This window comes from Benincasa hispida, chromosome 9, assembly GCF_027475165.1.
Source record: "Benincasa hispida cultivar pf3 chromosome 9, pf3_genome.v1.1, whole genome shotgun sequence".
NCBI lineage: Eukaryota > Viridiplantae > Streptophyta > Magnoliopsida > Cucurbitales > Cucurbitaceae > Benincasa > Benincasa hispida.
The window spans coordinates 11,672,199-11,744,287 of NC_143486.1; the positions used below are offsets into that span (position 1 = coordinate 11,672,199).

The 72,089-nt window shown below is 35.6% G+C and overlaps 4 protein-coding genes across 4 annotated transcripts; 1 reads left to right on the forward strand and 3 right to left on the reverse strand.

Moving 5' to 3' along the window:
- Positions 1-20,408: 20,408 nt before the first annotated feature.
- LOC120085789 (Snf1 kinase interactor-like protein) lies at positions 20,409-25,369 on the reverse strand. Its single transcript, XM_039041980.2, has 3 exons — positions 25,258-25,369; positions 21,076-21,413; positions 20,409-20,981 (listed from the first exon to the last, which is right to left on the reverse strand). The coding sequence occupies exons 1-3, from the start codon at positions 25,352-25,354 to the stop codon at positions 20,787-20,789; spliced, it is 630 nt and encodes a 209-aa protein (XP_038897908.2). The 5' UTR covers positions 25,355-25,369; the 3' UTR covers positions 20,409-20,786.
- Positions 25,370-26,317: 948 nt separating this feature from the next.
- LOC120085790 (uncharacterized) lies at positions 26,318-30,420 on the reverse strand. Its single transcript, XM_039041981.2, has 5 exons — positions 29,399-30,420; positions 29,194-29,265; positions 28,962-29,095; positions 28,766-28,868; positions 26,318-26,748 (listed from the first exon to the last, which is right to left on the reverse strand). Exons 1-5 carry the CDS (start codon positions 30,351-30,353, stop codon positions 26,528-26,530), a joined length of 1,485 nt encoding a protein of 494 aa, XP_038897909.2. The 5' UTR covers positions 30,354-30,420; the 3' UTR covers positions 26,318-26,527.
- Positions 30,421-32,413: 1,993 nt separating this feature from the next.
- On the reverse strand, positions 32,414-40,254 carry LOC120084538 (mitogen-activated protein kinase kinase kinase 20-like). Its single transcript, XM_039040332.2, has 4 exons — positions 40,117-40,254; positions 39,386-39,609; positions 33,549-34,117; positions 32,414-33,039 (listed from the first exon to the last, which is right to left on the reverse strand). The coding sequence occupies exons 1-4, from the start codon at positions 40,252-40,254 to the stop codon at positions 32,414-32,416; spliced, it is 1,557 nt and encodes a 518-aa protein (XP_038896260.2).
- A 15,945-nt stretch (positions 40,255-56,199) lies between these two features.
- Positions 56,200-56,832, forward strand: LOC150033628 (zinc finger BED domain-containing protein RICESLEEPER 3-like). The gene has a single exon (XM_090316994.1). It carries the CDS (start codon positions 56,200-56,202, stop codon positions 56,830-56,832), a length of 633 nt encoding a protein of 210 aa, XP_090173120.1.
- Positions 56,833-72,089: the final 15,257 nt, after the last annotated feature.

Sequence of the window (72,089 nt, forward strand, 5' to 3'; positions counted from 1 at the left end):
TTGAGGATGTTTTTGACAGCAGTCTAATGACTGTGTCCTGGATTGGATTGGAACCTGCTAACAATTCCAATTGCAAAACATATGTCAGGATGTGTACATAACATTGCGTACATCAAACTTCTAACTGCAGATGCATATGGAATTCTTGTCATTTCCTCAACATCTTGAGGTGTCTTAGGACATTGTTCCTTTGAAAAATGAATTCCATGTCTAAAAGGTAACATACCTTTTTTGGAATTTTGCATATTATATCTTGACAACATTTTGTCAATATAAGATGCTTGAGATAGTGCTAGAGTTCTATTCTTTCGATTTTGAAAGATCTGTATTCCTAGAACGTATTGAGCATCACCCAAATCTTTCATTTGGAACTGTGTTGCTAATCATCTCTTTACGTCAGCAAGGAAGCTTGCCTCATTCCTAATGAGTAAGATATCATTAACATAAAGAACTAAGAATGCTACAGTCTTGTTGACTATCTTCTTGTATACACAAGGTTCGTCAACATTCCATTCAAAGCCATAAGATTTGATCGCAGTATTAAATCTTATATTCCAGGATCTTGAAGCTTGTTTTAACCCAGATATGGATCGTCTAAGCTTACAGAATTTTTTTTCCTACCATTGTTCAATGAACCCTTCTGGTTGAAACAAAAAAATACTTTCATCAACATGACCATTTAGAAAAGTTGTCTTGACATCCATTTGTCATATATCATAGTCATAATATGTGGCAATGGATAGTAGTATTCTAATCGATTTTATCATGGCAACAGGAGAAAATATTTTTTCATAATCAACCTTTTCTCTTTGGGTAAAACCTTTTGTCACGAGTCTGGCTTTATAGGTTTGCACCTTGCTAGTTTGGTCTCGTTTTCTCTTGTAGATCCATTTGCAACCTATAGGTTGAACCCCATATGGTTGATCTACAAGTTCATAGATAGAGTTGAAGTACATAGACTCCATTTCAACGTCCATGGCTTTTATTTACTATTCCCTGTCAACATCTTCCATTGTCTTTTTAAAGAATAATGGATCCTTTAATCCATCATCATGTATGATGTTTTGAGTTTCTGTTACACATATAGCGTTCAGGTTGTTGAATAATCCTCCCACTATGTCGAGGCATACTCAACTCTTGAGCTGGATGTGACGGGGCAACAACAGTTGTTGATGGACCAGCTTGATCAATAACTCTTGTTGATGTTTCTATAGCATCTTTGGTCATTTCTTGCAATATTAGTATTGCGAGGTAGATGATTTTTTTATATGATCTTCTTCCAAGAATGTAGCATTTGTCGATACAAATACTTTATTTTCTTGGGGATCATAGAACAGTCTTCCTTTTGTTTCTTTAGGGTATCCTACAAAGAAGCATAACTTTGAATGTGTTTCCAGTTTCTTAGGATTTTGTACCAACACATGTGCTGGACAACCCTAGATACGGAAATGACGTAAACTAGTTTTGCGTCATTTCCATAATTCATATGGTGTTTCTAAAACACATTTTGAAGGAACAACGTTTAGAATATATACTGTAGTCTGTACTGCATACCCCCAAAAGGATTGAAGTAACTGAGCATAACTCATCATTGATCGGTCCATGTCTAACAAGGTTCGATTTCTTCTTTCTGTAACACCGTTTTGTTGTGGTGTTTCAGGTGTTATGAACTAGGATTGAGTTCCATGATCTACTAGATAATTCTAGAATTGTAAATCCATATACTCACTACCTCGATCAGATCGAAGTGTTTTAATTATTTTACTTAACATATTTTCTGTCTCAGTCTTAAAATCTTTGAATATTTCAAGAGTTTCAGATTTGTGACTAATTAAGTAAATGTAGCCATATCTCGAGTAATCATCAATAAAACTAACAAAATACTGATAGCCTTCTTGTGATTTTACACTCATTGGGCCACATAGGTTTGAGTGTATAAGTTTGAGAGGTCTTTGGCACGAAGACTTTGTCAGAAAAAGATCTTTTTATCATTTTTCCCTCAAGAAATGATTCACATGGAGGTAAAGAACTATCTCCTAATTGACTTAGATGACCATTTTTTTTACCAATCTCTTAATCCTGTTGAGATTAATGTGACCAAGTCTGAGGGCCAAAGATAAGCATTAGGAGAAATTTTTCGTCTTTTATTTTAAGTCTGAGCCGTTTTAAACATCTCTATATTTAGAATGGCCTTTGTTTCAATTGGTTTTAATATGTACAAGTTATTTTCGAGTCTTGTAGAATAAATATGAACCCCTTTCGAAAAACAAACACTTCATAGATTCAAAAGATATTCTGAACCTATTTTCTAGCAGACAGGAAATGGAGATTAAGTTTCTTTTCATCTTAGGTACATAATACACATTCCTAAGTAAGATGAAAGACTCTCCAAAAAATAGCTTGACATTTCCCACTGCATGAACTGAAATGACTTCACCTATTCCCACCTTGAAAGTCATTTCCTATTCAGAAAGTTCTCTCCAATAACTAATTTTCTGTAGAAAAGTGCAAACATGATTATCGGTGCCTGAATCTAATATCTAGGTTAGGCGAGTATTCCCCATTAGACATGTTTCAAATACTAGCAAATCTGATTTACCTTGTTTTGCCTTTTCTGTTTTCTTTTCTGCCAAATATTTTAGGCAGTTACGCTTCCAGTGCCCATTCTCTCCGCAATGGAAACACTTTCCTTTGGGAGTCTTGTTTTTGTTTTTGTTTTTCTTATCAGTGATTTTATTATTCCCTTTACCCTTCTTCTTCATTTGTACAGATTTATCTTTCGAAGAAGAGGGAATAAATGTAACGACCCGAGTTCAGGAGGGGTACATGAATGAACGGTATCACATCTGAACGAGAGGGATCCTGAGGATATGAAATATAGTTAAGAAAGGCTTAAAAGAATTGAAAGTTACTACCTATACCAATAAGGTGCAACTTCCTTTTCGATGGCTCAATCATAAGAACTCCAAAGGTAAGCGTGCTTAGCTTGGAGCAATCCTATGTTGGGTGACCTCTTGGGAATTTTCCTAGGATGCATGTGAGTGAGGACAAAGCATGCTGAAAGGATTCGTGTTGGTTTATGGGGCAACTTTCACTTTTAAAGCATTCAAGGACAGGGAGGAAGAAGGGAGGGCAGAGGCCGAATTTGGATTCCGGATCCTGGGCTTGGGGTGGTACAATAAACTTCTTATTATCAGTGGGTCTTGTTCTAGACTTTGACCCCTTAAAAAATTTATTAGATAGAGAAATAACATTTACTTATTTTTCTTTAAGTTTCATCATTAACTGATATGTGGTCAAATTATAAGTAATTTTGTTCATAACAACATTGGTTCTGAAAGGCAGATCACTTTCTGGAAAAGATTCCAATATCATACTCACTTGACTTATCTCATCTATCATCGCGCCGTGATCCTCAACAATATTAAAATGGACCATCATATCGAGAACATGTTCTCTAATGTTGGACCCATCTTTCATGCGAATACTGTAAACATACTTAATGGCTTCATGTCAAACAGAGGATGATGGTTGTCCGAACATCTCCTGAAGCGACGACATTATCTCACGGGCGATGGACATTACCTCATGTTTCTTATTAAATACATCAAATATACTTGCTAAGATGTAAGCCCGGGCCTTTTCGTTAGCCCTAACCCATCGATCATAGATGTCCCGAACATTTTGATTCGTTGTTGTACTGGGAACCGGAGGACATTCCTCCATCAACACAAACCTCAAATCATCCACAACTAATATCGTATTAATGTTGGATTTCCAATTTGAATATCCATCACCATTAAACTTATCGGAAGCTAGTAGTTGTATAATTGAATTTGACATTTCTGAAAAATTTAAACGAATTCTATTGAACTTTATGCATCTAAATCCAATTTTAGCAAAAAATAACAAAGTACCTAATAAATATTTATTTATTTTAGTGATTTAAAACAGTTACTATCGTGGGGTAGTCAACAATTCCTTCACTGAAGCAAGACAATTCTTGACCAAATACTATATCAGAGTAATTCTTTACTCCTATAATTCTTTTGGTTATCATTTTCGGTCAAGATCCTTACTAATGATTAGTAATTCTTGTAATTGTGACCCGCCATTTTCAGATTTTATAGAACGGTATGAATATACCCCCGAGATGGAAGACAATACCCAAGACGGAACTATAAGACCCTATTCATTATTGAAGCTTGGGTTGTTCTGAATCCTATGTTACAACCCTCCGTGGGGATCATCGTGGTTAACGACTAGCTAGTGCCGCCTAAAAACGACAGCAGGCGTAACATAAGAATCTCACGATTCAAACTAATGGAAGAGACCGTAGGATAATGTTGACACATTTCCTTCACCCACTTACTATGAACTTTTTCCCCTATTCACCTTGTTATTGACCCATGCAAACACTTTACGAATGGAGTAGTCACAGTAAAAGCGATACGAAGCCGAGCATGGATCTTACGGTGTGAACTCTTGAGGACATGAGAGCTAATAACTATATATCGAATATTGTTAATCTCCTACTGAAGTGTTCTAAATGTTTACGTATCTATTTACTTAGGTAAAAACGGCTAACTTGTAAACCACCTAAATCTATATCATTTTTTATCCATATATAACATTTATATTTGCATATAACCCTACGATGTCTAAGTGTTTATACCAATCTTAAACCTCACACCGTCACACAAGCTTATAAAATCAGTTAATAACACTCAATATTTCGGTCATAATCCACAAGTAGAAGGTGTTATGTAAACCGTCAACTTAAGTACCCTTAGCCTTAGACAGGTTTATGAACCGATTGGAGTTTGTAACCAAATTTTATAAGGTAACAATCTATTTTAACAGTTAAAATTAGTTTATTAACCTAAGTGAGCATGTTGTGTATCTTTGTTATGGATTTTAAAGTCTAATTTCTTTTTATAACTGTTGGGGTTGATGCCCTAAAGTCTCATGTCCTATAGTTTGTAAATAGTATTTACGAACGCTTGTGTTGTTAATATATGATATTTACTTCACATCTTGTATTTTGCTCAGTTACTTATTTTATTTGCTTTACCAAAAACCAATAAACATAAAATCCCTAGTTATCTATATGTGACTCAAGCATGTATGTGGTGACATACAAGTGGATCATGTCTTGAGTGATAACCAAAATGGTCTGTAGTATATGGATATAGGAGGGAAATCTTATCTTGGTAACGCTACGGATGCGACCTGCTTTGTGGAATGGTCACAAGTGTTGTGACTTGTCACAGATGGTCTGATCCTGATCATTCGTGGTTGGGACATGCAAGCGGGGACGTCCTATACAAAGAGTTTGTATAAGACCTGACCACGAAGTGTTAACGTCTCGTTATATAACACCGTTCATGACAGAGACTTTACTTCACTATGATGACTATAGGTAACATGACCTTAATCCTGAGTGAGTTGGGAACTCCTGCCATTAAGGGCGGTCCTTTGATTTGTATGGGTGCGAGTGGCCAGGTCGCTGATTTAAACCTACCATTTTGGAGATTCATCTGATTTGGGAGCTGAGAACTCAGCTACAAAAGATGGAATACACTCCTTCCTCGAGGCAGGGTAAGTAGATAGATAGCTCCCTTAAGGGTTGATTTCGGGGCTTGAACGATGTGGTGCCACACATCTTCTCTTGGCACGAAAGGTGTTCACACATAGTAGGACTATGTTGTATTGTTCATTAGAGGAATCAGTGGTACTTAAGGAGTGAGATGTAACTATAGGAGCAAAACGGTAATTTGGTCCAGCTGTACTTACGAGCATCTGTGAAGGGTCATCGTACTCATGATTTGTTATATCTGATGGACACAGAAATATATCTGTGGTAAGAAGAGTTCAGCTGTCAGTCTTTAGTGGAATGCCTGACAGTGAACGGATGGTGGATCTTGTGGCTAAAGAGTTTAGTCAGCTATTCACAGACCGTTGGAGCTTCGAGCCACAGGTTCATTAGGTCCCCTGGATAACATGGATAAAGTCGAGAACCAGTATTTGGGTTAATTTGAAATGTTCAATTTGATAAGAGGAAGTTTGATTATATATGATATAATTGGACTAATTATATATATATGATATAATTGGCTAAATGTATGAGATACATTATTTTAGAGGAAATTAGATATAAATATGATTTATATCAAGTAGAGGAGAAAATATTATAGTAGATATGTGATATCAAACTATAGGATAAAAATATAATATGATTATATTTATTAATTAATTAGTTGGTTAATTATACGATAATTAATCCAAATTTCACATTCGGACGTGGGTTAGTGGGCAACGTCGGTTATTAAAACCGATGAGTTAAAATGAAAATTATTTTCATTTTTGAGTCGTTCAATCGATCGCCCGGAGTGAAATCGTCAAAAAGATTTCGAGAGCCCGCATTGGTAGAAAGCAAAATGATTGCTTACGTAAAACGAGAGACTATACAATAAATCTTCTCCACCTAAACGATCGTCCACCTCGTGCTAAACGATCACACACTATCGCCTGCACAATCACATAGCTTCTTTAACGATCGTGTAGTGTGCCGATTTACTAAACGATTGTGTACCTTTTCCTAAACGATCGTTCAGTAAATACTACACGATCGTGTAGCTTCTCCTAAACGATAAGCGCTTCTGCTATGCGATAGCGTTGTTTTCCCTCCTACTTGCTTATCGCCTATACGATTTGTGTTTCCTTCTTCCTCTACCAAATTCACCAAAGCCCACCCTTTGGGTTTTCACTCTGAGAATACCCGAGGCTCTTTAGTGGTGGTGTCGTCCTCGCGGCGTTCATGTTTGCCTTTGTTCGTGCTGTTGCAGTCGACGCTTCCGCTAGGTGTTGGTAGATCGCGTGGAGGGTTTCCACTGCGTTGGAGTTCCGAAGTGTGAAGAACGTCTTCAACTGGTATGGAAATCTTTCCCTTGTTATTTTCTTGTTCAAAGTATGCCATTAATTAAGTTTTGTTTGCATAACTGTTTGTGTTGAATGTATATTTGTATTTCGGTCAGTGTGAGATCGGAGCGATCCGAACACGCTCATGGAACTCTACGGTATGAGATCCTTCAATTGGTATCAAAGCCAGGTTCTGATACTCCGATCTCATCTGTTGCTACGAAAATGAGATTTACATTCATGGTGGGTGCATTTCTACACTGTTTAGTTGTTAAATCTGTTGTGGATGTGCGAATAAATGGATGTTTTCGGGATGTTTAGCCTCGGTTTGATTTAGATTCTTTTACATTTACGATTGTTTGTAAAGGCCCTTGTGCTTTTGGGTAGTAATAATCGTTATTGAGTCTGTATTCAAAGTTTATTTGAAGTGTTGAGTCGTTCGTCGAAGAAGCACATCTGTGCAAGCGTTGCATAAGAGTGGTACGCGATCTGGACAAGTGTTGTGGTTCTTCAAGAAAAGAGGCGATCTAGGGTTAATTGCATCGTGCAGAAGATGTACGCAATTGCTGTTGATCGCATCGTAAAGATGAAGGAGTACGCGATCGCTGATGAACGCATCGGTTAAACAATGGGGAATGCGATCAAGAGTTCGTCGCATCGAGTTGACGATCGGGTACGCGATCATTGCGTTTCGTGTTGTGTAGACGATGAGATGCTCACGTATCGTTTAAAGCGCTCGCTAGACGATCGTTTAGGCCTGCAAGCTTCATCGCTTAGTAACTCAAGGTAAATTGTTTACCTGTCGTTGCGCTACACGATCGCATGGACAATCAGGCTTCGCAGCCTCGTCGTCGTCTATGCGATCGTTTACTTAATGTTCCTATCGTCTAGTGTGCGCTGAACGATCGTCTACCTACTGGTGTTTGCTACATGATGAAGATCTCCTGGCGGTTCAAGACTTTATTCGCCTATGAACCGGTTTGCTTAATGAAAAATGTAATAGATAGGGTTTTTTCATTCCGATTTTTTTAAAGGCTCATCTGGCCCATTAATCCTTTATTTGCTACATTCGATGTATGTTTTTTATATGTCATATGGTATGCACATATAGTAAAACCCACATTAGGTTATGCAATGGTCATGCATCATCTCTTTATTGTAATTATTATAATTTAAAGAAGCATGATTTAATTATGTAAGAGTATGCTCATGCATCATATAATATAAGAGTTATATTTATGCATGCATAAAAAGCATTGACATGCATCATCTTTATATTATAAATGTTATAGTATAAAGCTGAATGATAGCATGTTTGCTTGGTTATTACGCGTTATATAAAAGTTATATATAGTAATGACTGGACATTGTATGAAGCATGACACATAGGTTACTTTATAAATGTTATAAACACCTTGTTGTGCGCAATATTTTTTAGTTGTTTCCTTTTAAAAGTTAAAGAGAAATTAGAACTAAAAGAAATAAGAAAGATATGCATGCTCATTTAGGTTTAATTCATGGTTTTAAAGTGTTTAAAACTTGGATCACATAGACCTAAGATCATGGTTCTAATACGATTAGCAACCTTAAGGCTTTAATCTTTTAATCAATTTAATAAATTGGCTAATAAAAGGTTAAAGTGTAGCAAATCTATCTATAAGGGATCTTTTGTCTAAGACGGGTTCTGTCTAGGCTGGGGTATTTAAGTTGACGGAAACGTAACACCCCTACCTGAGAACTTACCTAGAAAGGTGAATTAGATAGATTTGATACATGCATGCAAGTTAAGGACATTTCATTAAAGTGTTTAAATGTGACTACTTGAACTTGTTCATATTTCATAGACAAATATTGTATATGAGCAGAGTTTAAAAAGACGACTTAGACTAAAATCAGTAGCCGGATTGTCTAGGTTAATGAATCCCTAGGCAGAACATTTAGTGGGAGGTACTTGGGGCATAAGATGCTTAACTTAAACCTTACACGTTTCTCCTAAATAGTCCACATCGTAAGATCTACCCTCGGCCTTGTGGCACCTTTGGCGTGTCCCCCCAATGGATGGTGTTTGGGCAGGTCAATATCAAGATGGATGGAGGGAGTGTTCATAGTAGATGGGAGCGGGAAGTGCGACAACATATCCCTTGGTCTCCCTAGTTGAATAAAGTTACTGCGCATCGCCTTGGCGCAGTTTTGTGCATTTTTTTATTTGATCTCCTATAAGAGGATAAGGTAACTTAGTCTCTAGTCCTAATCTGCTTCTTCCCTATGGTGGGCTCATTAGGGTGGGACTCTGGCACCGAAAGCGAAGGGTTACACTTACGCGGAATAGTTAAAGGTTAACGATTCTAGACCCAAAAATGGTGGCTGTTAGGTTTAATTCCAAGAGTTGGTTCTGCCTAATGGTTGAGAATGTCTCATCCCAGCGAAGGGGCAACTGATCATCCCACCGATGGCGTTTGTCCTGCCTTACTGGGGCATCATTACAAAATAGAAGTCTATAACTTAGGGTACTTGAAATTGTTTTGCAAAACTGATTGGTTTAAAAGTAGTTTAGCAAAATCTGATAAAGTTTTGTTCGTATTTTCAGCAACATTTTCAAATGGCAATAGTCACGTTAGCTTTATTAAGTGCCGAAAAACATCCTGGCGATAGTTTTGCAACATGGAAATACATGATCACGATGATCCTAATCATTGAGGATCTCATGTTCACTCTCACGGAGGCTTACCCTCCTATTCCAGCTCCAAATGTCGGTCGAAATGTTCGAGAGGCATACGAGCGATGGACAAGGGAGAATGAGAAGGCCTGAGACTACATCTTGGTAAGTCTTTCTGAAGTCTTGGCCAAGAAACATGAGCCAATGGTCTCAACGCGTGAGATTATGGAGTCCCTATGGGGGATGTTTGGACAACCGTTTGAACAGCTTGTGCATGAGACTCTTAAATACATATTCAACTCCAAAATGGAAGAAGGCACCTCTGTTCGTGAACATATGCTTAACATGATGGTCTACTTTATAGTGGCAGAGTTGAATGGGTCTACATCGATGAGGCATCCGGGTTAGCATAATCTTGCATTCTTTGCCGGAGAGCTTCTTGCACTTTGTTAGTAATGTGATTCTTAACAAAGTGAAATATAACCTTACAACTCTCCTCAACGAGTTGCAAATATACCAATCTTTACTAAAAAGTAAGGAGAGGCAGAAGGGTGAGGCATATGTTGTTTCATCCTCCAGGACGTTCCATAGAGGTTCGACCTTAAGAACAAAGTCTGCACCTTCTACTTCTAACTCTGCAAAGGGGACGAAGAAGAAGGGTGGTAAGGGAAAAGGGAAGGCACATGCTAACCCACCGCCTGTTGCCCCAAGTAGGCATCCACAAGTTGCTAAAAGAAAGTGTTTCCACTGCAACCAAGATGGACACTGAAAGAGGAAATGTCCTCGGTATCTGAAAGAGAAGAAAACAGCCAAGGCTAAGGCCAAGGCAGATAAAGGTAAATGTGATTTACTTGTGCTTGAAACTTGTTTAGTGGAGAATGATGATTCTGCTTGGATAATTGATTTGGGCACCATTAATCATGTTTGTTCTTCTTTTCAAGGGATTAGAAGTTAGCAACAGCTGGAGGCTGGTGAGATGACGATACGAGTAGACACCAGGCACGTCGTCTCAGCTATGGCAGTGGGAGGACTCCAATTAGCTTTATAGAATAGGTTTCTTGTTTTAAATAATGTATATATTGTTCCTAAACTAAAGAGGATCCTCATTTCTGTAAAGTGTTTATTGCAATGTAAATATACTGTCTCTTTTAATGTGAATAAAGCGTTTATTCATAATGATGGTATTTTTATTTGCTCAGCAAATCTGGTATCGAATTTATATGTGCTAAGGCAATTAGCCATTAATTCCCTCCATAATACTAAAATGTTCAAAACTTTCGTAACTCAATCAAAACGTCGACGAATTTCTTAAAAAGAAAATGCCCAACTTTGGCATCTATGTTTAAGGCATATCAATCTCAATAGGATTGAAGATTGGTCAAGAATGTACTTCTAAGTGAGTTAGAAGAAAATTCTTTACTTGTGTGCGAATCTTGCCTTGAGGGTAAGATGGCTAAACGACCTTTTACTGGAAAAGGTTATAGAGCCAAGGAGCCTCTTGAGTTAGTACATTCTGACCTTTGTGGTCCTATGAATGTGCGAGCCCGAGGTGGCTATGAGTATTTTATCAGTTTTACTGATGATTATTCCAGGTACGGGTATGTTTATCTTATGCAACGAAAGTCTGAATCCTTTGAAAAGTTCAAAGAGTTCAAGGCTGAAGTTGAAAATGCATTAGATAGATGGATTAAAACACTTCGATCGGATCGAGGTGGAGAGTTTTTGGACTCGACATTCCAGGACTATTTGATAGAACATGGAATTGTTTCCCAACTCTCAGCGTCGGGTACACCTTAGTAGAATGGTGTAGCGGAGAGGAGAAATAAGACCTTATTAGACATGGTTCGCTCGATGATGAGTTACGCTTCTTTATCGGACTCGTTTTGGGGTTTCGCAGTGGAGACTACGGTATACATACTCAACTGTGTTCCCTCTAAGAGTGTTGCAAGAACACCTCTGGAGTTGTGAAACGGGCATAAAGCTAGTTTACGTTACTTCCGCATTTAGGGTTGCCCTGCACATGTGCTTGAGGCTAATCCAAAGAAGTTGGAACCATGGTCGAGGTTATACCTCTTTGTAAGCTACCACAAAGGAACACTAGGGTGTTATTTTTATGATCCGAGGGAAAATAGGGTATTTGTTTCAACAAACGCTACTTTCCTAGAGGAGGATCATATAAGGGAGCACAGTCCACGAAGCAAAGTCGTGTTACGTGAGCTTTTCAATGAAACTACTGAAACTTCAACCAGAGTTATTGAAGAGACTGCTAAATTAAAAAGAGTTTTTTTATGGGAGTTCATCCAGTAGGTCGGTTCCACCTCAAGAGTTGAGGGAACCTTAACGTAGTGGGAGGGTTGTAAACCCATCCGTTCGCTATCTGGGTTTCACGAAAATCCTTGTTATGGTAGCAGATGGCGACATTGAGGATCCGTTGTCTTATAAGAAGGCAATGAAGGATGTTGACCGGGATGAATGGATCAAGGCCATGGATCTAGAGATGGAGTCGATGTACTTCAACTCAGTATGGTATCTTATAGATCAGCTTTATGGGGTTCGCCCTATAGGTTGTAAATGGGTCTACAAGTGCAAACGGAGTGCTGATGAGAAGGTACAGACTTTCAAGGCTCGACTTATGGCAAAGGATTATACCCAGGTAGAGAGAGTCTACTACCTGTCCATGTTAAAGTCGATCCGCATCCTCCTGTCCATTGCAGCTTATTATAAATATGAGATCTAGCAAATGGACGTCAAGACGGCCTTTCGGAATGATAGTCTTAAAGAGACCATTTATATGGTGCAGCCCGAGGGATTCATAGCCCAAGGTCAAGAGCAAAAGGTTTGCAAACTGAATCAGTCCATTTATGGACTGAAACAGGCGTCTCGATCTTGGAACATACGGTTTGATACTGCGATCAAGTCGTATGGCTTTGACCAAAACGTTGATGAACCTTGTGTCTACAAGAAAATCATCAACACTTCAGTAGTCTTTTTAGTGTTGTATGTAGACGATATCTTACTCATTGGGAATGATATAGGTCTACTGAATACATTTAAGAACTGGCTAGTGACCCAATTCTAAATGAAATATTTGGGAGAGGCTCAGTTTGTTCTAGGTATACAGATCTTTCGGGATCGTAAGAACAAAGTGCTAGCACTGTCTCACGCATCGTACATTGACAAGTTGTTGCTCAAGTACTCGATGCAGGACTCCAAGAGGGGCCTACTACCATTCAGGCATGGAGTCACTTTATCTAAGGACATGTGTCCTAAGACGCCTCAAGAGGTTGAAGAGACTAGACGGGTCTCATGTGCGTCTATCATTGGTAGTTTGATGTACGCGATGCTCTGTACTCGTCTAGACATCTGCTATGCTGTGGGCATAGTCAGTAGGTATCAGTCTAACCCCGGCCAGGGTCATTGGACCGTAATGAAGAACATCCTCAAGTATCTTCGGAGAATGAGGGACTACATGCTCGTGTATGGTTATGACTTTCAGACTAATAAGGACTCTCGCAAGTCCACATTAGGGTCAGTCTTTACTCTTAACGGAGGAGTTGTAGTATGGCGAAGCACTAAGTAGGGGTGCATCACCGACTCCACTATGGAGGCGGAGTACATAGCGGCTTGTGAAGCTGCTAAGAAGGTTGCCTAGCTCAGGAAGTTTTTGACAGACCTGGAAGTTTTTCCATATATGTCTAGGCCCATTACCCTCTATTGTGATAATATGAGGCAGTGGCGAACTTCAAGGAGCCAAGGGGTCACAGGTGCGAGAAACACATAGAGCGGAAGTATCATCTGATCCGCGAGATAGTACATCGAGGGGACGTGATCGTCACAAAGATCGCTTCGGAGCACAATGTTGCTGACCCGTTTGCAAAGGATCTCACAGCTACAGTGTTTGAGGGTCACCTACGAAGCATGGATCTACAGGATCGCCCGCGGTTGGATTAGGGCAAGTGGGAGATTTTCTTGTACTGGGCTTTTATGCCCTAGTTTATTGTTTTCTACTAAGATTTTTATACATTCCACTTCGCTTTAGGACAAGTATGAGATTGTTGGGGTTGATGCCCTAAAGTCTCGTGTCTTTTAGTTTGTAAACAGTATGTACGAATGCTTGTGTTGTTAATATATGATATTTACTTCACATTTAGTATTTTGCTCAATTACTTGTTTTATTTGCTTTACCACAAACCAATAAACATAAAATCCCTGTTTATCTATATGTGACTCAAGCATGTATGTGGTGACATACAAGTGGATCATGTCTTGAGTGATAACCAAAATGGTCTGTAGTATATGGATATAGGAGGAAAATCTTATCCTGGTAACGCTACGGATGTGGCCCGCTTTGTGGAATGGTCACAAGTGTTGTGACTTGTCACAGATGGTCTAATCCTGATCATTCGTGTTGGGGATATGTAAGCAAGAGTGTCCTATACAAAGAGTTTGTATAAAACCTGACCACGAAGTGTTAATGTCTCATTATATAATAACGTTCATGACAGAGAGTTCACTTAATCCTGAGTGAGTTTGGAACTTGCCATTGAGAGCGGTCCTTTGATTTGTATGGGTGCAAGTGGCCAGGTCGCCGATTCAAACCTACTATTTTGGGGATTTCCTTTGATTTGGGAGCTGGGAACTCAGCTACACAATATGGAATTCACTCATTCCCCGAGGCAGAGGTAAGTAGATAGATAACTCTCTTAAGGGCTAATTCCGGGGTTTGAACGATGTGGTGCTACACACCTTCTCTTGGACTATGTTGTATTTTTCATTAAAGGAATCAGTGGTACTTAAGGAGTGAGATGAAACTATAGGGGCAGAACGGTAATTTGGTTCAACTGTACTTACGAGCATCTGTGAAGGGTCATCGTTCTCATAATTGGTTATATCGGATGAACATAGAAATATATCTGTGGTAAGAAGAGTTCAACTGTTGGTCTTTAGTGGAATGCCTGACTGTTAATGGATGGTGGATCTCGTGGCTAAAGAATTTTGTCAACTATTCACGGACCGTTGAAGCTTCGAGCCACAGGTCCATTAGGTCCCCTAGGTAGCTTGGATAAGTCGAGAACCAGTATTTGGGTTAATTTGAAATGTTCAAATTGACAAGAGGAAGTTCGATTATATATGATATAATTAGACCAGTTAATTATATATGATATAATTGGCTGAATGTATAAGATACATTATTTTGGAGGAAATTAGATATAAATATGATTTATATCAAGTAGAGGAGAAAATACTATAGTAGATATGTGATATCAAACTATAGGATAAAAATATAATGTGATTATATTTATTAATTAATTAGTTGGTTAATTATATGATAATTAATCCAAATTTCACGTTCGGACGTGGGTTAGTGGGCAACGTTAGTTATTGTAACCAGTGAGTTAAAATGAAAATTGTTTTCATTTTTGAGTCATTCAATCGATCGGCCAGAGTGAAATCGTCAAAAAGATTTCGAGAGCGCGCGTTGGTAGAAAGCAAAACGATCGCTTACGTAAAATGAGAGACTATACGATAGTTCTTCTCCGCCTAAATGATCGTCCACCTTGTGCTAAACGATCGCACACTGTCGCCTACACGATTGCATAGCTTCTCTAAACGATCGTATAGTATGTCGATTTACTAAACGATCGTGTACCTTTTCCTAAATGATCGTTCAATAAATACTACACGATCGTGTAGCTCCTCTTAAACGATAAGCACTTTTGCTATGCGATAGCGTTGTTTTCCCTCCCATTTTCTTATCGCCTACACAATTTATGTTTCCTCCTTCCTCTACCAAATTCACCAAAGCCCACCCTTTGAGGTTTCACTCTAAGAATACCCGGGGCTCTTTAGTGGTGGTGTCGTCCTCGCGGCGTTCGTGTTCGCGTTTGTTCGTGCTGCTGCAGTTGACGCTTCCGTTGGGCGTTGGTAGATTGCATGGAGGATTTCCGTTGCATTGGAGTTCTGAAGTGTGAAGAACGTCTTCAACTAGTACGAAATTCTTTGTCTTGTTATTTTCTTGTTCAAAGCATGCCATTAATTAAGTTTTGTTTGCATAAATGTTTGTGTTGAATGTATATTTGTATTTCGGTCATTGTGAGATCGGAGTGATCTGAACGCGCTCATGGAACTCTACGGTATGAGATCCTTCAATAACAACTTAAAAAAATTAGACATGCTAAACATTCATCATAGGCATTCAATATAACATTTATAATTAAAAGAAACCCTATACATGCATACTATATATTATAACATACTTTCAATGCATGTAACATGCTTCCTATAGTGGGATTTTAAATCTACATGGTATACTGTATGCACATACAAGATTTATTTAATTATATCATACATCAAATGCCTATACAATTAAGCACATACTGATACAGTTTTAGTTTTGGCATTTTTAAGAAAACAAAAAGCTAAGTATTACAAAAAATGTTGACAGCTCCAAATCGCTTCTTGACCGCTCGAACAGCTCCAAACCGGACCCAAAAATACTTGAACCGGATGTGTACCACATTAAACCGGACCAATCAAAACAATTTTGAAAATGAATCGGGTCAAGTTTGAAGAAAACCAGTCAATCTTCTTAAATCGGTTCAAGAATCTCACTTGGATAAACCAGATCTTGCTAATGGACCAAGATCTCAATTGGTTTGAACATGATCTCGCTCCATGTTGAAATTTGGCTCAAACTTGATCTCTCATTGCTGGTTGAAAACTCGTTCAAAACTTGATCTCTCGTTGGCTTATTGAAATCTCGCTCAAACCATCATAATCTCGCTTCTGGCTTGAAATCTCATTCGAACTTGATTCAAAATCTCACTTGAACTTGAAATCTCGCTTGAATTCCATCAGAAACTCACTTGAACTAGAAATCTCACTCAAACTTGATTCAAAATCTCGTTTGAACTTAAAATCTCGCTTGAAATTCCAATAGAATCTCACTCGAACTAGAAATCTTGCTCAAACTTGATTCAAAATCTCATTTGAACTTGAAATCTCACTCGAAATTCAAACAGTAGCTAAAGAACTGGAAATCTGCAGGTCGACCTTCTTCACTTTTTTCTTCAATTACAACCTAATTTCAACTTGTAATGACTCCATATGAATTATAGACTCTTAAACACATATTAAGGCCCATTAAACAAGAGCCAATTACAAGAAAAACAACATAATTGAAAGGATTCAAATGCCAAAACACTAAAAATACCATATCAGTATACTATTTCATGTAGTGAAAAAATACCCACCAAACTCAAATTAACAATAGTTAAGCGCTTAAATCATGTTCTGATACCAATTGAAGGAATGATATATTAAGCAATGGAAGACTTCAGAATTAATAAGCACATAAACTACATTTAATTTGAGTTTTAAGCATGTTGTTCATATGATACTCATAAGAGGGTTTGAAACACATATTACCTTTGAAGATTTTCTTCAAAAATTCAGCTGAAATCCACCAAGATAGAGCTTGAAACTTCAAGAGGACTACCACGAGATTTTCTCTACTATGCTCAAGCTGGAATGTATCGTGGAAACACTTAAATCAAGTTGAATTGATGAAGAACAAGTGAGGGATGTGTAGGGTTTTCATGTTTTCACTTCAGCATGTAAAACTCTGATCTCTTGATGATCTTCATGCATGGAGCTACTATATATAGTAGAAATCATGCAAAACCAATAGGCTGCATGGAAGGCACCACCTGCTTGGTGATCATATCAATTTACAATTGGATTTTGGTGATAATCCATCAAAATGTAGTTAGTGGATTTTTCCCGAAATTGGAAAAATCCACTAACTTAAAATGATTTCAAAAATCATTTTTATTATTTTTTAAAATTAGTTTTACAAAATTAATTTAAATAAAACTAATTTTAATTGATTTTTAATTAAAGTAATATTAATTTAATAAAATATCAATATCATCAGTAAATCAATTTTATAATTAAATCATAATTTAAATATTAATTGATTTTTTAATTTTGTTTAATTTCAATTAAATTAAACGTTTATAATTGTATCATATACAATCAATAAAAACTCCTAAAATTTGAATTTGAACATTTCAAAATTTATAACCCTAATTTCATACATCAATACTTAATTTGTTATTCCAATTTAATGAGCTAGTAGAGGGCCCTAATGGACCTACAGATCATGAACTCCAACGATCTGTAATTAATTCGTTAAAACTCTTTAATCGAATTAATTATTATTCGTTAACTATCAAGACACACCACTATAGCTCGATAATTGCACTCTCCTCAGTGTAGATATATTTCTGTTCATATAAACCATAATAAGTAAGTCGATCCTTCATAAGTCGTTCGTAATTACAGCTGGGTCAAAATTACCATTTTACTCCTGTAAATACATCTCGTTCCTTAAGTTCCCACTGACCATCTAATGAATAATTTGATTCATAATACTACTTATGAATCATGTCCTTCTCTATCATGAGAAGGTGGGGCCCCGATTGTTCAAGACTAGGAATCAGCACTTAAGAGAACAATTTATGATTTATCTGCTAACCCTAGAATGGGTAGGAGTGAATTCCATCTTGCAGAGCTATGTCCCCAGCTATTCATTCGATCTTATCCCCAAAATGGAAGGCTTATTGAGCAGTGTTGTTGGCTCTCACCGATGCAGATCAAAGGATAATCCTGAATAAACAGGAGTTCATAGCTAGCTTAGGATTAAAATCGAGTTATCCTAGGTTACTTAAGTATGATATAATCAGTTTTTAACAGTAAACGGTCATTATAAAGAAAAGTGACTATTCGTGGTCAGTCTATATGCAAACTCATTGCATAGGATGCCTCCACTCACATGTCTCTACATGAATGATTTGTGGTTCATGTCATCTGTATTACTTACACAAAATGGACCGCATCTAATAGTGTTACTAAGATGAGATACCCAATTTCATCCATATACTTATAGACTATTTAGGCTATATACTATTAACTTGATCCTGTTTATGTTATCACATAAAGTTAAGTATTCATACTATAGCCATGGATATGTTTATTGGATTTTCATAATAGAATGCAAAATCAACAACTTTATTGAATAAGATACTCAATAATATTTTATTGATAAATAGAATGTTTAACACAAAATTTACGAACTGTGAGTTCTAGGACACCAACAGTAACCGTGTAGCAAGTAGAAAGTTTGAGTATTAGAATGAACTTACTTCTTTTGGAGCTATTTTGATGTATTTATATGTGTAGTAGATCTAGAAACCCTCCCTTAGGGTTCCTGAGTTGTTTTAGGTTTCACCTTTTTACTTAATTGGGCTAAAGCCTGCGGGGGGCATGTCCTATTTGGCAATTTTCTAGGGTTGGCCTTGGCCAAGGCCAAGTCCGAGCACCTCATTTTAGTTATATTTTGGGCCTATAATAGTCATTTCATGTGAGGCATGCCCCATTAGGTATTTGATGAGGCTCAATCGAGGTCAAGATCGAGCACATTAGCTTGGGCCAAGACCCAAGTCAACCTTTCTCCTAGGTCCATTTTGATCCTAAGTTGTCACCCTTGACCGAATCATGCTATCTTCTCATCTTTGTTGTTGATATTCTCGTCAAATGTCGTTTGTGCCCTTGGTCCAAAATCACCCATAACAAGTGAAAAAAAAAATTATAATTATTATATTATAAATATTATAAAATAGATGTCCGTACTTAATGTCCTAAAAGACAAAATGGCATTCTCCCGTTATCTCATGTGTCTTTGTACATGTTGTTCATGTGTCTTATGGCTACACATGCTTAGTGTCCATATAATGCCACATCCTAGTTGTCAAATTACCTATAAATAGTAAGATTTGTGGTTTTTATAAAGGTATGCACAATGGTGGGAAATTAAAAGAGTTTCCCATATTTTCTATTTTTATAATTTCAATTTTAGTTATTTTATATTACATTTTATTTTATTGTATTATATTATATTTTTTCGATATTCGTATTCTTACGGTGCCTTGCTCTTCTATTATGAATATTACAATAGAAAATAGATGTCTATTACTTAATATCCCAAAGACCATGTGTCACAATTCATGTTGTCCATGTGTCATGTAGTTATTCATGCTTGGTATCCATGTAATTCCACATCCTACTTATAAATAGTAGCATTTGATGGATCTTAAAAACACACAAACATTAGGGAGATTTTCACTTTCACCAATTTCCATTTTATCAAATTTCATGATTTTGATTATTTTATGTTTTAATTATTTTATTTTTTAATTTTAGTTTTTATTTATTTATTATTATTATATAAAAATATTATTATATTTTTATTTTTATTCCCATTGTGCTCCTCAATTTTCATGACATCTTCAACTTTATAACATATTAATTTTTTGTTTTTTCCAAACCCAGTCGAGCTATATTAATTTGTACGTAAAAGATTGTAATATATATCAGACATTTCTTTCCCCCTTCATGCCATCTGATGAAATTCAAAATAATAATAATAATAATAACCAAAAAATAACACAACTAAATTTTCAATACTCTAAAAGGGAAAAAGCACCCAATTTATTTTATTATTATTATTATTATTATTATTATTATTATTTTTGAGAGAATTGAAGATAGAATAAACACTAGGCCAATTGTTATAATCCAACCTATGGAGTTATTGTACATGCTAAAGCTAATTACAACCAAAATGGAAACATTATTTGTACATTTTTCTGATAGTATAATATATGAAAAGAAATACAAATATAGCATTGTTCTTTGTAACCTCAATTTATTGTATACGTTTTTAAAAAAAAACGTAAAAATATAAAATCAACTACAAAATAACATAAAATAAAGTAAACAAACTGAGATATATATCAACAGTAAAAACAACTGCACCACCAGGTAGTTCAACTGGAAAAATTCAGTCGACTTAAGAGTTCACATTCTAAATTCATATCTAATACCCACTAAACTTTTTTTTTTTTCATCCCAATATAATGACAATACAATACTAGGATGCATGTATATTCATGGATATATAATTTAATTGAAATTTAATCTATCCCAACTTTTTTTTTCATCCCAATATAATGACAGTACAATACTAGGATGCATGTATATTCATGGATATATAATTTAATTGAAATTTAATCTATCCCCCACACCAAATAATCTACAAAAAGAATATTAAAGAAACGAATATATATATATATATATGATGATATTATTAGGGTTCATCTGAACCATCTGCTCCTTCATTGTCTAGCATGCTCATTAGCATGTTTATTTGATCATGCAGCATTGCATTTTCTCTTTCAACTTCTGATCTTTTGCTCTTTTCTTGCAGAAGCTGAAGTTGAAGATGCTCCAAGCAGCGAGCATCCTCGTCGAGCTGCTCGTTTAGACCATTGATTTCCCGGTCCTATACAACAACAATTAAAACCAACTGTCTTTCAGTTGAAAACATCTTTTATAGAGGCCACATTATTGATGTAATAGTAAAATTACTGCAGCACCTTTCTATTCATTTCCTGAACGGCAATCCTCCTCATGCTCTCGACAACGTCGACATTGACGAGTTTCCGCTTCTTCCCGATGAGCCACCCTCGTGGATAAATGGTGTCATCAAAATCGGGAGGAGGGAGTAAGGATTCAGCTGATGGTCTTCGGCCATTAATGTTCTTCACGGGTTCTAAGGGCTCAAACAGAGCCTTTCGACGCTCCGATAGCTCGGGGAGGACTGTGTTGGTGTCCTGAGCTAATTTGTCATTTCCATGAGATTCTTCCTGTTTGTCGCAAGTTTTAATAGCAGAATCATGATCTTCAGTTACCTTGTCTAAATTCCTCCCGCTAGCTGTTGGAAAGAAGATACCATTCTAGTTCCAACCAATTTAGAGGGACAACAAAATAAAGAAAAGTTCAATAAATAAAGATTCTCGGTGTCTCTTTGGAGCCTAGGATAGCATCTGAGATACTATATAGAAATAAGGTTAATTTACAAAGTTCAGCCCCGAACTTTGAAATTCAGGTCTACTTGAACTTTTAAATGTCTCTTATAGCCCTCTAAACCGAAATTCTAGTTTTGTATTGAATAAGTTCTTGAAGTTAAAAAATGTCTAATAAGTCTCTAAATTTTATTACTTTCGTGTCTAATAGGACTTGCCATATTCAAACTTTTTAAAAATTAATTGATCTGTTAAATATAAGATTAAATTATCTCTAACTCGTGCCCCAAACAGCCCCTAACTGAATTCAATATAACCCACCCAATTGTAAAAAATGTGAACAGACTATCCATCCACCAGAAAAGTGAAAATTATATTGAAAGCAAAGATCCAATAATGATATTAGCTTTAGAGTGAATGACTGAGAGAGAGAGTGTCACCTAGCAACAACAACAAGAGAAAAAGAGAAAAGTAAGGCAACTCCAAGATAAAGTCACAGGCAATTCTTCAAATATAATAAATCATCAAATTCACATTATGATGAGAAGTGAAATGAAATGAAAATGCAAGATGGGATGGCAACTTTATAATTGATACCCAAAACTCCAAATCATCAAATCTTGATTGTCAAGAAGACGACAATAAGAAATTTTTAATGATTAATAACTGAATGTGGGCCTAATTAAGAATACTGAAACTTATATATACAGTTGGTGTTGAGTCCCATCATTCGAATACCAAACATGATATTAGAGAAAAGCATCCAAGTAGGGAATAGGGATCCTATGTCCAATGAGATTGTAAGTTAAATCTTTTTACCTTTAAAGATTCACTGTGAAATTGACCATCCAAATGACCAATCCAAATAATTCATTCCTGATCAAGGCTGAATCATCACTTTTCTAGAGGGCAAATTAAAATTTTAAAAGTGAGAAAAGAAAAGAAATCCAACCAGATTGAATTACACAAGCATTGAGTTCTTTTGATTTTGTGTCCTAAAACGAAGAAAAAAGACCCTATGGGACTGTTTGGAAGGCTAATATAATTAGGATTATTGGAAATCCTAGGGGCATTGTAAAGTGTGGGACATCGAAGGCGGAACAAGAATGGGATCGTGAAGCATGAAAAGGTAGGAAAGAGGGTCGAGTTGAAAAATGTGAGATGCAAATGAGTTTGTAATTACAAATTGCGTCCAAAACTCTCGATCCAAACACATGGACTTGGAATTAAAACCCATTACAAATGCTTTCCATTCGCATATTAGGGCAATAGATACAAGGAATATTGTTTTGGATTATATTTTCTGAATTGACATGTTGATTTGATATCAGTTTTCGTTCATATAAATATTTATTAATTCCTGGGTTAGAAAATCTAATAATTGAAAAGAATCATCAGCTCAGAGCAAATTTGTAGCAAGAAAACAGGTTATATTTTTATACTTAAAAGTTGAAACACAAACATGAGATAGATATAGAAGCTAGCGTGCTGCATATGTAAACTATTTAAGAAATTCAGCAAGTCTTCTACCCTTTAATATTGAAATTATTCAGGACTAAATAAATGGGTAAAATTTCCATTTTGATCTTGTACTTTAGAATTTAATCCATATACTTTTAATAAATTTAAAAATTAATCCTTATAATGCTACTTTGAAGCTAACTTTGAATATTTTAAATAATAATAATGAATTTCCATGCAAAAAAAAGACCGTGTGAATATGTATATTAAGTTTATAGATGAAAGTGAAAAATTATATGACTTTTTTTAAAATAAAAAAAAATAAGAAAAACTTAACAATAAAGTACTGATTTAACTATATTTAAGATTATTTAAAGTGGAAAGACAAAATTTGGTGAGTACCTGAACTAAAAGAGAACAAGTTCAATTTTTTAAGGTAAATATCAATTTATATCTCTAAATTTTGGGAGTTATATCATTTTAAACCCTATATTTATAATTATATCAATTTAAATCTTAAACTTTAGGGATCGTATCAATATAAACCCCAAACTAATAATTATATCAATTTAAACTCCAAACTTTATCAAATTAAACCCTGAATTTTCTTAATTGTATCAATTTAAACCATCAAATATCTTTTATTTGAATGCACTTATGAAAGTTCAAGGTTTAAATTGATATATTTATGAAAGTTAAGGACTTAAATTGATACACTTAGGAAGGTTCAGGGTTTAAATTCATACAATTATTAGTTAGGAATTTAAATTGATATATATCTCAAAGTTCAAGGTTTAAATTGATACAACCCAAGATTCAAGGTTTAAATTATATAATTATTAATCTAGGGTTTAAATTAATACAAACCCCAAGATTTAGGGGTATAAATTGATATTTACTTTTTTTTTTTTTTAATTAAAAAAGAGTGTAGTCCATAACTAGAAACAAAGGGTATGTATTAAAAAAAATCCAAAAGGTTAAAATTGCTAAATTACAATAAATATATTCCCCTTAAAAAGGTTAAATACCTGCTCTAGGCAACAACTGTACCAAAAAATTCATCAATTATTTTAATTATATTTGAAATTCAAAAGAACTAAAAGATGATTTTTAATACAAGGATCAATCTCTACTTACATGAAAATTTCTTTGAAAAAGAAGTGAACATAGTAAAGCACGTAACGTTATTATGCAAAATAATAATATTAACCTCGTAACGTGGAAGACACGCTGAATTATGAAAAAATATAACAATAATAATATTGAAAAAAAAAAGAAAATTATTATATTCTTAAAAAAGAAGTTATTTTCAAATATAGAAAAATAAACTAAAATATTTACAAATATAAATTTTTTTTACAGACTATCGCATGTGTGTCATAATAGATTAGTGGTCTATCACATATAAAAATATTTTCAATAGTTTTGTCATTTAAAATAATTTTACAAAAAGTTCCCTTAAAAAAAAACATAAATAAGGAAAGAAAGAGAAAATTCCTTTTCCGATGTTGTTCTAAGAAATAGTTTACAATTCCTTTTTTAATTAAAACAATCCACGTAGGATGACAATAAAGGCCTTTCGTGTAATATACGTGAGAGCAAAAGAAAATTAAAGTGCTTACAAAAGTCAACTTCTACTGGTGGGTGGGGTGCACTTTGGGTTTGTTAAGCCAATTTTAACCCTAAATTATAAATGAGAGCCAAAAAGGCAAAAATTAATGTATGCCCCAAAAATAATTAAATTAATCATTATCATCAATTCTTCCGGACCTAAAATCTACGCAATTAACAATATATATAAAATTAATAATAATAAATAAATAAAGTAGCCTTCGTTTTTTTCTTTTTTCTTTTTCTTTTTTTTTTTTTTTCTTTTTGGTTGGAGAAACGATTAACAGAAACCCACACGAGTAAGCAATGAACAAAAATCTTGAAGAAACCAACACATAACTTAAGAGCGAAGTTCAAATTCCATGGCTGTGTAGGAACTGACTAATTATTAATTCATGAAAAAAAAAATCATCAAAGGAATCCAAAAGCAAAAATATGAGAAATCAGAGCAGAAGAGCCTGGTTAATTACTTGGTTAGGGCATGAAACTCTTCCATAATTTGTAACGAAATGTCTCAGATTATTCGATAATTTCAAAACCTAAACGGATTCGTTCACTTTCAAAAAGAGAAATTCCAACTTTCCGATCTTCATCGACTTCGCAAAAGTTTCGAAAAATTGAAAGCAGGTTCCGCCGGAGAAGTTAATTAGTTCGAAAGAGAGAGTAATTAACTAGTACTACCTGACCTCCGGCGAGATTTCCACTGAATTCGAGGAGCCGACGCCGGAGAAAAACCTTCCAGAATCCTATCAATCTTGCCGGAATGATTGAGCTCCATTAGAAAGAGCTTCACCGGACCGTCGCTATGAAGAATCCTCTTCGAATTTTCGCATATAGGAAGAGAGAAGCAAATGGAGTTTGTGGATTGAGTCGGTTTAAAGGATTTTGGTTCGGTGTTTGTTGTGGTTGCGTTCATCGAGAAGAGAAGCAGATAAATTGCAGAACAAAACGACAGCTAAACCACGTGATTGTAATCCGACGGTTCAGATTTAGCGTTATGGTGGAGGTTTTGATGCTAATATTTGTCGTCATCTATTAGATGTGGGTCCCTTTTATTTTATTTTTATTTTTTCATTTTTAATTGGTTGGAATATTGTTTTTGCTTTTGCTTTCTCACGACTTCCAATATTTCCTAATTACGAGCGAATATCCCTCGAGGAATACTTAAAAGTTATTTTTAAATTAGAAAAAAATTATTCCTTCCGTTAAAGCTTTGTGTAACCATCTTATGCCATATTTGTAAATTACATTTGGTCATTAAATTACAAACCACATGCGCTTTTTGTAATTTATTTTCTCAGGCAAACTTAGACTAGTAAATAAATTAATTGTTCAATTGGTAATCGACATACCATTTTTTAGAGGACGAAAGTTCAAAAGTCCATATTCAATATTTGTTGTAAAAGTTATTCTATCCATTCCACTGTGATTAATGGTGTTAAATCTTAATTGTGAGCTAAAAATATTCATCTTCCATGTTAAAAAAGCCCAAGCCCAATGATGGAATAGAACTAGATGAGGACAATTGACAGATGGCTTCTCTTACCTCCATATAAATGCAAATTTTTTTGGTTATTAAAAGACCCTTTTAACAGTGGGGTTAAATTTTGAAGAAGAAACATAGAATTTAGGGGAAGAGATGAGAGTTCATATATTGGGCAACTCAAATTGACTAGTTCCATATTTTACTCCTTAAAGTAAGAGTTATTTCAACTATGCAAATCATTCTATAGGAAAATAATTACAAAATGTTCAAGTTGCAAGTAGGCCTAAGATAATCAAAAGTCTTTGCCTAACTATATACAAAGTTAAGCCCATCTCAAGTTACTCTTGTTAAAGAATTTGAAACGTAGTCTTCTCTGTTTTGGCCTAAATTAAAAGTAGCAAAATTTCATAATGAAAAGAAATAAGAGGTGAGGAGTGGAGTGACTAACCCAATGGTTTGAAGAAATCAAGTTTCGCCAACAGCACAGGGAATACAAGGAGGATCTTCAGCTTGGTTTTGAGGAGTGATGCGTTCCAAACAGAGGCCGTGAAACACATGGCTACATGGCAGTACAGCCACAGTAGGTAGAATTTTTGGAATGACAAGTGAGCCTTCTGGTTTGAATGAAAGATCCCTCTTACATAGGTAGCATCTGTGTCCACTTAATTTAGGAGTTTGGTCCAACTCTGCAAACCAAATTAATTATCACCACTCGATGTATATGGAGATATATTTTATAGTTACCCATTTCCTTAAGTATTGTATTCCTATTCATGCTAAATGTATCACAAAGATTATTAGTATTTTATGTTTTTAAGTATTTTCGTGGGTGGGTTTCAGCATTCTTATGGTTACTTCTTGTACTATGTTGGTTGAATTTGTGTAATTTATGTGTCATTTCAGTCTTCAAGAGCAATTTTTCAATTTGGCTCCATTGTTTTCATTACTTTTTTTAATGAATTTGAAATTTTAGAATTAACCTCACAAAACAAAATACAAGAATAAAAGTTTTAACTTCTTTTTCCATGTTCTTTAATAGATGTGTAAAATTTTAGTCTGGCAGTTCAACAAAGGTTGGACACATACAAGAGACAAGCCATTATAGGAAAAAATTAACTAACAAAAAGAAAAAGCTTTGCTAGAGAAGGTAACTCGAGAAAATTTCTAGTACTACGGTGATATGGAAGGTTTTCCATGTTAACTCCATTTATTACTTGTCATAAAAGTAGCATTTAAGAATGATGCGAGATCCATAAAATAAATGAAAATTTCTAGTACTACGGTGATATGGAAGGTTTTCCATGCTAACTCCATTTATTACTTGTCATAAAAGTAGCATTTAAGAATGATGCGAAATCCATAAAATAAATGAATAATAAATTATAAGGTGTCAACTTATACCCCTGAAATTTGGGAACTGTATTATTTTAAATTATAAACTTATAATTATATCAATTTAAACCTTGAACATTGGGGATTGTATCAAAAACTTAAACTAATAATTGTATCAATTTAAATTCTGAACTTTTATAAGCGTATCAATTTAAACTCTAAAATTTCTTAATTGTATTAATTTAAACTTTCCATTGTGTTTCATTTAGATACACTTAGAAAAACTCAGGGTTTAAATTGATACATACTTCAAAGTTTAGGATTTAAATTGATACAAGCCAAAATTTAAGGTCTAAATTGATACAATTATTAGTCTAGGATTTAAATTGATTCAAACTCCAAAATTTAGAAGTATAAATTGATATTTATCCTAATTATAAATCATTCGGCACGTTAAATGATGAATGGAGGGAGTAGTAGGTTAAATTTTTTCAGTTAACCAAGCTTCTTTACTGTCAATGAGACAGGTGCAGTGCTCTCTCTTACTGATTCTATGGGTTTCTCTCTTATAAGCCCAATTGTCATGGTTTCTTTGTTTCGTTTTATATGTCGTTTTTTAATTTGTTTCTGTTTTTTAATTGTCCATCTCTCATTTCTGATTAGTTTATAATAGTCTGGTTCTTAATATAAAATCTTTTCGGTATGGCTTTTTCTACAGTTTTGTCGGTTGGTTTTCAATACACTGTGTCTGGGTGAATCCATCAAGTGTCCAAAACGTAAAAATGACAACTATTTGAAACTATCTAAGTCATTTGTTCAACACGTATTTGATTTTATGTATTGTATTTGACACCTATGCAGATACTCCATTGAAATTAGAGTTTCTGTTCCGCTAATTTGGTGAATCTCTTTCTGCTCAAAAAATGACAAATCTAGTACTCATGCTACTTGGACGGTGCCAACATAAACAAAACTTCTAAAAATGGATGACTAATCAACCGAAAAACTTTACTTGTCGAAGGTAAATTAGATTCAATACTTTAACACTCACTCCAGTCTACAAAATTCAACATGAAAATCAATATTAACTTGGGATGAAATGACAATATAAGAATTTAAAAATAAGGTTTTCTACTTTTTAAATTATCCATTAACCTAAAAACTCTAAATTTTATGACATCAATGCTTTAAAAGATAGGAGGATCTTACTGCGCATTTAATTTGTTTTCTTATGGAAAGTAAGTTAAAGCTAATGTATGAAGTCAACTAGCTATACTTTTTAAATTCAAGTGACTGTTCTTAAGCTACCACATGCAAGTATGAGAAAATATGGGAGAAGAGAATACGTTTGCATATATAATACAGAAGTACCTCGGCATTTTATATAACAACGTGAGGTCCTTGAGCGTCGGAAAGAACGATCTTGTAGATCTTCAAACTTGGAAGAGACGAGTGGAATGCTCTCATTATTGATCTGTTGGGAAACCCGATTTGGATCAATTTTGGTTTTCTGAGGTTGAATTAGAACATGTGAAGATATATTAGGTGAGAAAGAGGCAGATAGAACCTGCGCAAGATGGGCTTGAAATGATATGTCATTATGGGCCTTGACATTGGAAGAACCAAACACTGGTGGATTAGGATGTGTTTTAGCCATACCACATTCTTCAGCTGTCCTACATTCACTTGCATCTTGTTTTCCTAAAACTTGTCAAGCTTAAAGTCATTTCTTCTGTCATAACTTGATGAAACTGTTAATTTAAAGTCAAGTAGAGTAATAAAGACACTAAAAGTGGTACCAGTAGTGAGAGAATTGCCAACGTTTTGGGGAGGCTGAGAAGCGCCAGCACCAGCAGATTGATTATACTCAACTGCAAGCAACAAAGAAACATGTTCTACCTCAAATTTGATAATCATTTGATGCTAAAATTGTTAAAGAAGGTTCATAAGCATTATAGATGTTAAACTAAATGAAACTACCACTAAAGGATCAATCTCTCTTACACGACTGATCTGGAACAGAGATGGTTGCAGATATCCCAAGAGAAGGAGCATTTGTTGGATATTCAGATGAGAAGTTCCTGGCATCAGTATGAGATTTCTCTTCAGAAGGCCAGTGATTTTGATTCCTTCTAAGTAAGCAAGATTCTAAGTCAGTAAACCAGCTTTGTGAGGATATCCCAATTTGGCTTTTGATAGATTCTGTAGTAGAGGGAGCAGCATTTATAAGTGAGTTGAGGATATCCTCATTGCCCTGGAATACATCAGGACTCAAACAATCTTCATTACTTGGAGTGGGAAAAGGGTTATCCCCACCAACTATAATAGATGGTTGAAAGACGGATGATGGGTTCAAACTAAAGTTAATAAAATTACTACATCTTACTCCAACAGGGTTCTGAGGAAAGGTTGTAAGGTTAGGAATATCCTCTAAATTGTCTTTAAAGCCTGAGATCTTATCTGCCTTGTTGAGAGCCGTGGTGGTATTTGTATGACATCCAACATCAAAAGTCTCAGCATCAAGTTCTTGTAAACAATGGGGTTGGAATCCACTGCAAATGGCAGTAATGTTAAGATCAATTTGATCCTCACATTCTGAGGATTGCAGATTATGATTGTTTGTTTCTCTATCATACCCAATCAAATGTCGGCCTTCAGCTTCCTGACTTCTCACTGGGACTCTACAAATGCTGGCAAGTTCTGGACTTCTGACATGAAATGAAGCATTTGTCTTATTTTTGGTATTCGTGAAAATGCTGTTAGACCAATTTTGAGAGCTTAGACCCAAGCGGGATCTATCAAATGACCAATCAATATCAGTATATGAAATTGAATCAGGAAAGGAACCAGCAAAATTTGGATGAGAGGAGACTTGTGGATCTGGAAGTTGGGAATGATGGAATCCAGCAGTTGCACTGTATTCTTCATGGAGCCCATTGAAGTTAGCATCACTTATCATTGTACTAAGGCATCCAAACTCTTCATTCTCATCGTCAGAAATAAAATCAGACAGATTATTTCGTAGGTTCAGATTGTCATTTTCCATCGTGTATTCCTAAACAGCAGGAATTAGAAAGACAGATTCTAGGGGAATAACAAATAAAACAGCCGATCATTAGATCATAAAATATCAAGAAATTTTTTGTAAAAGAATAAACTTCGGTAATGTAAATTATTTAGTGTGTTTGCCACCGATTTCATAAATCGGTGTTAAATAATTCAATTCTATAACTTCAATAGTGAACAACTTCAATAGTATTCAATATTAAAGTTTGTACGTTTATTGAGAAATTCATCTTTATTTCTTTTGCATATTTATCGAGAAAACTCAATTTTTACAACTCTGTACACCAAACACAAACTTTCTAATTCTAATTTATTAACCTCAAATTTTAGAACTCAACTCAGCACCTCAAATATCCTCTAAATTTGATAATTAAAAAAAATGATTATATGAGTAATCCAACGTACGATTATAATAATTGAACAATATATGCATTCTAAATATCTCCATAAATAAACACATTACACGAAAGGAAAAGAAGAAAATTTAATTAAAAACGGAAAGAGACGCCAATGTTTGACGAAAACAAATCACAGATTAATCACCAAAAACAGCCTCTGATCCACTTACATGCTTTGTCCGGTCAACTTATCTCGAATCAACTATAGAGAAAATTACAAAATCATCGAATGCAGGTCTATGCGATCAATAGATACGATTCGATTAGTAACATTAATGAGACAAACACCACGGCACAATCACATAATATTATTAAAATGCAGGAAATTCAGATGAAGAAACTAAAAAATCCTCACACATATAAACAAATGAAAACCAGAAATTAAACCAAATCGAAGCAATGCAAGAGCGCTAGAAAAAGAGAGGGAAACTTACAAATTCGTAGAAACAAGGCAACACCAGCAAAGATAAGAAAAACCGATTAAAAGAAAGAAAAACCGATACGATTCAGGACCATCGAGGAGATAAGAGAAAACGGAAGAATTAAGAGGAAATCAAAGGAAGAAGAAGGAGAATTTCAGCATTACCAGAAAGAGAGTGATGAAACAGTGGAAGAGAGAGGCTGTGACGGCGAAAGGGAATTGGGCGTTTTAGGTGTGGGTTCCACTTCCACGCCGTTTAGTTAGTTGTATGAATCTCACTTGCACTGATCTCCTGATTCTATTTTGCAATTACTTAGGGCTGTTCAGTAGGAATCAAAACAGAAATTTGAAAACAACCCCTTTTTCTTTTTTTCTTTTTTTGTATAATTAGTATTTTATAATATTATATAATTTAGAATCTGTATTCTCTACGTCCTATTGGATTCTCCAAAATTGGCCCTAATTTATTAGGGTTCAATAAATTAAATGGTTTTCTAATTTTATTTAGGTAATTTTTAATATGGTCTATGATATTTTTAAAATTATATGACAATAGAGTATTGTCTAGATTACACCTAACCTCATGTATCCTCATTTAGCACACAGTAAAAAAGAATATTTTAAAAAAAAATTGCAACTAACACACAAGTTTTTTCCTCAAAATTTTCAATTATATATATATATTGAAGGTTTGAAACTTGTTGGATGTGCAATCATCTGTTATATCTTGAGTGAGTGTAACCTTAAAGTCCATGTGCTACTTTGAACTCCCAAGTGTCAGGTTCCTATTGTTCTAGGTAATTTAGGGTAATTTTCATAAGAAGATTTAGGTAATTCTTCATTCTTCTCCTTGGAATTTGTTTCCTTAGGTTAGCATTCAGTATATTTAACTATATTAATTTGTCAGTCTTATGTTTTTATTTTAAAATATAACATTACAGCTTTCAAAGTATGCATCTAATCCTTTCATATTTGAGAAGAAAAAAAAGAGTCTAATATTAATCATATATATATAATTGCTACAATATATATGTATGCCTCTATGTTTACAGTCCAACAATTGTGGAACCAAATGGAACTTTCACAACCTAATTTCATCATCTATGCTAATTACTTATTTACTTAATTAATTATTCACATAGCTTTAATTGGAATTATCCTTTGTCTCTTAATCTGCCTAGGCCTCTTTGTCACAAATGTTGGAGTTGTCACGAAATCCAAATCTTGTTTCTGATCTTTGGCCGCCGTCATAAACGGCAGAGTCATCAACATCTCCGCTGTAAACCTGTATTTTGGCTTCCTCACAAAACAATTCTTCAAAAACATACTCGCCTCTACCGATACCCCTTCTGGAATCTTTGGCATTCCATGATGATTCTCCGTCATTTGCTCCACAATCCCGGCCTCGTCCGTTGCACCCCACGGGCGGTTTCCGGTCAAGATTTCGAACACGAGGCACCCGAGTGCCCAAATATCGCTCGGCGATTCTTGCACGCTGTCAATCAATGTTTCCGGCGCCATGTAGGACAATGTCCCTCCCAAATAATAGTTTGCCTTTGTCTTGCTTGTTCTCCTCGCCAACCCTAGATCGGCGATCTTTGCCACGAATTGACGACCTTTTTTTGTATTCCTTGGTACCAATAAGATATTTGCAGGCTTCAAATCACAATGAATATATTGGGATTTGTGCATGTGAATTAAGCCTTTGATTATTGATTTTGTGTAACTCCGAACCTCATTCTCTGGTAACCCCTTTCCACCTACATAAAATAGAGCACCAATAAATTAATTATACGATTATATTTAAGTGAAAATCAATAATTAGTATCAAATTATAGGATGATGGTCCTATAGATCAAAACTTCTAAAGATTATAATCCTTCTCCGCTTTTAATTTAAGGGTTTTTTTTTTTTTTTTTTTTTTTGTGTAACTCATAGACTTTCTCCTTCTCTGATTGAATATCCATGAAGAGAAGTGGAATATGATGGAAAGACTAAGATTGTGCCAATCTAATTAGGATAATTCGGTCCATATCTTTCTAAACATATATATAATTAGTATCAAATTACCAATGATAAGGCTACATAAATGTAATTGACCAATAAAATTTTAAAGAAGAGGCAAAAGATTAGTATATAACCTAATTTAATTCTGAACAAAGTTTAGGGTTAAGGGTAAAAAAAGAAATAAAAGGATTAATTAAGAAATAAGAATTGAAATTATAATATTAATTGTTAAATTGTAGAGTATAATGGATTGATTAATTACCTGTGTTTTTGATATGCTGAGCTAGGGTTCCTCCAGGGGCAAACTCAAGCAGCAAATTATAGATCATCTGACCGTTACGGTCAGTAGTAATCTCTTCGCCGAAGCATTGGATCAGTGAATTGCATCCTTTCAAGTTGTCGTAATTCTGCTTCTCCTTCTGTAGGGTTCCGGAGACGGAAACTTCGGCGGATTTAACAGCCATTATTGGAGGGAAAATGCTGTATTTAGAGATATGTGGCTTGAGAGAAGCCAAGAAAACCGATCCGAAGCTTCCTTTTCCGATGAGCTGGCTTCGTTCCCATTGGATTCCATGGTTGAAAGAAGAAAAAGAACTAGTGACTAACGCGGTTTCTTCTGCTTCGACTTCTTCCATTGAATTTCTCTTCATTCTTTTTGGCTTGGAAGAAGGAATTGAAAAGGGAAAAGTTGGGGAAGAAGTGTTCTCTCGGACTCTGAGAATTGCTTTGGTTATGGTGGAAACTGAAAAGGGTGTTTTGATTAATAGGGTTTTATAGAGGAATGGGCTTTGATTCTCTAAATCGTACGTGGCGGGAATTTTGTGTTCTAACCTGCACAGTCAGCAATCCTAATACTAATTTACACCCAAAAGGAATTACAATTACATTAATAAATTTAGGACGGAATTCTAATGAAATTTACAGTGTAGATTGATTGAAGAAATGTTGAGGTACCTCCGCAGTTTCTGATTTCTTTCTTCTAGTATCTTGTTTAAAAAAAATGATTGATAAAGGTTTTAAATGATATAATTGTTTATTTAAATATTTTTAAGCGATAATATAGGTAGAAAATAATGGGTTAAGGTACCAATTTGGTCCCATACTTTTAGTTTTGTTCATTTTTAATATATATTAAATTCATTCGTTAATGTTTATCAAAATTGGATAAATAATAATAATAATTTTTATGGAAGAAAATATAATATGTGAATATTTTTTTTTAATTATTTTAAATTAAATAATAGACATTAATGTTAAAGAATGAAGTGAATATTTGATAAAAATCAAAGTATAAAATGTATAAATTTTGAAAATTAGAAACATAACTGAAACAAAATTCAAATGAGTAAAATTGTAATATTTTGAAAGTTGACTAAATTCAAATCAATCTCAAAATTTAAAGACTAGAAGGATAACAATTTTTTTTAAAAAAAAAAGTACTAGAGGCTAGCGAGTTAATAGGCGCATTCAGACATCTCAATTAGGTCGACACCTTTAATGCCCTCATCATATCTCGGAACCAAAATGGATGCATTTTGAAACTCAAGACTAAAAAAAGAAGTATTTTGAAACTCAAGACTAAAAAAGAAGTATTTTTTAATTTTTTTTAATTATTAATTTAGATAGGGTAATTGCAATGGGTAGCACTTAGTTAATAATCAAGTTTCCAGAACCATTTTTGAAGTATTGAAAATATAGTAAGATCTATAAGTGATAGACTCCTATTAGCATTAGACTTTATTGCTGATAAACTCATTTTAATGATATGACTATCATTGATAGACTCTAAGAGCTTAATCTAAATTTTTCTATATTTGTAAATATTTGTGCATTGTGCTATATCTGCAAATACATTTGGTCTGATTGCTATATTTACAATTATATAATTTATATAAGTGGATTTTATTTAGGAAAATAGAAGTCTATCACTGATAGATTTTGCTATATTTTCAATTCTTCAAAAATGGTTCTAGAAACTTGATTATTAGCTCTAAAAGTGCTTCCAATTGTAATTATCCTATATATATAAAAGCACCTTTATTTATATTTTTTAATTCAAACATTTCTTTTTAATAACATTAATCTCTAATATTAAAAAAAAAAAAGTCTAACACACGTGTACAAATTATACATGAACTGTCCTAATACAAAATTCCAACATATAATCTAAATTGATTTAGATAAAAAAGATAAATAAATATTATGATTTTAAGTTTTAAGATTAATGAGTAGACAGATGACCGATAGTGCCCATAATCCAAATTACTCGCTACCTGCGATCTAGGATAAAATAAAAAATAAAAATAAAATAAAAAACTCATTCCTCTAATTCTCAAAACCCTATTAATTAGTTTTAAAGCCATCGTTCGTCATTTTGAAGCCCTAGTTCTAAGTTTTTCAAAAAGATTTCTTTCGCAATTGGGTTACATGTTCTTCAATGTCAAATAACAATATAACTAATGCTTTTGAGAACGTCGGGTAATCTACTATCACGTATAATGTGATAATTTGATCCAAAAAAAGGTCAAGCTATATGTTTATTGATATAATTTCGTGTCAAGAAATATAATACATTTGACACTGATGACATGTCAAGTTTATTGATTCTTGACAAGATTATGTATCATATGTGGTTACTCTTTACATTTTTTTTGTCAAATATATTGTTATCTTGACACTAAATAACAGAGAAGTTAATTGTTTAATCCTTGACATAATTCCAATGTTATGCATATATCTCCTTTTTTCAAATTTGAAAAAAGAAAATATGGAAGTACCTATCGCAAGATAAATGATGTTGTGAGCAATGTCAAAACATTCCACAGAACATTAAATGCGAACAAAGAACATACAGAAAGAACACCAGAGATTGTTATCCTAGTTTGGTGAAATGCCTACGTATAGGGGGCAAGATGCCCAAGAAGGATAATTTCACTAATATAAATGATAAGCAATTACAATATAGTACTTATCTATAATGAAACCACAATTACAACGATCTCTGTAGAGCTTAATCACTCAACCTTTCATCTAGTCTCTCTTAAATTGTGAGACTCCTCTCTCTGTTCTTTAGGTTCCCTCTAAGCAATGATATTAGGGAAGACTGTCTTAGGCTCTCCTTAAGATTGAGATTCCCTCTCCGGTAGACTAGAGCTCCCCTTAAGTCATGAGACTTCCTTTCACTTACACTTTATCTTTCCCTTTCGAGCAAAGACTACTTCACTCTTTTAGTTCAAGCTCCCCCTAAGCTTGAGAATGAAGGAACTGTGAAGTTCTGTAGTGAAAGCAAGGATTGGCCCAATTTTATTTCCACAGAACAAAAATTTTACATAACACAATATGCATAATATAGAAAAATTATATAGCATGCTAGAGAGGGAAAAATAGAATTAGGGTTAGGAAGAAAACTTACCCTTGAAGAACAATTTCTTCGCATGATTCCTTTTCTCCGAATTGATCACGAACATGTCAGTGAGGATACCACTACAAGAATTTCCTCTGTATTCTTATTAGGGTAAGGTGAGAATATCAGGAGTGTGTGGGCTCTTAAATATTTTTGGGAGAGGGAGGAAGAATTTTATAGAAGAAGATCAATTTTCTTCTCTGTGATCTCTTAGGCAAAATCCAGAGAGTCTCACTTAGGATCTTCAATGAAGAAGATGGAGAGCCTAATGAACCACCCCACCACATAAAAGATTGAGAGAGATATTAGGGGGAGGGAATTAGAAATAACTCCCTCCATTTTAAATTTCAAATTTTAAAATAAAATAAAACTAATTTCAATTTATTTAATATATATATATATATATATATACATACATATAACCTATAGTTTATATTATATCAAATACAATATAACTAATAGTTTGAACTCTCTCAATAATTCATCATATTTAACATAAATCATATTTATATTAAATTTAATTATATGAATCCAATTCACATAATTAAAATTTGAATCATATTCAAATATTTATTTCCTCTAAAAAAGTAACTTTACATTATAATGTATCAATTAATTATATCACATATAATTTATTCTCTCAATTAATTCGAACAATTCAAATTAATCCAAAATTAATTCTCAATAATCCTTCTTGAGCTACAGAGAGGACCTTATGGACCTGTAGATTGAAGCTCCAATGGTACTTGAATAATTAATTCAATTATTCAACATCCATTAACTGTCGGTCACTCCATTAAAGACCGACAACTGTACTATTCACACTATAGATATATTTCTATGTCCATTGGATATAACCAGTCAACAGGGCGATGATCCTTCACAAATTGCTCGTAAGTACAGTTGGACCAAAAATTATCGTTTTGCTTTTGTAGTTACATCTAACTCCTTAAGTACCACTGATTCTTTTAATGAACAATAGATCATAGTCTAACTATGACCAAACCCCTCTCAAGCCAAGAGAGAATGTGACACCACATTGTTCAAGCCCCAGAATCAGTCTTTAAAGAAGTAATTTATCTACTTAGCCAGACGTTAGGGAATGAGTGAATTCCTTCTTATGTAGTTGTGTTCTCAACTCCCCAATCAGACGAACCTCCAAAATGGTAGACTTATTGAATCGGCGATCTGGCCACTCTCACTCATACAGATCAAAGGACCGCCTTCATAGGCAGGAGTTCACAACTCACTCAGGATTCAGGTAATGTCACCTTTGGTCATCCTGGTAAAATGTAAGTCTCTATTATGAACAATGTTATATAATAAGACTAGTCCTTTCGTGTTCCGGCTTATACAAACCCCTTTGTATAGAATACCTTCGCTCACATGTCTCTACATGAATGATTAGGATCAGATCATTTGTCGCACTTTACAACAATTGTAACATCTACAAAATGGGTTGTATTCGTAGTGTCACCAGGATAAGGTTCCCAACCTTATCCATCTTCTACAGACCATTTAGGTTATCACTTAAACATGATCCACATGTATGACTCTACATACATGTTTAAGCTACAGAAAATAACCTCGGATGTTATTTTATTGGGTTATGGGTTAATGCTACTAAATGTCGAATAAAGCACCTCATATTTTATTAAATAAATAAAATGTTTGTACATTACAATTACAAACTGTATGACCCATGAGATTTAGGGCATCAACCCCAACAGAGAATCCCTTCTAAAAAAAGTATACTGATGAAGTACGCAAATGGTTTGGAGTATATCTTCAACCTCACAACAAAACAATCTTCACCATCGTCAAAGATTAACAAGGAAAGTACTTGTGAGAAAATGCTTCACAAGACAAACGAAACTCTAAATCTTTTCGTAAAAACGCTCAGTCTTAAACTAAAGACTACGAGTCTTTTAAATAAGCACAACGGGTACACAGAACAACAACCTTAACTTCCAAAAATACTCAGGCACGGATAAGGAAAAGATCTGCAACAATATGCAGACATAATTTTCCACATAAGGAAAGTATTTTGCTAAACAATTTTAAAAAACAATCCTTAACTAGATAAACAGAATGTAGAGACAATCCAGATAACATATATCTGTCTTAAACAAACATTGCCAATATACAAAGTGCAATAAACTCCTCATCTGGCAATATTTTTTAAGCAATAACAAATATAACAACATCCACGGACTAGAAGATACATAAATAATCTTACTCCACCTTTTGACATACTTAAAAAAAATAACAGAAATAACCACCTAACAAAAATATCATTCACTAGCAACAACATCAACAATAGACCCACGAAGTACGGCCAACAGATCATCAAATTCAGCTTTTTGGCCAACAATTCTTGAAGCAAAACCCCAAGTTCCCTAGACGTATTATCCAACATATTTAATATCTTCTTCCCACAAGGAGCTTGAAGAAACTCCCTAGTTGGACCACTCTCTGCAAAAGAAATCTCAGTGTGAACTAGGTCAGGCACATGCTTGCCTTGATATAAACTATAGTTGAAAGAAATGACGGAGGGCACTAGTCCAGGAACATTTAAATCAGTTAAAATATCATGTTTTTTAGTCAAGAGAATTTCACAAATGAGATGTGGAAAACAAAAAGGAACCTTTGTAGCCTTAAAGCCAATGTGACACTTGACCTAGTTGATCACAAACATCCCATAGTTGAAAGTAGCACCAATACCAATTTGATAGAGGAGGCTGGCAAGACTGGTAGACAGACAAGACTTGTGAGTGGAAGGGCATCCGTTTTCAATGCCAATTTTGTGCAGGAGAATATACTTCACATTCAAATCAGCACACAGTAGTTGACCCTTTGAAAGGCAAGCTCTTTTGACTCCTCCAGTTAATACAAACACCAAGTCAAACATTGACGACCACTGTTAAATTTTAGGTATACAACAATCAAGATATTTATTTATTAATGCAATAAAAGACATGAAAATGTGACCTTTTACATGGACTTTGCAATAGTCAGGGCTATCAATCTTCCCAAATTGATATGGTAGATTTAAATAAAACTCACGAACCAAACGGGGATAATAAGCTCCGAGGTTCAGAGAAAATCTCAATAAATCAGCCTTCATTAATAATTCCATAATCTCAAGACAATTCTAAGCTTGTTCAGACAACTCTCTTTCCATAACGATTCTTTTGTTCACCATCTACATTTTTGCACTGTCTTCATAATGAAAAGAAATTCCATCAAGAGGCACTAAAAAAACAAGTTATGAAGAAGACTTTTTCTTATTAGGCTTAGCAGGTTGATTTTCTTAAGGCTTGGGAGGACTAATGGGTAAACTCACAGTTACAGAACAATCATTCTCATTATCATTTCACTTAGAATCAGGCTCCTACTTATTACCACTCAACTTAGAGGAACTTGCCTCAGCATCATTTTCTTTCCCTTTTCCTTTTTGTCTCATCATATTGATAGGAACATTGTCTTTCGATGTGTCATTAGTAGAAACTGACACATCTTTACTATCATTCTCTTCATCTGAAACTTCAGAACTATTCTTCATTGTTTTATCTCTATTCTCAATAGTAGAATTGACATAGGGAATACTTCAATTCTCATCCACTGACATATCATGCTCCCTTTGACTACCCTCATTTTGAGGAAAATCTCATTCATTTAGAATGCCAGAAGTAATCACATTCGATAACACATCACGTGGGTGCTCATCTATTATAATATTAGTCGTATCAACAATTTCATGATCTGTATTTTGAAGATTCAAAATACCCTCCTCATAATTTAGAACTTTATCAACAAATTATGTACTCACCCCAATAGAAATGTTGGGTTTGATCAATCAGAAGCCCTAGTTTCTTATTCAGAACGATTTTCCTCAAGAACTTCAAGTACATTAATAGATTCAACATGCAATGTTTCAACAGATCCACCAACATTTTCCATAACATTAGACTTATTAACAAACAGATTCAAGGACTCACCTTTAAGCTGAGGAGAAGTAATGACAATATCTGGACCAACCATGTCTTCCATTGTAAGTGCAAAGAAAGTTTCTCCACGTTTCTTTTTCCCTCTAGTCTTAGACATCCACGTTTCTCTAGCTTATTATAATCACACTACCATTAAGAAATAATGTATATCTATTTTAGGGTTTGTAGTTAAACTAGTTTTTTTTCCAATACTATTGTTAGAGATTTCCATGGGATGGGAGTTGGGATAGCTTTAAAGAAAAAAATAATTATATATTAAAATAGTTATTTACACAACAATCTATTGTGCAGTCCATGTTGCACCAATTAAGAATTGTGACATAGTAATTTATTTTTTTAATTATTACAAAAATATTTTTTTTGATATGTGTAGTGAAAGAGGAATATGATACTCAGGTACAGCCTAATAATAATAACATAACTTCAATCGGATTTGCCATTTTAACTGACAGAATTTCTCACTCTCTATAATGCAGTTGGAAAAGTATTACCAGAAAATGAGGTTTGGAATTACACAAAATCAATAATCAAAGGATTAATTCACCTCCATCGAACTTAATAAGTTCACTGTAAATTTGAAGCCTAAAAATATCCTATTGATTCCGACTAATCTATATATTAAAAGGTCACCATCTTTAAAAACTTTTTTGGACAATGTTATCCATAAAAATATTTGATAATTACACTTTTATCTATTTTGATTAGATATTAATTATTAAATAAAAACTTAAAAGACTAGAATCTTCGAACTGCTCCCATGTACCTAGATCGTGCAAACTGCCGCGTGGCCCCTTTTTATGGTGCCATGTGGTAATCTTGTTTTTTTTGTTTTTGTTTTTTTGTTTTTGTTTTCGTTTCTTTTGTTTTTTTTTCCTTTTTTCTTCTTTTTATTTTCTTTACCATTTTCCTCTTTTCGTGCCATTTTTTTTCATAAAACCTTTCTCTTTTTTTTTCTTTTTTTTTTTTTATACCTTTTTTACAAACTTTTTGACAATAAATTTTATAAACTCTTTTGAAATATTAAGTTTGCTTATAAATTTGTATATTTATATATTTATTCCATTCTTATCTTTTACAAACTGTTTTGACCATATCATTTTTTTTAAAAAAAAATTATATATTTTCTTTTTTCTTTTTTCATCTACACAATATTATTTATTTTCAATTGATCAATTAAAAGTTAGGGTTTAGAATAATAAAAGTGTGAAATATGTTATATAACTTAAAATAACATTTTTTTCTCGTTTTGAAGGACCAACAAGAAATTTCGAAAAAGAAAGAATGAAACGTATGACAAAATTATTCTTCAATATCCATCAAATTTTTATTCTAGAAACTCTTTAAGAAAATTCATCGAATGAATTTGATATCTTTTTATATAGTTGGATAAATTGGATTAACAATTCAACATAAATCTCATTCATTCTTCCAATTTTAGAGAGATCTCGCATGTTTATTTCATAAATGTTATTGTATAGTATTTTCAACTAATCGATTGAAAAGTAAGAGTTTAAAATAAAAATAAATTGATATTTTTTGGAGGAGAAATTTAGGACCAATCATGGATCGCCATGCCATTTACTAAATTAATGACGAAATTCCAAAAATCATCAAATTTGGGACCAGTTAAGAGTTAACATGTGTCTCAAATTGCAATTGAAGAAATTCTGATGACATCATGTGTTTTCGTCACAAGTTTTGGATTGAGTAAAATTAACTTCCCCAGTTTGACGTTTTAATTTGGGTTTTGGTCCAGTTACACCCAAAAAATGGGCTTAATTTGGGCCTAAATACCGAAGTAGGCCCAAATCCAATTAATCGGGCCCAAAGGCCAGCCCTAAATCTAATTAATTAGGCCTAAAGACCATGCCCAAATCCAACTAAGCCCAAACCCATGGACCAACCAGGCCCAAGCCCGTGAAGCCTATCAGAGAGCCCTATAAATAGAAGAACTCTTTCATTTCAAGGGGTCAGCAATTCTACCTTCAGAGAGCCCAGAGAGAATTTACAAATAAGCAGAAGACTCCTAAGACTCCTGAAGCTCCTTGAAGACACAAAAACTTTTCCAAGACTCCTACTTTAAGAATGTTTAGTGCTTTTCTTCTTCAAGTCAAACACATTCATCAAACCGAGAGAGAATCAGAGGATCAAGTACTAGAGATCGAACCACATCGCATCAAATCAACACTAACACCAACACCAACTCAAGCTCAAATTCCACGAAGTAAGTTTCTCCGAGAACCTCGTGAACAAATTGGCACGCCTAGTGGGATCTCTCTACCTTTTATGATCTCTCTACCTTTTATCTCTCTCTCAACATCCAAGCAACTCAATGGCATCTAGGAAAGTCGCGTCCAGAGCATCCTCAGCAAGTGACTCCTACACGGGATCTGTCACCATCAGCCGTTTAAGGGAAGTTATGTAAGAGAAGCAAGGTTCCGTCGTCGCGCATGACATCCTAAGGCGAATGACAGAGTCCCCTGGTAGGATTGTCATCAAGGAGAATCCCTTGTTTGACAGCTCTACTTCTACCCCCAACAAGTCGAAAAGAGAATCACACCTAGAGGTGATTTCTGTCATGATGGCGGATATAATAGCCAAAGCGGCCATGGCAGAAATGGAAAGGAAGATAAATTTTCTAATGAAAGCCGTTGAGGAATGAGATCATGAGATCACTGCCTTGAGGGAGCAGATGCAGTCTTGAGAAGCTGCTGAATCAAGCCAGGCACCTGTTGTCAAAGCAACTGACAAAGGGAAAACTTTGTTGCAAGAATCAGCTGCAATAGTCAACTTCGATGGCCTCTCTGTTGGTCCAACATCTGCAAGACATGATCATGACCTCGATAAAGGCTCAGTATGGAGTCCCAGCTCAGACCTCTTTCATGTATTCCAAGCCATACTCCTAGAGAATCAACAACTTGAGAATGTCAGCTGGGTATCAACCTCCGAAGTTCCAGCAATTCGATAGAAAGGGCAACCCCAAACAACATATTGCCCACTTCGTGGAAATGTGCAAGAACGCAGAAACAAGAGGAGATCTACTGGTCAAGGAGTTCGCCAAAACCCTCAAAGGAAATGCTTTTGACTGGTACATGGACCTAGAGCCTGAGGTGATCGGCAGTTAGGAGCAACTTGAAAAGGAATTTTTGAATCGCTTTTACAGTATTAGACGCACCGTCAGCATGACTAAGCTAACAAATACCAAGCAATGGAAAGGGGAGCCAGTTATCGACAACATCAACTGATGGAAGGCTCTATGTCTAGACTATAAAGACCAACTCACCGAACTATTTGCTATGGAAATGTACACTCAGGGTATGCACTGGGGACTCCTCTATATTCTATAGGGAATAAAGCACCGTACCTTTGAAGAATTGGCGACTCGCACGCATGACATAGAGCTAAGCATCGCCAACAAGGGAACGAAGGATTTTCTGATCCCTGAGTAAAAGGCACCGAAAAGATTGTGAAAGGCGCCACAAAGGAATGAATGGTCGTTAATACGACCCCGTGGTAGTTTTCCTCGAAAGGGAAAGAGAAGAAGACGAAAAAGAAAGGCGGAAGGGGGCGAGTCGCCTAACTCTGAAGGAGCGACATGAAAAATTCTATCCATTCCTAGACTCCGATGTTGCGGATATGCTTGAACAACTGCTGGAGCACCACCTTATCCAGCTACCAGAATGTAAACAACCAGAACAAACCGACAAAGTGGACGATCCTAATTACTATAAGTATCACAAGGTCATTAGCCACCCAGTTGAAAAATGTTTTGTATTGAAGGAGTTGATTCTCAAGTTGGCTCGTGAGAGGAAAATAGAGCTAGATCTAAATGAGATGGTGCAAAAAAATCATGTCGCGGTGATGGTAACTCCATGCACACTGGCACCAATCATTTTCTTGAAGAAAGTGAGAGTTTGGTCTAGTTTAGGACCTTTGAACTATTGGTTGTGTGGTTTCAGCGAGAGGTCCAAGCCACAAATCCTCAAAACAGAGGAGAACACGTTAATAATGATGATAACAAAGGTTGGATCCTCGTGTCACGTCGAAAAAAGGAAAAATTGAGCCCTACCCAAAAAGAGTCATGCTCTTATCGAAGTTATAGAAGATGAAGCAAGACCCAGAAGAGGAGGGGAAGAAAGATGGCTCGGTAGCTCAAGGCTATTGAGGAGGAAGATGAGGGCGTTCCTCGTCCCAGGCGACAAGGGACATTGGCAGATTTTCGTTCGAAGAAATTTTGCAATTGTGGTTCAAGAGAAACTCTAGAGGCTGCTACATGTCATGCTGTTAGCACGCTAGAAGAAGAAGATACCCTCCAAAGCCCGTTGAAACCGATAAGGGAATCAAGGGACTCATCGTCATTCAACATAGATGACATGTTCTCACTCCCTTAAGAAGCTAAGATGACTTTCATTGATGCATTGTTGGAATCCAATGCGTCCGGGGCACCAACCTCCGTAGCACGTGCGTATGCCTCGTGTTGTACATCCATAGGCTTCTCCGACGAAGATCTGCTGCTGGGATCCAAGTTGCACAATAGGCCTTTGTACATCTCGAATACATACGGGAACAAAGAGTTAGTCGGATTCTCATTGATAATGGATCTACCGTCAATATAATGCCTAAGGCGACTATGAAACAATTAGACATCCCCATGGAAGAGTTATCAAACAACAAGTTGGTGATTTAGGGTTTCAATCAAGGAAACCAAAGGGCGATAAGCATGATACGCTTAGAGCTTCTCATTGGCGACCTGAAGGTCGATACGCTGTTTCATATTATAGACTCAAAGACCACCTATAGGCTGCTATTGGGGTGCCCTTGGATTCATAGGAATGGTGTGATTATGTCAACGATGCAACTGTTTCAAGTTCTACCAGGATGAAATTAAGAAGGTGGAAGCAGACTCTAATCCATTCTCAGAGGCTGAAGCTCACTTCGCGGATGCAAAGTTTTACTTGAAGAGTAAGAATTTCGGGGAAGCAAGGCTTGCAAAGACCTCGCTATTAAAGAAAGCAGGTAGATCCCGATCAAGGTCACCGGTTGATACAAGGAAAGGAACGGGTAGCAAGGCACAAGTCTCCAACCCAAAAGGGAGTAGGACATCCACCAACGTTGTCGTAAGAGACGAAAAGGCCTCGAGATCTCCGACTCTACGTTATGTCCCTTTGTCAAGGCGGAAGAAGGTGAGTCACCTTTTACAGAATGTTCAAAAGGTTTACAGCTCGGCGATATTGTAATCCTAAAGGAGAGTTTCGTCACACCTCTGATGCCAATACAAAGCAGGAAGTCCATATGCCGGAAGAAGACCTAAAAAAGTTAAATCTGCCTAAGAAGCGAACTAAAGACGGATTAACCCCAAGGCTTACAAGTTGTTGGTAAAGGCGGGTTATGACTTCATGACTTACACTGAGTTTAAGAGCTTGAAAATTTATGAGCAACCCAAACTCTCATTGACCCAAAAGAAGCTTTTGCAAAAGGGACACGTTATACCTACGTCGAGGACATGACTCCGATATAAATCATTGGAGCCGATTCACATAACCAGAAAGGCGAAGGAAAAGGTGGTCAACAGCAATCATATCACTGCAGAAAAAGTTAATGATGCGAGGGAAAGGGAGGGAAAAGATAAAATAGCCTCAGCCTTCTACCATATTAGGCCATCTTTCGCACGCGTTTTGGGCTTCGAGAGATTGAGCATGACGGAAGCAGAAAAAGGAAGTCCATATATGATTCCCGGAGCTACTCGATGCTCAGCCTTTCGAAGGTTTACTTTACCTAATGAAAGAAATGAGGACATCATCTATCAGCAGTCGATAGTGGCGCGACCTTCAGCATTCGAGAAATTAGGTGCAGTTTCGCAGGAAAGCGAAGGAAAATCCCGCACCCCCATTTTTTATCACCTGAAGCGTAAGAGGGTTGAAGATCGCCTCGACGAACATGTCACTAATGAGACAAAGGGGGAAAGGAAAAGATTGCAGTGACGCCTCCAATATGACTTTAAGAAAGAGGGGGTTGATATCTTGGGCGTCAATTTGGCGACGCCTCGACCTTAAAGACACTGAAAGTGACGGAGAAATTCTTAGTATCGTCTCCTCACGAATGAAGAGAAAACCTTCATTACTTTAAACACAAGTGAGGGCTCGCTCAAGGTAAAGAGGCGCGACGTTGTCTTCACCAACCTCAAAATGGAAATTTAGAACATGAAGAAGGCGAAACTTCATGCCACCACATCACCGCCACCAAAGAATCGGAAGATGATATGACCGAGGGGGAAGTGGAAGATGCTCCACAAGGTCTGAAGGACGGTGGTCAATCCACCGTAGACGAGCTCAAAGAGGTGAATCTGGACACGACAGAGGAGGCGCGTCCGACTTTCATTAGTGCATCCTTCTCGAAAGAGGAAAGGGGTGAATACATGAATTTGCTCACTGAATACAAGGATGTTTTTTCTTGGTCATACAAAGAGATGTCGGGACTGGATTCGAAGGTAGCAGTCCACCAACTCACAATCAAATAAGGGTGTCGACCCATTAAGCAAGCTCAGTGACACTTTCAGTTGAAAATTATCCCCCAGATTGAGGCTAAAGTCAATAAGTTAATTGAAGCAAGGTTCATTCGCAAAGTCAAAAACCCAATGTGGATAGCCAACATTGTCTCAGTTAGAAAAAAGAATGGACAGCTTCGTGTCTGCGTGGATTTTTGTGACCTAAACAGCGCGTGCCCGAAAGACGATTTTTCATTGCCCATCACAAAAATCATGGTTAATGCAACAATAGAACATGAGGCCCTATTCTTTATGAACAGATCGTCTGGGTATAACCAGATATGAATGGCTCTTGCAGATGAGGAAATGACGGCATTACGAACCTCAAAAGGGATATATTGCTACAAGGTAATGACCTTCGGATTAAAAAGCGCTGACGCCATCAACGTGCCATACAGAAGGTGTTTGATGATATGTTGCACAAACACATGAATGCTATGTGGATGACCTTATAGTCAAGACCAAACGACGACAAGACCATTTGAAAGATCTGAGAAGTGTGTTTGATCGCTTGCGAAAGTACCAATTAAAGATGAACCCTCTCAAATGAGCGTTCGGCATGACCTCAGGGAAGTTTCTAGGCTTTCGTTGTGAGACATCGAGGGACAGAGATAGATCAATCTAAGATCGATGCCATCTAGAAGATGTCAAGGCCAAGGAATTTACATGAGTTAAGAAGTCTGCAAGGACGTCTAGTGTAACGGTCATGCTTGTCCAGGGCCTGTTGCCCATGGCCGCATGCCCAATCCAACCCCCTTCTAGCATACTTTCATATCTTGTATTGTATTAGTTTAGTTAGCTTGCTTTCTTTACATTTTCATTGTAAGTGACCACTCGCCCTTTTGCATATGCAAGGGCGCCAGTTGGCTTTTTGTTCAGAATGCACTATATGGGGATAAGACTAACCATCATTTCCTCATACCCGGAGTAGTACTCTATAAAGCCGTTGTTGTTGCTTATTGCTTTCTAGTCTACTACAATCTTTCTTTCTTTATTCACACTCACAAATCTTCTTACGAAAACCTTTTCTCTAAACCCGTTTTCTAAAACCGTTTTCCCTAAAACGGGGGTGGAGGTTGCAAGAGGCACTCGGTGTGCCATCGGCAGTTCGTAATCGAGTTGGCTGGCTTGTTCGTGAGCGGGAACAAGTGCCGCACAATCGCTAAGAGAAGCTTCCGAAAGAGCGATTGTGACATCTAGCCTACATCTGGATATTTATTTCTAACCTGGTGGGGTGATGTCAACCCTTTCAAAGATTGATGAGAAAGAGAGAAAAATTTGAATGGGATGAGGTCTATCAAAATGTCTTTGATAGCATAAAGAGGTACTTGCTCAGTTCTCCTGTCTTAGGAGCCCTAGTAGCAGGCAAGCCATTAATACTGTACATTGCAGCGCAAGAAAAATCGCTGGGGACATTGTTGACACAAGAAGAAGAGAAGGGAAAAGAATGTGCTCTCTATTACCTAAGCAAAACCTTAAACGGAGTTGAAATAAACTATTCTCCTATTGAGAAAACGTGCCTTACACTTTTCTTCGCTATAGATAAGTTGAGACACTACATACAAGCCTTCACAGTCCATTTAATTATGAAAGCCGACCCCATTAAATACGTTCTGTCTAGACCAATCATCTTGGGTTGTTTGGGCAAGTAGGCAATCATGCTTTAGCAATACAACATCGTTTATGTGCCACAAAAGGCGATTAAAGGGCAAGAATTGGCCGACTTCTTAGCGGATCACCCATTTTCGTCAGATTGGAAGTTAAGTGAAGACTTCCCTAACGATGAAGTTCTCTTCACATAAATCACAGGGCCTTGGGTCATGTTCTTTGATGGTGCACCCAGAGAAGTGATGCGGGGGCAGACATCGTCCTCATTTTTCCAGAAAGCATATGCTGCCTTATAGCTTCGTGTTTGCTGAATTAAGTTTGAACTGAAGGAACTCGTGTGAGGAGAACCTTGAGCGGAAGCGGATCGACCAAATTTCATTAATTATCGAATACTAAGTTTACAGTAAACATACAAATAGATATGCATTTAAATTAAATTACAACACGTTTTTTTAAGAAAAGGGTTCAAGAAGTATTACCTTTGAAGAACCTTTTCTTCACGAATCCTCCCTCGAATGGACACGAACCCTTACGAAGACCTTCTTCAAAATAACCTCGAACAGAAACTCGGACACAACCACAATGGAATCCTTGGTATTCTCAGGGTGAGAACCCAGGAATGCTGGGCTCTGACTATTTTGGTTTAGGAGGGAAAAGGCTTAAAATGGAGGAAGAAGATTGAGAAGTATCACATAAGAACTCACAAAACTTTTCTGTATTCTCAATCGTCCAGTAACATTAGCAACAAAAAGAAGAAAACCTTTTTCTTTTTCTACTTTTCCTAAATTAACCATCAACCACTAATGTGGGTGGAGAGAAGATGGGGAAGGGAGTTGTAACTTCCTTCCATATTATTCAAATAATAATAATATAATATAAATAAATATGATAACTAACTTATCATATTATATTTATATTAAATTATATGTTATATCAAATATAACATATAACCTATAGTTTTAATATTGTATCACATACAATATAAACTATAGTTTCTTTTCTCTTTTATATGGCATTAAATTTAACAACTATGAACCACATTCATAAAAAATATATTTGAATCTCATTCAAATATTTATTTCCTCCCATTAAGCTATAATTAATCAAATACATTAGGATAATTATATCATATATAATTGAAACAATTTAATTATATCATATATAATTAAAAAAATCCTTCTATTAATTTGAACAATTCAAATTAATCCAAAAACTAATTCTCAACTAAATCCTTTTGAGCTACCAAGGGGACCTCATGTACCTGTAACTCGAAACTCCAATGGTACATGAATAATTAATTAAACTCTTTAATTACATTATTCACCATCTGTTAACTATTAGACACTCCAATAAATACCGATCTTTGCACTCTTCGCACTACAGATATATTTCTGTGTCCATTAAATATAACCAATGAACAATACGATGACCCTTCACAAATTGCAAGCAAGTACAGTTAGGCCAAATTACCATTTTACCCCTGTAGTTACATCTAACTCCTGAAGTACCACTGATCCCTCTAATGAACAATAGATCATGGTCTTACTATGACTAAACCCCTCTCGGACCAGGAGAGGATATGACATCACGTTATTCAAGACCCGGAATCAACCCTTAAGGGATAAATTTATCTATTTACCCCTGCTTTAGGGAATGAGTGAATTTCATCTTGTGTAGCTGTATTTCCAACTCTCCAATCAAACGAATCCCTAAAATGGTAGGTTTGTTGAGTTAGCAATCTGGCCACTCTCATCCATACAAATCAAAGGACTGCCCTCATAGGCAGGAGTTCACAACTCACTCAAGATTCAGGTCATGTTACCTATGGTTATCCTGGTGAAATGTAAGTCTCTATTATGAACGATGCTATATAATGAGATTAAACATTTCGTAGTCTGGTCTTAAACAAACTCCTTTATATAGGATATCCCCGCTCGCATGTTTAATACATGAATGATCAGGATCAGATCATTTGTAGAACTTTACAATAATTGTAACACCTACAATAAGGGTCATACTCGTAGTGTCACAAGATAAAGTACCTAGCCTTATCCATCTACTACAGACCATTTAAGTTATCATTTAAACATAATCCATCCGTATGTCTCTACATACATGTTTAAGTTACAATGATAACCTTGGATGTTAGTTTATTGGTTTGTGGTCAATGCAACTAAAATATCACATATTTTATAGACAAAGTGAATAAAATATCACATATTTTATTAATCACATAAAGATTTTGTTCATACAATGTTTACAAACTATAGGATCCTACAAGATTTAGGGCATCAACCCCAACACGAACAACGTCACTGAATACCAAGCCCTGATAATCGACCTCCAAATGGCTTTGGAGATTGGGGTATCTTATATAGAGATTTTCGGTGACTTGAAGTTGATAATCAATCAGCTCTTACGACAGTACAATGTGAAGCATGACAACTTGAAGCCTTACTTCATTTACGCTCGACAGTTGATGGAAAAATTTGAAAGCATGATATTGGAGCATGTCCTGAGGATGAAAAATAAAGAGGTGGACACTTTGGCAAACTTAGCTACTGCCTTGACGGTTCTAGATGATGTATCTCTTAGCATATCACTTTGTCAAAGGTGGGTTGTATCACTTTGTCAAAGGTGGGTTATATCACTTTGTCAAAGGTGGGTTGTACCTTCGATCGAGACTGCATGTGAGGAAATGAATGCGATATCAGTCTACTTAACCAATGAAGAAGACTGGCGACAACCCATTGTAAATTACCTTGAGCATGGAAGGCTTTCAGATGACCCTCGCCATAAAACCGAGATTCGAATGAGGGTTGCGCATTTCATTTACTACAAAGGGGTTTTGTACCACCAATCCTTTGAAGGACTCTTTCTGCGATGCCTTGGAAAAGATAAATTAATGAAGGCTTTGGGAGAAGCGCATTCAAGCGTTTGCGGTGCACATCAATCCAGACCAAAGCTATAGTTCCAGTTGAAAATGATGGGTTACTACTGGTCGGGGATGATCCAGGACTCGATGGAATACATAAAGAAGTGCGAAGCTTGTCAATATCATGCAAGTTTCATTCATCAACCGTTCGAGTCTCTGCACCCGACCACAGCCTCGTGGCTTTTTGAAGCATGGGGGCTTAATCTGGTTGGCCCTATAACACCTAAGTCATTAGTAGGGCATTCTTATATCCTCGCAGCCACTAATTACTTTTCAAGATGGGCTGAGGCTATCATTTCAAGGGAAGCTAAGAAAGAGAATGTGGTGAACTTTATCTGCACTCACATCATCTATCGATACGGCCCCATAGAATCGTGACAGATAATGGAAGACAATTCTCCAATAGCTTAATGGACAAGTTGTCCATGTATAATGCCACCGCAAATGGGTTGGCAGAGGCATTCAACATGACTTGTGCAACCTGCTGAAGAAAATTGTCTCTAAGTTGAAAAGAAATTGGCAGGAAAAGATCGGTGAAGTGTTGTGGGCTTATCGCACCATTCATCGTACCCCTACAAGAGTCATTCCATACTCTTTCATTTATGGGGTAAAGGTTATCCTTCCTTTGGAAAGGGAAATTCCATCACTAAGAATGGCAGTACAAGAAGGATTGACTACAAAGACAATGCCAAAGCACTAGACGAAAAACGACTAGAAGCTCAACAAGCATTGGAGTGTTACCAAGCATGAATTTCCAAAGCTTTTGATAAGCATGTAAAGCCTCAATCTTTTCAAGTTGGAGATCTAGTGCCCGCTGTAAGAAAACCTATTATCATGACAAGACATACGGGAAATAAGTTCACACCGAAATGGGATGGGCCCTACGTCATCAAAGAAGTCTATTCAAATGAAGCATACAAGATTGTTGATCAAGACGGACTAAGAGTTGACCCAATCAATGGAAAGTTTCTCAAGAATTTTTATGCTTAACAAATGTAAAAAAAAAAAAAAAAAAAAAAAAAAAAAAAAAAAAAAACTTGTGAACTACGTTATGACTTGATCCCTGTCATTATAAAAGGTACGTAGGCAGCTTAAAAAAATTTAAATTCGGTCACGTGATTGAAAAGTATATACATACATGAGTCCAATCACATAAAAAGATGAAAAAAAGAAGTAGAAATTTAAAGAAAGCTTCAAAGCGAAGGAGAACATCAGAAAGGAAATGAGGGGAAAATAACTTCCATATAAGAGATTTTGGCACTACAATAAACAAGTTTGACAACTAAAAAAATAATTCGGGGATTCCCTGGTTTGACTGGGAATGGGGTCAAACCGAAAAATTTATTCGAGGCCCCGTCCGGGGACGGGGTGGGGACGGGGACAGTATCCCTGCCCCGACCCCGAATTTATATATATATATATAAATATATATATATATATATATATATATATATTATATATATATATATATATTATATATATATATATATTATATATATATATATAATATATATATGTATATATAGAAATTTTTATAAACTTATTAATTTGTATATATGCAATATGTTTATAAAAAGACCCAAAATGAAAAAGTCAAAAGTCAAAAGCCTAAAATCTTTTCCTCTCCTCCTTCCTTTCTCCAAAATACTAAATCCCTAAAAGGTTACTACTACTACACTGCACTCCCGACCCTAAATCCCTCCAGCTATTGTGTTGAGTCTTCAGCCGTTGAAGTCATGAAGCCGTGTCCGCTCCAGCCTCCATCCATCCATGTTCGCGTTCGCTCCAGCCTCCGCGTCCAGCCGTTGTCATTGAAGCATTTACTGCACTAAATCGAAATCCCTCCATCCGCGTCCGCGTCCGCTCGCATCCGTCCACATCTAGCCTTCGCAAGTCCGCGTCCGTCCGTCCGGTGCCATTTCAAGTGAAGACACGTCTGTCTCCAGCCTCAGCTCCGCGTCCGTCCGCCACTTTCAGGTGAAAGACACTTCCGGTTTGAACTTTTTTTAGATAATGAGTCTTTATTTTTTTATATATTTTTTTACTATTCTAACTTCTATGATGTTTCAGTGTGCTATTTTGAGAGGCAAGATCTATCCGTTCAACTTTCAAGACTTCAAAGTTCAAGCCAGTGCCTGTAAAAGTTTCCTTTCGTTCTCTTGTTTGGCCGTTTGATATTTTTGAAAAGTATGCTTGAAATTAGTAAATAATATGTTTGAGAAATATATTTGTGTATGTTTGATATTTGAATGTTTTGAATTTTAGGCTTGAATATGTTTGAAAAATATGTTCGTGTATATTTGATATTTGAATGTTTTGAATTTTAGGCTTGAATATGTTTGGAAAATATGTTTGTGTATGTTTGAAATTTGAATGCTTTCAATTTTGGGGTTGAATTCTTTAAATATGTTTGAATGCTTTGAAAATGAAGTTCAAGTCTGAAGAGGGGTTTTTAAATTACATTTTTGGTAGATTCAAAACAATGTCTTCATCACTGATAACTTGTAGAAATATAAGTTATTTATACTGTTTTATTTAGATTATGCGGCAAAAAGAAGGAAAAATTGCATCGACAATATAGAAATTGGCTTAGAAATACGAAAATTGTAAAGTGTCGTGAACACACCCATTAACCCCATTACGATGGCAAAATGGAATGTCCAAGTCTTTGTGTTGCAGGAAATAGGTCACCGCATGCGTTAATTGCTCGAGGAAAAAAATGAACAACACATCCACACAGCATGCGGCAATCGATCAAGAACGAAAAAGATCAATGTAATTGCAGTGCATGCGACGATCGATCATGGATTCAAGCGATCAACGCATTTCCACCGCATACAGCGATCAACAAGAGATCAAAATAACTACACCGCATGCGGCGATCGATCGAAGATGTGAAGAGCAACGCATTCGCAGAGCATTCTGACAAGTGTACAGCTTTTCTGTTGTACGATTCTGAAAAATTGATCGGGGAAAAGAGCGGACTTTTCCATTACGCCATGGCAGGAATTATCAGAATTACAAAATGGGACCACTAATACAGAGAGCCAAGGTCTATAAATAGCTTCCTCGAATTCATTTAAAGGAGGCTGGTCTGAAGAGACAATACAGAGAAAATCCAGGAGAACGACGAGACAAGGCTGAAAGGTGAGTCTCTGAGTAAGAAATTCTTTCCATTCCTGAAAAAGAAGCTCTGTGCAAGAGGTCACTTCTACTTGGAAAGAAAGCCTGAGAGGGAAGCTTTCCACTCTATTTCATCCATACGCCAGCAAGCACAACATCTCCGATCGGGATCTGTGTCAAGACATTGACATGCTTTTTGTATTTTTTTTCTATTCTTTCATTCATCTACTGTGTTCATCTTTCTTTAATCTTTCATTCACAATCATGTATCAAACGCTAATCTTTAGATTTAAATATCATTATCGTAATCATTATCATCTCTCTGTTCTTTTCCACACATTTATCATCCATTTTCTCTATCATGTGTCATTAATCCCTTAGGAAAAGGGGAAGAATTAAACGAGTGAGTTAATCCTTGTTAAGGAAATCGACTGAGTTTAGCTAAAGCTTGTTCGACGGCAGCTTCACCTGTGAGAGCAGAAGTGAAGATGTTATTCTGCCTATCGAGAGAAGATTGAAAGAATGCGTTAACTAAAGCGAGAAGTATTTCCAGAGATGGAAACAACCTTGCGTTCTTTACATTCATCTCTGTTTCACCATAGACATATGGGAATGCGGCCAATCACTGAAAGGTGTAAGCCAAGGGAAAGCGGAACCTTAGTTATGTCCTTAATAAAATTGACGAACTTGCGATGTTCTTTTCCTCAACTCATTCTTTTTCTGATTCATTCACAAGACTTGCCACCACATTCATTAGATTCTTTTGTACAACTTCACAGCCAGTCCTCACCCTGTATCATTAGTACTTTAGTCACTTATTTTACCATCGCAATTTACTTTTCTGCACAAACCAATTCTTTATTCTTTATGTTAAACCGGTCGCTTATACCACATTAGTATTGCAATAACAACAACAATCCCCGTGTTCGACCTCAGGTTAATCTGAGAAACTTGCGTTGGAATTTTACTTGGTTCCAGCGCAAGAAAACTTATGACACGCACTACACGAACACATACTACGAAGCATATTATCATCATCGCATACACCCAGAACATAGTATCGTAATATCTTTATCGCAAAGAACTTGAGCGTATAGAGCATCATCATTTTCATTCATTAGCGCATAAAAATACATATAGATAAAGATTACAAATTTGATATTACAAGATTACAAATTTGAATGCTTTCAATTTTGGGGTTGAATGCTTTGAATATTTTTGAATGCTTTGAAAATGAAGTCCAAGTCTGAAGAGGGATTTTTAAATTAAATTTTTGGTAGGTTGAAAACAATGTCTTCATCACCTTCTACAAATAAAGATTCTCCAAATCCAATTCCAAGTCCAATCCCAGATCCAACCCCAAATTTAACTCCATGCTCATCGAATGATGATAATTTAAAGGTTGATAATTGTGTTATTCTTGATGAGGATATTGAGAAGGGATCTTTAAAGAGGAGATTGACATCGATTGTTTGGAACCATTTTAAGAAACAAAAAATAGATGGAGTAGACAAGGCGGTTTGTAATTACTGCAAAAGAAAATTAGGGGGTGAAAGTAAAAAGAGAACCAAACATTTGCATGATCATATTAAGATATGCCCATATAAAGGACAAAAGGACATACGACAATCCCTATTGAATCCTAATAGAGAGAAGAACAATACATTGAGTTTATATAACTTTGATCAGGAAGCTGCAAGAAAAGTATTAGCTAGGATGATAATAAGATATGAATATCCTCTCTCAATAGTTGAGCATGAAGGTTTTAGGGAATTTTGTAATGTCATCCAACCATTATTTAAGATGGTGTCAAGAAACACAATAAAGAAGGAGATTTTGAAAATTTATGAGACTGAAAAGTTGAAAACCATGGCATTATTAAATGAGATCAAAGGAAAGATCGCCCTGATAACGGACATGTAGACTTCCAACCACCAAACAAAAGGTTATATGGCTGTCACTGCTCATTTTGTTGATGATAGTTGGGTTTTGCAAAACAAAATAATCACGTTTATATATGTCCCTTCTCCACACACTTTTGAGATGCTTCATGAAGAAATAATGGAATGTCTGTTAGATTGGAATATTGACCGAAAATTTTCATCAGTAACTGTAGATAATTGTAGTACCAATGACTCTATGGTTAATATGTTTGTTAATAGTTTATGTGGAAACTTAATATTGGATGGGAGTTTATTTCATATGTGATATTGTGCTCATATTCTGAACTTGATTGTGAAAGATGGGTTGGTAGTGATAGGAGATAGGATCGAAAGAGTACGTAGTAGTATGTCTTTTTGGGTGCATACACCAAAAAAGAAAGAGAAATTTGAGGAAACTGCTCGACAGTTGAATGTTTATGATGGTCAGATGTTGAGTCTTGATTGTTGTACTAGGTGGAATTCTACCTATTTTATGTTTGTCACTACATTAAAATACAAAGTTGTTTTTTATCGATTCAAACAACGAGAACCAAAGTACAAGTGTTTGCCTTTGGATCAAGATTGGGTATTAGCAAAAGAGATATGTGAGAAACTGAAAATATTTCATCACGTGACTGAAATATTTTCTGGATTCAAATATCCTACTGATAATCTTTTTTTCCAAAAAAGTTGTAAATTGAAATTGACTATTTCTGAGTGGACTAATTCTGGCATTCAAGAGATCAAAGACATGGCTTCAAATATGATGTCAAAGTTTGATAAGTATTAGAAGACAATTCATGGGGTAATGACCAATTCATGGGATAATGGCCATAGCTGCAGTTTTAGATCCACGTTACAAATTAAAGTTGATTGAATTTTACATCCCTAGAATTTATGGAGATAGTTTTTTCTTGAAGTGGAAAGGATTAAAAAAATTTGTTCAGATTTGGAAATAGAATATCAGTTGAAGCATGAAGGTGAAAGTGATGATTATCACGCTAGAAATTTAGATGGAACTTCATAGAATATCGAATTTGATGATTTTAATGATTATGACTTGTTTGTATCAAATTCCAATAATATGAATCAGAAGGAACAATTTGATGCATATTTGGATGAACCTATTTTACCTCGAACATCCGATTTTGACATTTTGAGTTGGTGGAAACTGAATGGGGTCAAGTATCCAATTTTACAAGAAATTGCAAGAGACATATTAGCCATCCCGTTATCTAGTATTGTATCAGAGTCTGTAGTACCTGTGGTAGGATTGTAAACCCACATCGTAACAAACTTCATCCAAAGACGATAGAGGCTTTGATGTGCGCTCAAAATTGGATTGCAACTGAAGTTTTGACAGGTTAGTTTGTTTATTTTGTTTTACATCTTTCTATCATTTTATATATTAATAAATATTTTCTTTTATTACAAATATTTGACAATGTAAGGCACTAGCACGGGAAAAGAAATGGTTACACATTTCGCAACTTTTTTAGAAGATGCAGACGATTCTGACGAAGATGGCGTGGTGACTAAGGTATGCTCAAGAATTAACATTATTTCGTGGTCTTTTTTTTTTGTGACATTATTTGTTTATTACATTTTAAATGTAGGAATGAATACAACTAAGGATGGGATGATGCCAAGAAAGGTGAAAGATTTGATAGTGAAGTCGTTGAAGAGAGAAGGACGAGTTTTATTGAATTTTAAGTTGTAAACTTATTTGAATGTATAAGACGTTTGCCTTTAATTGACTTCCTTATTCAAATTTTATTGAATTTTAAGTTGTAAAGTTATTTAATGGATTTGTTAGCTTTTAAATTGTCAATTGATTGTCAATTAATTGTCAATTGTGTTTATTTCATAAAATAGTCTATTGTTTTTTGTTCATTTGTTGTGCATTAGTCAAATTTCAAATAAAATCACTTGAATTAAAAAACGAGGAATTCGATAAACTTATTTAATAGATTTTTTGTGGATTAATCAAATTTTAATTAAAAAAAATGGGGAATCCCCACGAAAAATCTCCGCGGAGAATCCCCGCGAGGAAACGGGGAATGGGGCCCCACGGGGACCCCATTTTCCCGATGGGGAATCCCCGCCTTCAAATGGCAGGGACGGGGGCGGGGATGGGGGATAATTTCCCCCATGGAGCCGAGGACGGGGGAAGCCCCCCCCCCCCCCCCCGGCCCGGCCCCGTTGCCAACCCTAGGTGTAAGCCTAAGTAAGTACTACAATAAACAAGTCTGACAACTAAATCGAGGTACCTAATTGTAGTTTCCTAGCTCTTGCTGCATGACTTTTAACATCTGACATAAAACATCTAAAGCCTTAACGTTTTTATCAGAAAGGGTTGGGGTGGTTTTAATCTTGTTTATTGTCCTTCGCATTTCTGAGGCGTCAAGCTTATGTCGAGTCAAAAGGTCTTCGCTCTCGAAAATCAACTTGGATATTTCGGCTCGTTCGGCCCTGATGGCTTCCAGCTTGGCTAATAATTCCTCCTTTTCTTGTAAGGCTCGAGAGTTAGGTTCGAGTAGCGCTTTTCGTTTAGTAAAAGCACTACTCCCATCATACAATATCTTCTCCAAATTAAACTTGGCCTCCTCCAGACGTTGTTCCGTACTTGTCTAAGTCAATTGAGAGGAAAAGGATAGCCGGAACTGATTATACTTTTCTACATTTCGAAAATACTCATCTATGAGTTTTCTGAGAGGAGGAAGGTTAGCACCACAGATGTCGGATATAGCTTGAAATATCTCACGAGTTTCTTTCTCTAAACAGAGGACTTTCTTGAAAGAGGTACGCATGATATTCTTGTGCATGGTGCCCCACATATTTAAGACTACGTGACGTCGAACATCGGAAACTACGTAAAAAACACACAACTTAGATACCTCAGAAGTAGCCAGGTGTGCCGCTTTATTCACTCGTCTTGGGAGCTCACGATCACCTGGATTTGCCAAGACCTTAGATGCTTCTCCCGGTTGGAGGACCCTCTTTGCTAAAGGCATCGTAGGGCGGCCAACTTTCTTGATTACAGGATCTGAAGCTTCGACATTCCCGACAACTACCATCTCCTTGGCCTGAGGAATGTTTCCAGGGATAGCATGCGCTTGATAGGATTGTTGCATGGGATTCACTGGCAACACTTCAGAAGTACCAATTCTCTCAACGGCTGAGTCAACGATAAAAAGGTCTGCTAGAGATTCTTTTCTTCGCGACGTCGCAAGTCTTTGAAGAAAATAATTCAAGGGTGACTACAAATAGGAAAAAAAGAAAAAGAAACTAAGCCTAAACTGTACAACTAAAGAAATGAAACGAGAATACTTTATGAAAAAAAAAATTAACATACCAATAAGCTGAGGGTGTAAGGAACCACTAGATCATCCTAACTCCTTTCAAGAAATTCAATATCCGACACCTTGTATTTTTTGAAGGGCCTTTTCTAGTGACAGTTGTCGGTGCTACTATGACTATCCTCTTCGATGGGGTTTGAAACATCTTTTCGCGCGATTGCTACTGTCTCCTCAATCAGGCGGATCTGCTTACCTCTGTGGTTGGCCTCTTTACCTTTGGGTAGCTTGGGTGGTGTTAGGGGAGGGATGGCGTTGGTCACTAAAATATGATGATTTTCTTCAAAGTAGTTCCCATGCTTTATTAGCCACTAATCCCTAAACCGTGGAGTAACATGGGTGTGTGGATCCAATGTACGAGCCAACAGAAATACTTAAGACAAGGTCTTGCATCTCGTGCACACTCTCCAGTGATATAAAATGTTCTTCGGCTTAGGGGCAGGCGGTATTCCCCCTATATCATTTGAAATGTCCTGGTAAAAGCCAAACTGTCGGCCGAAGCGAAAGGGACTATATGATTCTATAGTTCGGACATTCCCACACTAGGAGGATAAATAACTTGATCGCATGCCAAAGAAATAACTAGACTTCCGAAATGATAGGTCTTTACCATCAGTCAGGCACTCATGCTTACTTCTGTTCTGAATGCTCACATGCCACTGAATATTAGAGCTGTTATAGATCAGCTCCCATGCCTCATACTCGTCAAAGTAAATTGAGCCACCTTCGCCAGAAAAGTTGGCCATCTTTGGACCCCGAACAGTTACAAGGACGGGGTAATGCGTATTGAAGTAATGAGCCAGCCAGTCATTGATATAGTGCATAGGGAAGTGAAAGTCCATACGTCTAATAGGATTTGAAGCCTCTGTTATCAGCTCTAGACTGTGGTAGATATTGGCTAAGACTAGAATAACAAAACTGTAGACAATCCCGTTAGCCATCAAGCTAGCCATTCTGAAGACCCCAGGGCGAAGGTAACCTCCCTTCTGAAGGAACACAAAGAGACATAGCCAACAAGCAGAAAGGCGGCCAAATATGTTTTGTCCTTCAATTCGTCTCCTATCTTCAGTTTTGCGAATAACATGTTTTACCTGCTCGACCAATCTCGAAATGTGACGTGTCGTTAGGATTTTGTGTAGACCGAGAACGAGAGGCCTTCTTTTGCTTTCGGGTAGGCTTGTCATATCTCCAAAGCCCTAGGAACCAAAAAGAAATCCAAGAGCTAATGGACACTGATGAGTCATTCTTTGAGGGCATCGTGTGATTTTCTCTCTGTGAGCACACTATCGAAAAATATGCTTGAAAAGGTGTTCGCATGTTTTTGGCAGGTACCTCTCCTTGTTACGGTAACTGGTTAACTCTTTAAGGGAAGGAACCACCTCCTCGTAAAAGCTTTCCTTGATTGAAAGGCCCCCGAACGATCAGAGGTCCCATAAAGAAATTGATACTTCACTCGTCGTGGTATGAAGAGTGTTGGTTGAAGGGCACCAAGCTTCACAGAAGGTCAAACTATGTCACCACGATTATACATGTATAGGGAGGCCATCACTGTGTCAAATAAACTAATGTCACGAAGGAATCTCTCATTTCGGCCAACTATAAATTCGAGCCACTCCCAATAACAGTCAATAAAGCTGAATTCTCTAGGAACTTTCATTATGGCGTCCAGCGAACTTGGCCCTCAATTACACGACGTCCGAGAGTTAGCACTCGGTCAGGGTTAGAGGCCTCCTTATGAATAGAAGATCATAAGACCCATGCGCGTTCCCCCCGAGTCAAAGGCACTTCCATCAATAACTTGGGAAGGATCACGTTGTTGTATAGATTTGGCCAGCGATCAACGAAAGGGCCAGCTAATGAATTTGCCACAAGAAGGCTAAGTCCATCCTTTATGAGCTGACCCCTGTCTTTAAGAATCATGAGGTATCTCTCGTCAGATGAAATACGCTCGGTGGAGTAAACCATCATTCTGCAAAAAGAAAAAATGTGTCATAAGGGAATGAGTCTCAACCGCATGGTCCAAAGGTGTTTGGGGAAAAAAAAAGAAGAAAAGAACAACAAAGAAATGAGGGGTCTGGCAAGCATACAAGGGTAGACCTTTCTGGGTAGGTTGATCGAATGAGGGAGTTGTAAGCCTTTTCGGGGGCCACTCTATGACAATCGAAATGTATAAGAGTAGACCTTTCCGGGGCCTTCTCCCATGTTGATCAAAATGTATAAGGTAGACCTTTCTGGAGTCATCACTAAGTTGATCGAATGGGGAGATGTGAACTTTTCTGGCCTCACATCCTCCCCCCCCCCCACTCCCACTCCCACTCCCATGATGATCAGGAAGCACAAGCACGAGTAGCGATACAATAGGTAGACCTTTTCGGGGCCATCCCTAAGGTGAACGAATGGGAGAGTTGTAAGCCTTTTCAGGGTCCCCCCATGAAGATCAGAAAGCACGAGCATGAGCGGTGATACAATAGGTAGACCTTTCCGAAGTCATCCCTATGTATACCAAGGAATCAGTCACGTGGCCGGGCATTTCTGTAAAAAAGAAAAATTGATTTAAAAAAGAAGTTTGTGAAAAAGAAACTCACTCTTTGCAGAAAATTACTGATGGGTCGATGAGATTAAAAAAAATGATGCTCCCTCAAGTACAAGTTGTGAGTCACTTTAATTCCTGTGGAAAAAAAAAAGGTTGGGAGCAAGTTAGTAAAAAAAAAATTGGTTTCAATTAAAGTTAAAAGAGAAATGAAAAAAGAAAGAAAGAAAAAAAATACATATATTGTTTGTAATAAAAAGAAAAAGGAAAACAAAAACAGAAAACAAAAAGTTTTATTGAAAAAAGAAAACAGAAAAAAAAAAAAATAGAAAATTTCTGTTGAAAAAAAAAAGAAAAAAAACATAATAAAAATAGATGAAAGAAAGAAAAAACGGAAAAAAGAAAAAGAAAAAAAGAAATAGAAGAAAAAAAGGCAACAAAAAAGGGGTAAAACCCTTGATGGCCGCTCCCTCCCTCCCCTCGTCGACTTGCAGCGCCATCAACGACCATTGCATCGCGCCATTCGTGGGTCCGTGAGTCGAGCCCTCCATCATGTTGTGCGCATGTGCCAGTCCTAAACCTGAGGCCAATTGCGCGTTTGTCGTCCACATCTAAGCACTCACCAACATTCCACCAGAACGGCTCGCTGGCATCAACGTCACCGGTCATAGCTTCATGCGAAGAAAAGGGTTTCGATCAGCTCAATGGTTGCGCGAAGGAAGAGGTGGTGATCTGCAGCTCGACTCGCAGATCGGCTCGGCTAAGGGAGGGGGGCGTGTGACTCATGGTTCGGCTCGGGTTTGTGGCTGTGTGGAGTGGTTGGGAGTAGTCTGCAGCATAACGGCTCTGACGGCTCAGCTCGGTAGCTAAAAAAAAAAAATTTCTTTACCTTTGATGGGATGAGATTGTAGAAGAACTCGGGTCCTATTTTGGGGTTGATGCCCTAAATCTCGCAGGGTTCTATAGTTTGTAAACCTTGTATGAACAAACTTGTATGTGATTAATAATATTTGATATTTTATTCACGTTGTCTATAAAATATGTGATATTTTAGTTGCATTAACCACAAACCAATAAATTAACATCCAAAGTTATCGTTTTAATTTAAAACATGTATGTGGAGACATACAAGTGGATCATATTTAAGTGATAACCTAAATGGTCTGTAGTATATGGATAAGGCTGGATACCTTATCCTAGTAACACTATGAGTATGGCCCGCTTTGTAGATGTTACAAATGTTGTAAAGTACTATAAATGATCTGATCCTGATCATTCATGTATTAGACATGCGAGTGGGGATATTCTATACAAAGGAGTTTGTATAAGACCAGACCACGAAATGCTTAGTCTCATTATATAACGCAGTTCATAATAGAGACTTTTATTTCACTAGGATGCCATAGGTAACATGTCCTTAATCCTGAGTGAGTTGTGAACTTCTGCCTATGTGGGCAATCCTTTGATTTGTATGGGTGAGAGTGGCTAGATCGCCGACTCAACAAGCCTACCATTTTGGAGATTATCTAATTAGGGAGTTGGGAACTCAACTACACAAGATGGAATTCACTCCTACCCCGAAGCAGGGGTAAGTAGATAAATTACTCCCTTAAGAACTGATTCCTGATCTTGAACAATGTGGCGCCACACCCTCTCATGGCCCGAGAGGGGTTTAGTCATAATGGGACTGTGATCTATTGTTCATTAGAAGAATCAATGGTACTTAAGGAGTTAGAGATAACTATAGGGGTAAAACGGTAATTTGGTTCAGCTGTACTTACGAGCAATTTGTGAAAGATCATCGTACTGTTGATTGGTTATATCCAATGGACACAAAAATATATCTGTAGTGTGAATAGTGCAGCTATTAGTCTTTAGTGGAGTGTACGACAGTTAACGGATGGTGGATAATGTAATTAAAGAGTTTAATTAATTATTCACGTATCGTTGGAGCTTCAAGCTACATGTATATAAGGTCCCCTTGGTAGCTCAAAAGGATTTAGTTGAAAATAAGTTTTTAGGTTAATTTGAAAATTAATAAGAGGGAATTTAATTATATATATGATATAATTAAATTGATTCAATTATATATGATATAATTGATATAATATATTTGATACATTATAGTTTAAATGGAGAAATAAATATTTGAATGTGATTCAAATATATTTTCTATGAATGAGATTCATAGTTGTTAAATTTAATATAAATATGATTTATATTAAATGCCATAAAATAGAGAAAAAGAACTATAGTTTATATTGTATATGATGTAATATTAAAACTATAAGTTATAAATATAATATGATAAGTTGGTTTTCATATTTATTTATATTATTTATTATTTTGAATAATAATCCTATTTTCTCTCCAATCACTTTAGTGGGTGCCCATGCAATTTTTATGGCAATTGGAGTAAAATGAAAAATGATTTTTCTTTTCTTCCATACAATACGAACAACACTACACGAAAAGTGAAGAGACTATACGATAGGCTTATGCATCTACACGATTGAGAAGACTCCACTGCAATAGTGCTTCTTCCTCAATCGTCTTCCTCCTCCAAACTCTCAAACTCCCTCTTAACCAAAATAGTTAAAGCCCACCACTCCTGGGTTCTCATCCTGAGAATACCAAAGACTCCAAATGGTTGTGTCTCGTTTTTTGTTCAAGAGAGTCTTGAAGAAAGTCTTCAAGGTTCCTGTGTTCGAGTTTTGTTGTTGTTCGAAAAGTTCGTGATAGTTCGAGGGTTGTACGAGAAGAAGTGTTTTTCAAAGGTATAATCACTTGATCCCTTTTTCTTGTTTAAAAAGCATGTTGTAATTTTACTTAGAATGCATAAACTGTTTGTTTATTGTAAATTTGTGTTTTCAATTTAATGGGATTTGGACGATCCGCTTCCGCTCATGTATCTCTTATAAATGAATTTCTTCACTAGGGACTTCACTGAATCTAGAATCAAATCAGGAAATCCAAAATTTTGTTAAATTTAGATTTTTTATTTAGTTCAAGCCCCAAATTTTATCTTTGATTATTTTTCTTCTCTTTTCTAAAGTTGTTGGCCATGTACTAAACTTTTTTTTTTTATTAATCAAATTTTATCTCCAAATCAAATTAAATTAGGGATGAAACTTGAATTTTCGTTTTAAATTTAAAATTTTTAAGTTTTGTCTCCAAATCAAATTAAATTGGGGATGAAACTTGAATTTTCATTTTAGATTCAAAATTTTTAAGTTTTCATCTCCAAATCAAATTAAATTGGGATGAAACTTGGATTTTATTTTAAATTCAAATTTTTTGAGTTTTATCTTTAAAATCAAATTAAATTGGGACAAAACTCAAAGTTTTTCATAAATTTGGCCATATTCCAACTTTCTTTCTTAAAACCAAATTTTTAAATTTTCATCTCAAAAAAATTAAATTGGGATAGAACTTGGATTTTTAAATTCAAATTTTTTTTAGTTTTATGTCTAAAATCAAATTAAATTGGAAACAAAGCTCAAAGTTTTTCATAAATTTGGCCATATTCCAAATTTCTTTCTTAAAACCGAATTTTTAAGTTTTGTCTCCAAATCAAATTAATTTGGGATAAAACTTAATTTTCATTTTAAATTCAATTTTTTAAGTTTTATCTCTAAATAAAATTAATTTGGGATGAAATCTAAATTTCCTTTTTAAAATTCGAATTTAAGCTTCTATCTCTCCAAATCAAATTAAGTCTGAGATGAAGGTTGAGATTTTTCTTAAATTAAAAGTTTCCTAAATTAACGGTTTAATTAAATTTAGAGCATCAAAGTCAAAACCAAATTAGTTGCATCTCGATGTCGGCTTTATCTTTTTTGAAATTCATCTACACAAATCTCGAAAAGGGCATTTGTTGGGGGAGAAATTTTGGACCAATCACGGATCGCCACATCATTTACTAAATTAATGACGAAATTCTAAAAATCATCAAGTTTTGGACTGGTTAAAAGTTGACATGTGTCCCAATTGAAGTTGAAGACAAATTCTGATGCGTTTTTGTCACAAGCATTGGATTGAGTAAAATTAATTTCGCCCAATTTGACGTTATAATTTGAGTTTTGGTCTAGTTACGCCCAAAAATGGATTTAATTTGAGCCTAAATATTAAAGTAAGCCCAAATCTAATTAATTGTGCCCAAAGGCAAGCTAAACATTATTCAACATTTAAGTTTTTTCTAAGAAGTGAATTACAAAGATTTGTTTGTATCTTTTTTCCAAATTCTCTTGTGTTGACACGCCTACCTCTAAAAATTTGGACCATTTTAACCCCTAAATTTTTAATAAATTGCAAATAATCAATTTTAAAATTTTTGATCCGGTTTAAAAAATTGATAGAATTTTATGTCAAATGCATAATTAATTTCGTTATTATTGAGCCATTTTACGCGATCTTGACATTAAATACAAAATGTTATGTAATTAATTTGTAATTAAGAGGGAAAAAAAAAAAGATCGCTACATTTAAAGTTTGGTGTTTCATATTCCTGCGGTTATATTATCATATGAATTAAGACAATTACAATCAATTGATATGAATGCTAATGAATGCTGTAAATGATTATAGTTAATAGCTTGCTATTATTATACACAATAAGTTATCAGAACCTTTTTATACGTAGTTGAATATATACCAATGGTGGCGGCGACCGAGACAGAGGAAACGACAAAATCAAGTGGGTCGAAGATAGGTTTAGGGTCCTTAAATTATACTTATCCGTTAAAATTTGTAACAATTTAGTTGTTAATAGAAATTAATGTAAAGATTTAATAATATTTTTTGTATAAATAAATCGACAAACTAATTAGAAACTCAATATTTTTATAAAATACAAAGTATGCATCATCAAATAATAAAAAAAAGACATAATTTTGATCAATTTGTTTATACATTAGGAATTAAATTGTTATGAGTTTAAGGACTAAATTGTTACGTACTAAAGTTCAAGGACTAAATGATTACAAAATTTAAAATATAGAGGCTAAATCATTACGAAGCAAAGTTCGGGAACTACATTGTTACTTTTATAAAAATTTAGGGACCAAAAATATTTTATAACCTTTTTTAAAAATTTTAATTTGGGAAAATAATACCACTTTTATTTTAGCTTACCATTTCTATTTAAATCTCATCAAATGTGTTTTAATTATATTCACCTTTTAGTTTTTTTTTCTTTCATAACTTTTAAATTTCAATGAGGACTCAATGTGAAAATTATATTTATTCAAAATTTATATTTCACTTTCCAACGTTAATTATAAAATAGAGTAGAAAGTTCTTCTGGTTCCTGAGGTTTAAGTTTGTCATCTATTTGATCTATAAAGTTTCAAAATAAACATTTTAGTTTATAAAGTTTGAAAAATGCTTCTAAATGATCTGTAAGTTAACTTGACCTTTAATTGATTAATAGAAAAATTTCATGACATGTTAAGTTGGTAAAATTTAAATAAATAAATATTATTATTGTTTTTTAGTTAGGTGGATTTTTTTTAATCTTTCCTTCTCTCTCCATTTCTCCCCTCCCTTCTTTCTCTTTCCCCTCAATCTATGCTTTCTTAAAAAACCTCCCTAGAAGCAAAGATCATTTTTTATTTGTAAAATGTTGAATCAATCTCTCTTAGATTCCAAAAATCATAAATTAATTTTTCACATCTTCGATTTCATCACTCAATTGCCCTACTATTGGGCATTCATATAGGTGGTAGGTTAACTCGTTCTTAAATAGAGATTTACATTTAGGAGCGGATTTAGTATGCGTCTAGGGGCTCGAGTCTCCAAAAATTTCTAGATCTACATTTGGTGGTAGATTATTTTGTTTTGACCAACTAATATTCTTATATATATGTAAAAAGTCTAAAATAGTTGGTTTTTCAATCCATTACGGTTTGAAATGTTGACCCTTTTTTCAAATAAAAAACGTGCTTTTGCTTCCAATGAAGCTTTGGCTTTCCGAAGGAAAAAAAAAAAAAAAAGTGGGTTCTAGAGAGATGAGGAGGCAATTGTCAAAAATAGCACTCTCAACTTTCCATCTTTCAAAACTAGCATGCTTTTTGAAAAGTCATTAAACTAATTTTTCTTATACATCTCAGACGAGATCAACCATTGAAATTTAGTTTAAAAATTCATTTTTTCTAACTTAATGATTGTCTTGGCCCTTTTGGGACTTTGTTGGTACATGGAGAGATTAAACTAATTTTTCCAAATATTAGGTAATCTATCCAAATTTTATTACAAATCTTACGTAATTTCAAATTTTCTCCAAATTTAATTATCTTTAGTGATATTATATTCAATTTTTTCATAATTTTAGGCTAATTTCTGTTTCCACGGTTATATGAATTTCTAAATTTCAAAATGAATTTACCAATTAGATTTTTTCATATGGATGATTATATTTTAATTTTTCAATTTTGGGAAAGATCAAATTTTACCAACAAAAAAATAAGATATGAAAAATATATAAAATTTTGGTATTAATCTGCCTGAGAATTCACCAATCTTGGTGTTAATCTACTTAGAATTCATACCAAAATTTATATATTTTCCATATTTCACCTTTTTTTTTAAATGTTAATCTTCTCAAAAATTTAAAAATCAAAATCAATCACCTAAGATCCATCTACAAAAATTCATTTGGATAATTGGTAAATTGATTTGAAATTAGAAATTAGGCTAGATATTTAAAAAATTACGTAAGAATAAGATTTAGGAAGATCACTTAATATTTTGGAAAAATTATTAGAATCTTGGCATAATCTCTCCAAGATGTACCGAAAAAAGGTAAAGAGCCAAAACAATTGATAAGTTAGAAAAACTATTTTTTTTAACTAAATCTCAGTGGTCATCTCGCCTAAAATGGACGGAGAAAAATTATTGAATGAGTTTTCAAAAAAGGTATTAGTTTTCAAGGTGAGTGTTATTTCTGATAATTTTCTCGAGACGGAGGAGAGAGAGAAAGGAGAAGGGAGGAGGAAGGGAAATATAGAAGGAAAAAGGAAATTCCACCCAATTCAAATGACAAGAAAATAGTAAGTAAAAAATATATTATATCATTTATAATTTGTCAAACTCAACATGCTAATGTCATTTTTTCGTCAAGTCAATTAACGGTCAAATTAACTCAAGGACCATTTAAAAATATTTTTCTAAATTTTAGAAACTAAACTGTTCATTTTGAGAGACCAAATAGATGCCAACCTTAAACCTCAGGACCAAAAGTACATTTTTCTCTATAAAATATTATATTAGAAAAAAATCTTCACATACTCTTACGGCAAGAATTTTATTTAATGAATTCTATTTACAATTTCTTAGTCGTAGTGATATATTTAATTTATATTTTTCTAAAAAAAAATGCGTAAGTAAAACATTTAAAGACAATAATATGTCCTATTGTCCAATTAAGGAATACAATTTGTTTTCTCAGAAAACCCACGTAAATTAACATACAATAAAATAAAATGGCCCGATTGCAGAGAAGGCAAAATAGGTTATGATAATTAAGCCTGCAGCCAAAACTTTTTGAGATTGCAAGGATAGCAAAATTTCAAGCCCAACCCACATATATTGAAAGAAATATCCTAAATAACTTCACAATTCAGTTTCCTAATTTGTTGGGTTGAAATGCCGGTTGCGAGATTACTAAAAACGACATTTACATTATTGCATTTATAGCATTTTTTTAACTTTTGCATAAATAACAAAAATTGTCCAGCCCAAACATTAAACGCATGAAAGTCTAAAGTACCCTCATTAAAAACCTGCATATTGTTTTCTCTCTAACCCGCCATAAAAACTATGAGGGCATTTGGGCCCCTATTTATAATTGGTCGGGTGGGCTATCATTTGGGGCTCAAATGTCCCCTTAAGTGCTCGATTATTTTGGTCTGTTTCCTTACTCTCTCTCGTTATCCTTACTTTTATTAGCGCTCGATTATTTTACTCTGATTACTGTGAGAGTTAGGAGTTGGGTTGCAAGATCTCTCTCTTTTGCGGGGCGCATGCAATTAGTCCAACCAATGTTGCAGAATTTCCAGGTTTACTGGTCTAGCATTTTTCAATTGCCTATTTCTGTTGGCCAGGAGGTGGATCGTATCTTACGGGCGTACTTATGGCGTGGGCGGGCTAATGGTAGAAAGGGTATGCTTGTTGCTTAGGATGAGGTTTGTTTGTCGAAATTTGAAGGGGGTTTGGTTATTCACCACACATCTTCCTGGAATGTGGCAGCTATCATGAAATTGTTATGGTTATTGTTGGTACAATTTGGGTCCTTGTGGGCTGCTTGGATGGAGGTGTATGTGCTTCGAGGGCGATCTTTATGGGCAATTCACTTAGAGGTGGGGCAATCGTGGTGTTTGAGGGCAATATTATCTTGTCGGGATAGGCTTAAGCCACTGGTCAGGATGCAGGTTGGTAATGGGAGGAGATGTTTTGCTTGGTGTGATCCGTGGTTGCCTATGGCATCTATCTGAGAATTATGGGGAAGGGGTGGTCTATGATGCTGCGAGTTGTCATGAGGCTAGACTTTCAGATTTCTTATCTGATGATGGTCATTGCCATTGGCCTTTGTTATCTTGGAATTGCGTGATTTGTGGGGTTTGGTTGGGGATGTGGTTCCGAGGGTGGGTGAGGTGGATAGCTAGGTTTGGGTTCTAAGTGGTAATGATCATTTCACTGTTGCCAATGCATGGGAGAGTATGCGTCCTAGGCGTCCTAGGGTGGCTTGGGCTTGTCTGCTTTAGTCTGGGGGTAATATTCCAAGGCATTCATTTTGTGCCTGGTTGGCGGTGAAGGATAGGTTAGGCACTCAGGATTGGTTGAGGAGATGAGATCAGTTGGTGGATAATGCTTGTCTATTCTATTTGGGTGAGATTGAGTCTAGAAATCATCTGTTCTTTGACTGTGTGTTTAGGCGTGAAATTTGGGAGGGTTTGGTATGCTTGTTGGGTTCGTCTCATCGTGTTGCTGGGTGGGATGTGGAGTTGAGTTGGGTGTGTCGGGTGGGGTTTGGTAAGGGTGTGAGGAGTAAGTTATTTAGAGTCTTCTAGTGTGAATCGATTTACTATATTTGGTAGGAGAGGATCCGTCGGTTACACGGCAGTCAGTCGAAATTGGCATCTACTGTGTTTCAACTTATTGTATCTATGGTTCGTGCGCGTGCTGCTTCCTGGCGGATTGATCTTCATGGACTTATCTAGTTTGTCTGATTTCTTCGTTCTTTGTTTGGATACTTTAACCCTGTTTGTCCAGTTTTTTAGGTCCCCGGATTGTGGGGTATTTTTTGTTCTTCTTGATTTTTGATTATTTGTTCGTATTGGCTTTTTTGTTGGTTTTGTTGCGTCTTTGTAGGTG

Coding starts and splice junctions, on each gene's coding strand:
- LOC120085790 (XM_039041981.2), bottom strand. CDS start 30,353: ATGATAAGTGATGCTAACTTCAATGGGCTCCATGAAGAATACAGTGCA. Junction 29,266..29,398: donor CTCTGTTCCAGATCAGTCGT/GTAAGAGAGATT, acceptor TGTTGCTTGCAG/TTGAGTATAATCAATCTGCT. Junction 29,096..29,193: donor TGGCAATTCTCTCACTACTG/GTACCACTTTTA, acceptor GACAAGTTTTAG/GAAAACAAGATGCAAGTGAA.
- LOC120084538 (XM_039040332.2), bottom strand. CDS start 40,254: ATGAAGAATAGTTCTGAAGTTTCAGATGAAGAGAATGATAGTAAAGAT. Junction 39,610..40,116: donor GGAAAGAAAATGATGCTGAG/GCAAGTTCCTCT, acceptor AAAATTTAACAG/TGGTCGTCAATGTTTGACTT. Junction 34,118..39,385: donor GCTACTTTCAACTATGGGAT/GTTTGTGATCAA, acceptor CTGACTGTGCAG/GTTAGAACACAAAATTCCCG.
- LOC150033628 (XM_090316994.1), top strand. CDS start 56,200: ATGTCTTCATCACCTTCTACAAATAAAGATTCTCCAAATCCAATTCCA.
- LOC120085789 (XM_039041980.2), bottom strand. CDS start 25,354: ATGGAGCTCAATCATTCCGGCAAGATTGATAGGATTCTGGAAGGTTTT. Junction 21,414..25,257: donor GAAATCTCGCCGGAGGTCAG/GTAGTACTAGTT, acceptor TCTTTCCAACAG/CTAGCGGGAGGAATTTAGAC. Junction 20,982..21,075: donor TTCAGGAAATGAATAGAAAG/GTGCTGCAGTAA, acceptor GTTGTTGTATAG/GACCGGGAAATCAATGGTCT.